This window comes from Miscanthus floridulus, chromosome 1, assembly GCF_019320115.1.
Source record: "Miscanthus floridulus cultivar M001 chromosome 1, ASM1932011v1, whole genome shotgun sequence".
Lineage (NCBI taxonomy): Eukaryota > Viridiplantae > Streptophyta > Magnoliopsida > Poales > Poaceae > Miscanthus > Miscanthus floridulus.
Window position 1 is genome coordinate 44407548 of NC_089580.1, and position 57147 is coordinate 44464694.

The window sequence follows — 57147 nt, forward strand, 5'->3', positions numbered from 1 at the left end:
ACATGCCAGAAGAAGTGGGAACTGAAGAGGTGCACTGCAAAGTGGCTTGCTAACAAGTACTTGGATAGGTTTAGGGCTGATGAGAAGATGAGCCTGACCAATTTTGGGAAGACTGTTCAGCTAGAGCTAAACCTGACCATTTCTAGGATGAAGCTGTGTAGGGCAAGAAGGAAGGCATGGGAGATCATTTATGGGGATGAAGTGAAGCAATTCAATGAGCTGAGGAATTATGGGCATGAACTTAGGAGGACAAATCCTAGCAGTACCTTCTTTCTAACATGCCTTGATGGTTTCTTCAGTACACTTTACATGTCTATGGATGCATGCAAAAGAGGTTTCCTCACTGGTTGCAGGCCTGCTATCTGTCTAGATGGCTGCCACATCAAGACAAAGTTTGGAGGGCAGCTGCTAACTGCAATAGGTATAGACCCAAATGATTGCATTTTTCCTTTAGCCATAGCAGTGGTGGAGGTTGAGTGCCTAGCATCATGGAAGTGGTTCTTAGAGACACTGAAAGAGGACCTTGGCATAGAAAACACAACTCCTTGGACCATCATGACAGATAAACAAAAAGGTCTTATCCCTGCTGTTCAGCAAGTGTTTCCTGAGTTAGAACACAGGTTCTGTGTTAGACATCTGTACCATAACTTCTCAGGCCAATTCAGAGGAGAGAACTTCAAGAATCAGCTTTGGAGGTGTGCAAGAGCTAGTACAGTGGTGAGGTGGAACCAGGAGATGGACAAAATGAGAGTTCTCAGCAAGGATGCCCATGCATGGTGTTGATGCAAAAGTGGATCTGCAAACACAAAGGGCTAATACCCGAATCGATATCCAAAGCGTGCCAGTCGATTTGACCTGTTAATCGACAAGGATGAAGATACGAGCACTTTGGTCCTGACAACAGCGATACGCCCGGAAGTCACGGCCAAGAGGTACTCACACGGAACTCAAGAATCGCCGAAGGTCGCACTGAAGCGATGCAACTCGCCGAATCAATGAGAACTCGTAAAAAGAAAAAAAATATGCAAATTGATGAAGTCGCCGAAAAGTAAGTAGATGCAAATAGGAGTAAAAATTGGTTTTGATATTGATTGATATATCCATTACATTGCCCCTCAATCTATATTTATACCCTGATCTAAAGAGACATAACCAAAATACAACTAGGACACCAAATCCATATCTAAGGAAACACGTGACTCTTTACATGAATCATACTCTAACAAATATAGAAAAGGAAATCAACTCCTATCTATTTCCCTGTCCGCTCCAATTACGATGGAAATCTCACCAACCTCCTTTCCATCGGCATACTTCCTGTTTCATCGGCAGTAGTCTTCAAGCCTCCCTTCATCGGCATCGACAATAACATCTCCAACCTTATCGGCAACGCCCGAGTAAATCAACTTTTCCATCGATCACCACCATTCATCGGCAACCATCTTTACAAGCTGATTTTCATCGGCTGTCAACATATACAGTAACTTTCCACCTGCCGATTAGCCCACTCTGATCATTTTGACACGTGCAAAAAACGGTGTCAACACATGCCCCCCAATTTCGGAGTATAAAACCATTAATGCTCCGAAATTTACTCCAGATAACGTTTGCCTTCGCCCAATTACCGTAACTCATCCTCCAAGCCAAAACTTGATCTGTTATCAAATCTAATCAAATCTAGTCCTGATTCACGCACCTCAGTAAATATCGCACAATTTCCAACCACTCTTGCCCTGATTATGGTTAAGATACCAAAACAATAATCCATCGGCAAGATCCTAACATAATAATGCCGCCATTTTCAGAATTAAAATATCCTATACCGAGATCTCTTCCAAATCATGATTACTTGTCATCAAATCATCTATACAATTCCTTGATTATCGTGTGAACAGTTACCATATCCATCTGAACCATCTCGACCAACATGCGCGCGGCATAGAGATAAGTCCAAAATACCCCTACTCCAAGCGGCTTATAAATAGATTTCTCCGGAACCCTCGTTTTCCACCCTCAGACTCCAATCTTTGGCATTCTCTCTTTCCGGCGGCGACTCCGACGAACAACTGCGCGACCTCAACCAACAAGAACTTTTCTCCAGCGTCAACCTCGAGTCTCCAGCTCGTGCCCCCATCTACTTCAAGATAATGGCAATTAACTTCGACGTCCCTGCGGTTCGTTCCACTTCCGTTACTTTTTACCTTGATTGCGAGTTCATACAGTTGGTAATTTTTTTCTCTTTTTCTTTGTTCTTCGGATCTTCTAAACTTAGGAACTTCGTAATAAATTAGTTATTCCAACCGATCAGCCGCATTTCCAATGCCTAGGACCAATGGGCAACCCAGATCCAACTGATCTGATTAATGCAGAGGTTAACAGAATCCCTTTTAGAGCCCAAAATTTCTCTCTGAATCTATGGAAAGATACATTCCAATCTTGGCCCAAACCCACCAAAGGGTGGAAAGATTGGTACTTGAGGGTCAACAGGTCGATGCAAGTACACTGGGCAGAACAGAAGCTAGACCAATGCATCAGGCTATCCATTGCCGATATGCAAAAGAACGAGTCAATGATGATTGCAGCTGCTTACTTCTAGTCAGACACAACAAACACTTTTATGTTTAGACATGGCCCAGCTACTCCCACACTTGCCGATGTCTACATGCTCACTGGCTTGGACATTTCAACTACCGATGAAGGCTCCATCTATGGTAGAAAATCTGAACATAGGGTGAATACCCGCAACATCGGTGGTTGGACAGGATATATTCAAGAATGCCAGAGGACCGGGATAGTTAACCAAAGGGAACATGCCACATTCTTGAATATGTGGTTAGAAAAATTTATCTTCTGTGGTCAATCAGTAGGACCAACCAACGCCTTCCTCCCCGCGGCTGAACTCTTGGCCAATGGTGTAAGGTTCCCTCTTGGCCGATACCTTCTGAGCTCCACTTATCATCTTCTTCATCAAGTGTCTCAGAAACTTTTGCTTGGCGAACCCATCGGCAACTTAGGAGGCCCGTGGTGGTTTATCAACATGTGGCTGAATGCCCATATGCACAAACATTTGCAATGGGACTTCTTTGCCCAACAATTCCCATGAGAAATTACTGAAGACCACGTGCTTGGGGATGAGGAATCGGCAACACGCTTACCCCTCAATTTTGGTGAAGCCATAATTATCCTCCCTGGGACAGAGGCCAATGAAGACCAGATCGGCAGATTCTTCCAAAGCTTCTACAATGATCTTTCTCGTGATCATAGGGCCTGGGTACCTTATATCGACGAAGAAAACAGATTCCCCCTTCTTTTCAACTTTGCCGATGACACTCTGAATCAAGATAATGAACTCATGATGGCCATCATTACTCCCAGGGCAATCCCAGTAAACACATTCGGTAGCGGGAAAAACACCAATATCACGTATGAATTCTACAATCCATCGGCAGTATCCCGTCAATTGGCTTTTGGGCAACTGCCAATCAAACTTTGTTTTGCCGATGTGATCAAACCCAGAAAAACAATCACCTGCGGAACAGATTGGAGCAAGGTAGTGCAACTCTCCCCCGATGCCGATACTACAGATGTCGATATATCCATCTGGACGCCAGCATCTTTCATCACCGAATCATATAAGCAATGGTGGCGAGAGTGGAGGGAACAACTGTTTGCAACATCTACTCACACATATCGGCACATGATCGACCCTGAATACGCCATTCTCGATGACGCAGTAAGTTTCTTTTAACTCCCTTCTGCTTTTTCCTTTCATATATCGGTAACTAACTTTCTCGTGACAGGTTAACAACCCAGCACCATCTATGAGCAAAAGTAGGAAACCCTTCGATCTTCGGCCTGTTTCCCCGATATCACCGATCGGCTACAATGCCCCCACCTTAGCTGCTTTGGCTCACTAGAAGACCCGTGCCAAAACCATCACCTCCGAGGGCTCAGGGCTAGTCTATGTCTCGCCCGACGGCCAGGAACGAGCCTCGCCCTGCTCGATATCTAAAGACAGGTTTCATCTTACCTGACAACTTCTCCCTGTTCCCTCATGATGATATGAACAGGGCAAGACAAGACATTCGGGTCAACCATGGCTCCAAAGACCATACCCTACGCCCTGGCAGGAAAAGTACTGCCAGGGAACGACGGGACAGGTGCTTTAGACCCTTCCGGGCGCCGTAGAGCCCGAAAGGTATTACAGGTGCGTGCTCCTTGTCCTGTAGAGTTGTAGGCGTCGCCTTCAGCTCTGGGACACGGAACCCAATGAAGATATACGACAAACGCTACGCTCCAGAAAAGGATTTGCTATCTCCACGAACGACGGATATTCCGTCACCACGCTGTAGACCCAAGGGAGCGGCGCTCGCTTCCCGATCCCTCAGGTCCACCAAGTTAGAAGACCTTGGCCACGGTGCTACTCCGGACCTCGACCCCGCGTCCCTCCGACGAAGACTTGGGAGAACCAGAAGGCGTGCGGTGCAAGGCTGAAAATTGTGAATTTCATAACTAATTTTAGAAGTGTGATAAAATCATGAAACTTTTTGTGTAGCCTCTTCATGATGTGCTCTATGTAGGAAAAATATGAAACCATGAAAACTAATAGTTTTTAGATGTTAGCTCTTTTAATTAATAAATGCTTGTTCCATGATTTTTGTAGGCTAAAATTAATATCCTTTAGTTGTGAAACTTTTTGTGTAACTGTTTTATGATAAGATCAACCTATACAAAAAGTTTGGGATTCATTTGATGATGTTTAATTATATCCTTAATTATATGCTTAGTTAATTAGTTAATAAATATTAAAATGATTAGCATAAATCATGAAATGATTTGGGTGAATTTTTGGAGTTGATTGTGGACCTTGGAACACTAACCCCTTTGATGTTCCTTGGCAACTTAATCACTTTCTTATTATGATCATAATCAACTTAGTGATAATGATAATAATAACTAAAACTGCTTTGTGTTAATCAACTTGAATAGTGTCATGAAGAAAAGTTGTATTCAAGTTAATTAAGCTTGTTATGCTATCACCAATGCATTGTCATGCATCATCTCAAGCACTTCTTTTATGTTGAGCATGCATCATTATCTACGTGTAGTGACCGAAGGAGAGGAGGTTGCCTTTGATCAAATCCCAGCAAAAGAACAACCATCGGTGGAAATTGGGTTCGACATTTGTGGTTCATCAGAAGAACCTAACACCTCTACTAACCAAGGCAAGCTCTGAAGCATAAACCCTCTCTTAGTTTTATAAATCTTTATTACACTTTAAGTCTTGTGTGATGTGCATTAAGTAATTAGGAGTTGATCAGATACCGTTGCTACATGATTACCTTGATTTTCAAGTATCCGTAGTTCTACCCTGTTAGTATGAATAAGTTGATATATCTGATACTTAGTAATGCTTAGACTTCGATAGAAGTCGAATGATGGTTTCATCGTTCAAGAGAAACATGTTTACCTTGCTCTTCTCAGCTCTGCTATTGGGTCGTGGTAATACCATGGTAAGGTTAATGTTAAATTGAGACCGGACGAGACACGGGTTATGTCTCTGGTGGTTAAGCCAACAGGGTTGCCTGGTCGAGCTTGCCCCGTCTGTATCGATTAAAGACTATCCATTGTAGACCTGTCGTGTTTGAGACTATAGGGGACCTAATACCGAGGTACCCCAGATGGTGGAATCAATAACCACCGAACGTTAAAAACTTCTAGACGGATAAGGGCGCCGTAGCGTCTCTTGCTCGAATGATAGGAGTTCGGTTCTGCCTCGCCCGACGCCTTTGAGGTAGCTCTGCCTCACCCAAGGGCTCAGGGCTAGTCTCCATCTCGTCCGACGCCTATGGGGTGGGCTCGGTCTCGCCCAAGGGCTGAGGGATAGACTCCACCTCACCCGATGCCTTTCAGATAGCTCTGCCTTGCCCGAGGGCTCAGGGCTAGTCTCCGTCTCACCCGACACCTTTGGGGCAGGCACGGTCTCGCCCGAGGGCTTAGGGCTAGTCTCCGTCTCGTCCGACGGCCAGGAACGAGCCTCGCCCTGCTCGATATCTAAAGACAGGTTTCATCTTACCTGACAACTTCTCCCCGTTCCCTCATGATGATATGAACAGGGCAAGACAAGACGTTCGGGTCAACCATGGCTCCAAGGACCATACCCTGCGCCCTGGCAGGAAAAGTACTGCCAGGGAACGATTGGACAGGTGCTTTAGACCCTTCCGGGCGCCGCAGAGCCTGAAAGGTATTACAGGTGCGTGCTCCTCATCCTGTAGAGTTGTAGGCACCACCTTCAGCTCTGGGATACGGAACCCGATGAAGATATACGACAACCGCTACGCTCCAGAAAAGGATTTGCTATCTCCATGAACGACGGATATTCCATCACCACGCTGTGGACCCAAGGGAGCGGTGCTCGCTTCCTGACCCCTCAGGTCCACCAAGTTAGAAGACCTTGGCCACGGTGCTACTCTGGACCCCGACCCCGCTTCCCTCCGATGAAGACTCAGGAGAACCAGAAGGCATGCGGAGCAAGGCTAGGGGAGGCTCATAAGTCAAAACCACTGTACTGTAGCCCATACCCTACGCAGGGCAGCATTCTGTAACCAACCTGACATTCTACAGAGACATCGACAGTATTGTAGGCGCTTATCTTCCTACGCACTCATTAGAATGAAGAACCAGGACGGGTAGACGTGAGCCACAAGACTAAGTAGAGTACGCATCCTAAAGCCCTCACCCTTGTAAAGCCAGCCCCTTCATCTATAAAAGGGGAGGCGCTTCCTCCATCGAGAGGGGGACTTTGGATAGAACAAGACAAGACACACACACACACAGTCAAGCTACTACCGAGCTCTTGACCTCCTTCCAACCCTTCCATCAGAGACTTGGGACCAGTCCCTCTCTCGATCGTTTGTACCCCCTACTACGAACCGTTCACGGTGCTAATAACACGAGCAGCAACAAACTGGACATAGGGACATTCAGCCCGAACCAGTATAAATCTTGTGTCCTTTAGCGCACCATCCGAGCCTAACGCGCATTACTATAAATTTACTTGCCAGTGCTTATTCAAAACACCGACAGAGACCTTGCAGTACTAGCCACATACTTCGATAAGCCTAAGATCTGGGCTATTCCATTATTGGAAAGGACAACCGTGCACTGGGAGTGGAGAGATGGCGAGAGTACCATGCACCCAGCCTACTGGAATAGGGTAGGGCAGTGGAGTACTGTGCTCTCGGGTGGCGTGAACCCATTCAGGTTTTGGAGGATCCGAGTGAAGGTTGATATATGTGGGTCTAGGACCTGCATATGTCGTGTGGTAAGAAAACCCCAGCTGGGCCTAATTGATTCGAATTGTCGTGCTCCTCGGTTATGGAGACTCGACCCCCCCGATCTACATCGTAGTTAAACAATGGAACATGGTTACTTATAGATAAGAGATGAATATGAGATGAGATGGTGAATGAAGTGATTGATTCAGACTAGGTGCAAATCGGATACTAATAATGACTCAATACACAACTAAAATATTGAAAGTAAGGATCCACTCATAGTAAGTTTTTCTGCAAAAGTTATTCTTGCTTCTACCTTACCTTTAAGCCTGTATGCCCTTGGAGTCTTTTCTTTTAGTCGGGTAAGCCTTGTTGAGTACCATAGTGTACTCAGGGTTTGTTAACCCTGTTGCATGTTTTGAATTATGCTGCTAATCAAGGTCATGTTAGTGGGCTCGACATGATCTGGATGTCTCCTCTACCTTAGGTGTTTCTCCTAATTTGCTTCCACAATCCTATTCACCATTTGGATCTAAAGTTAAGTTTTACTTTAACATGTTTTGTAACCTAATATTGTAAATCTTCCGCAACTCCGATGTAAGTTATTTTTGTACCAAATGTTGTAATGTTGTGGTAACTCTATTGTTGATCCTGTATGAGTTGTAAAATGTGGATGATTTGGAGTTCCCCAAGGACACTCGACAGACTACCGGATTATGTGGCTTTCGTGTACAGCAGTCAAATGTCTTTAGGACAATGACAGGTACATGTGGGCCAGCATAATTTGGGTGGTTCTACCACACAGACTCCTTATGAGGCCCGCCTCCGTTAATATTCCCGAGGCCTAGCAAAAAGCCTAGGTCCAACTTCTACCGGGCTTATATAAATAGGATGACTTAGGTCACAGCCCTCACTCTCTCGCAGCTCTCTCCCCCGTGCCCCTGTCTCTCCCCTGAGCCCCTCCCTCCCAAGCGACGGCGCACACCGCACGCGCCCCTATCTCCCCTGAGCCCCACCCTCCTCCTAGTGACGGCGCTAGGACCGCACCCCTCTCCGTCCCCCACACCCCTCTCTCCCTCCCACCCACTTGACCATGCCCCTCCCTATCCACCACACGGCGACGTAGTGGCCTCCCTGTTCCCCATGCGATGGCACATGGCGAAACTGAAAGGTCCTAATGGCTAGAGGGGGGGTGAATAGCCTAATAATATTTCTACAACAACACTTAACAAAATGGTTAGACAATTATGAGGCGAAGCAAGTGTTGCACTAGCCTACTTAAAATGTAAGCCACCTACCACAATTCTAGTTTAGATTGTATATATATATCCACACAATAGCTATATCACAAAGCTAACTTAGTGTGCTCTCAAATGCTAACTAAAGAGCCACACTAATCAAATCAACAAGCTCTCACAACTAACTACACTAAAGAGCTTGACAACTACTTTGCGGTAATGTAAAGAGTAAGAGCGAGATGGTTATACTGCCGTGTCATGGAATGAGCCAATCAATCACAATGATGAATATCAATGGAGACCAATCACCTCGGAATCAAAATGATGAGCACAATGATTTTTACCGAGGTTCACTTGCTTGTCGGCAAGCTAGTCCTTATTGTGGCGATTCACTCACTTGGAGGTTCACGCGCTAATTGGCTTCACACGCCAAACCCTCAATAGGGTGCCGCACAACCAGCACAAGATGAGGATCACACAAGCCACGAGCAATTTACTAGAGTACCTTTTAACGCTCGCTGGGAAAAGGTCAAGAACCCCTTACAATCACCACGATCGGAGGCGGAGACAATTACCACCCTCCGCTCAATGATCCTCGTTGCTCTAAGCCGTCTAGGTGGCGGCAACCACCAAGAGTAACAAGCGAAATCCACAGCGAAACACAATCACCAAGTGCCTCTAGATGCAATCACTCAAGCAATGCACTTGGATCACTCCTAATCTCACAAAGATGTTTAATCTATGATGGAAATGAGTGGGAGGGCTTTGGCTAAGCTCACAAGGTTGCTATGTCAATGAAAATGGCCAAGAGAGTGAGCTTGAACTAACCATGGGGCTTAAATAGAAGCCTCCACGAAATAGAGCCATTGTACCCCTTCACTGGGCACTGATCGGGGTGACCGGATGCTCCGGTCTAACTGACCGAACGCTGCTCCTCAGCGTCCGGTTGCCCGATGGCGGCCACGTGTCTCCTGCGTTCAATGGTGAATGTTTGATCTCAACGGTCAAAATGTTGACCGGACGCTTCGACAGAGCTGACCGGACGCTGGACCCTCAGCGTCCGGTCGTTTACAATAAGGGTCCAAAACCTATTTTTGCCGACCAGACGCGTCCGATCATGCTTGACCGGACATAGCCCAGCATCCGGTGCTTAACCCTAATCACTGTGTCGTTCGACAACTCAACTAGACGCAGCCCTTCAGCGTCCGGTCACTGAGCGACCCAACGTCCGGTCAGTAGATCGACGCTAGCGTCATCGCGACCAACTCCATTTCACCTCTAACTTCTTCACCCTTGTTCAAATGTGCCAACCACCAAGTGTATCACCTTGTGCACATGTGTTAGCATATTTTCACAAACATTTTCAAGGGTGTTAGCACTCCACTAGATCCTAAATGCATATGCAATGAGTTAGAGCATCTAGTGGCACTTTGACAACCGTATTTCGATACGAATTTCACCCCTCTTCATAGTACGGCTATCAATCCTAAATGTGATCACACTCTCTAAGTGTCTTGATCACCAAAACAAAATAGCTCCTATAAATATACCTTTGCCTTGAGCTTTTTGTTTTTTTTTCTCTTTCTTCTTTCCAAGTCGAAGCACTTGATCATCACCTTGGCATTACCACCATCATGATGTGATCTTCATTTGCTCCACTACTTCAAGTGTGCTACCTATCTCATGACCACTTGATAAACTAGGTTAGCACTTAGGGTTTCATCAATTCACCAAAACCAAACTACAGCTTTCAGAAACCCAGTTCCTTGTAACACCCTCGGTGTTACACTATAAGTTTTCTACTAATAACACTTCACGAGCATCATGATTATGTGTTAGTGCATGTGAGAATGAGCAAAGATAAATTTCTTGGCATGAAAAATGATTAACACAACTGATACATAAAGAGAATTCAATAGTCATGTTATATCACTTAAGGTTGGAAACCAATTTTTATTAAGCAAAAGTGCTATAAAACATATATGTGACACCTTAATAAAGTTTGAAGTACACATTTTGTAGAAGCTAGTGTAACTTTTGTTTTCACAAGATAGTAACGCTAGATAACATTTCTAATAGCTTGGAAATCGAATTTGAAGCAAATCCAACTCAAGACTTAGTCAATTTCTTAAGTCTGAAAACAGATTGACAAAGCTATGTTTGCTAATTTTTGTAGAGAAATTGGGTTAAGGAGTGGTGTTGTATTATGGCTTGTTTTAGTAGCTGAATATACTCTCTAAGGTATAGCAAAGGTGGTTTGGGAATTGGATCAATGGTTTAAGTTTCTTGAGCACTTTAAAATCCGTGCTTGGCGTGTTCTCGGGCTATTTTCCCGGTTGAGCGTGATCACTAGCACCGGGGGCACGCCGCCGCCGCGTCGGGCGTTCTACGCGCGTGCGCGTTGGCGTGCTCGGCTATCCACCGCAGACTGGTCGGCTTGGCTGTGCAGTGCTGCTGCCATGAGGGCCCGATGTCTAGACCGCCGTTGTCACCCTACCGCGTGGATGTCCCATCCCACTATCGCGCTGCTGCACTGGCCGCATCACTGGTCGCCTCGGGCTGCCGCCGCACGGAGCCATGGCTGCCTGACTCGTCCCGTCGCGCTGACCCACCGCCTGCTGCCGTTGCCGAGCGTTGCTGCTGCTCGCACAACCGAGCGTCGCGGCCACCTACCCCACACACTGCTCCCATCGCACGTTGCGACGCTGCCGCTGTCGTCGCATCACCGTCTCGCTCTCGCCTATCGCTGCACCGCGCTGCGCCACTGGTCCGCCTAGGCATTATGCGTGCGAGGTCAGACCGCCATCGCCATGCCATTTGTGGCACTACGGTGCGCGGGCCACATCGACCATGAGCGCATGCCATCGGCTAGCGCCGACCATGGGCCGTACTGGTTGCGCCAGCGACATCACGCTAAGGTGCACTCGCCAGCTACCATCCGCGTCCTCACCGCCTCCCATCCTCTCGCTTCTCCCCTGCCCACCCCTGTGCGTTCGACCGCCTCTGTTTTCGCTGTCATGCCGCGGCCATGGTGAGCTAGGGCGCATGCACTTGCATTCAATTTCACGTGCCCATGTTTGCGCCTTGACGTCCGCATGCCAACCGTCCCCACCCCACCTTGAATCGAGCCACGATGAACTCCAATTTGGAAGTTCCCCCTCCGTCGTGCAATTAAGGCCGTGACCAGCTGTGGCCGAGGGCAGCCACCCACCGCTCCACCCCCCGTCTATCCATCTACATCAAGAACTCCGCCTCCACCTCCACTTCACCCTGCGTACCTCACTTGCACCTCTACCACCTCGCTTTAGCCACTAATGTGGCCGCGCCATCTCAGAGCGTCGCCACATCCCATCACTCGCACATGGCTAGCCCTATTCGGGGAACCTCCAACCAAACCATCACCGTAGCCGCAACCAGGGTACGATAGTGATGCTATATCGCTAGCTAGTTCACCCCGTGGTGGCTTAGGGTGGCTGGCATGGTCGCACACTGTCGCGCATGCCCCCGCGTCGTGGTCACCATTCTACGAGCTTCGTCGCTCCTGTAACCTAGGCTAGTGTAGGCGCTAGGGTTGTAGACGGGGGTCGGCCCGTTAGTGGAGCCAGCGCGGGTCCCAGCTGGCCGACATGGCCGTCCAATGCCATCGCCGCCGCGCTGGCACACGCGCGGGTGGTTGAGGACCATGTCATTGTAAAGGAGGAAGTTTCCGAGGGTTTCGTTACATAGTTGCTCTCTCTAGGAATAGTGACATGACTGCAGGTTAGTTTGCCTAGAGTTTAGGGGCATTTTTGCATATGTGTCCCGTGCGGGCCTCCTCGTTGTGGGCCGCCTCACGTTGGGCCACGTCCGCATGGGCACGTGGTGGTGGGCCACAGGTGGAATTCGTTTTTCCTTTTTCTTAAGGAATTAGAAATAGTTTTATATTTAATTTCTGAGCTAAACTTTGAAAATTAATATCAATTCGCATATGTGTCCAAAAATCATGTGCTCTATCTGTTGGTGTATTTATTTCATACATATCTCTGCTGATGCTAAGGTCTATTAAATCATTTAAGAAGTGCTTAATATTACTAGGTTAATTATTGTAGGAATTTTTGTGGTAAAATGGTAATAGCTTTAGCTTTAAAATTTTTATAGTAGCTTTATTGTATTATTATGTGCTCACTGTAATTTTTGTAGCCTTAGAATATGTTGAGAAATATGGTAGCTAAGTACTCCTTGTTTTAGTATATATGAAATCGCAAATAAAGTAAGAAATGCATTTTGTTGCTAAGATAATACTTGAATGTTTCATACCTGTTTAGTGGAAAGGATAGGTAGCTTAGCACCTTAGTCATTAGAGTTAGCTTAGTAGCTTAGTGGATGTATTCTTATTTTAAGAATCGCTGTTGCGTATTACTAAGTGTTGCATCATCATTTTATGCATGTAGATAACGGGTTGGTAGAGTTCGTGACCGCTGGAGAGCAGGAATACAAGGAGGTAATTGAGGAGTACGAGGAGGAGATCTTCGTACAGGAGGAAGCCTCGGAGCCACCGACGACTGACATAGCTGACCACCCGCCTGCCCAAGGCAAGCCTCGGTGCATAACCCTTATTTTGAATAATCACTGTATATATATATATATATATATATATATATATATATATATATATATATATATATATATATATATGTGTGTGTGTGTGTGTGTGTGTGTGTGTGTGTGATGTGCATTTACGTTACAGGCTTATTGTTGAAAACTACATGCATAGATATATCTACCTATGAGTCCTACTAGCATAGGTCGCGTAGCTGCTATGCTTAAGTTTTCGGTAGCGTGAGTAACCTGCTGTTACTCATAGTAGGTGATTATTATTACTGCTCTCATAATAAAATGGTGAAAGGGAAATGGAGACCGGGCAGAGATATGGTACGGGTATTGGTGGGTGTAATAGGTTGTGTCCCGCGGCCAACGGAGCATAGCTTGATTACACTGTTTTTTCTGTTCGTGTCGGTTAAGGATCGTTCGTTGCTGTGGATGGTAGTCATGTCATAGACTTATTATCCTGAGCACATACTTGCTTATCGGAGCGGGAAGATTTATCACATTCTTGTCACGGGTTCCGACTCTTTTCGGACCGACTAATTGGAGGCGGGAATGGTGGAGGTCTAAGCATCGCACTAAGTCCAGAACTCAGGAGTGGGGGCTTGGAGTCCAAGTTTGGATGGGGACCTAGACCTCGTGATAGGAGAGTGGTAGGTTGGTCTTGCTTGTGCCTGGGGTACAAGCGAGGCATGTGTTTCGGGGTACCCAGCTAGGATACATTGGTTTACGAATCGCCACGCGATGTGGTATGACATGGCTATGATCTGGCATCGTAGTAAGAACTGGAAGATAAAATGCCAAGAATGGCTCTGATTGCTCAACTCATGCTTGAAAGTAGAACATGTGCTTATCTAGAAGGGTTAGTTAATGTACTAATCTAGACTGCTAATAAGATGAACACATAAGGATTCACGATTAGTAATGCTTTCCGCTAAAAGAAAACCAGCAAGCCATAAAGCCTATCATACCCTTTGGAGTCGGGAAACTATTCCCACTAGTCGGATATGTCTTGCGAGTACATTGTGTACTCAGGGTTTATTTACCTATGTTGCAGGGACAGCTTAAGGATGTCTTTTGTGTGGAGGATTCTTCTGGTGGGCACAGATGGATCCTTGTATCTTATCGTTAGTTGCTTAATTCAATTTTGCTATTTAAATTCCGCACTCTGAACTTGGTATTGTAATAATTTATTTCTAAGAACTCCTGTTGTATGAAATGGATTAAGTATTGTAAGCTTGTTCTCATTATTGGATCCTAGATAAAAAAATATGGATTATTCGGGTTCTCCCTTGGGTGTGCTCGACGAAATTGTTTGATGTAGCTCACTTTCGGGGTGCTTAGTGTCTAATGGAAGACGAGCGCCTCCGTAAGTGTGCTCTTTCGGGCGGTTCTGCCACATTCCTCCTCCAATGGCAGCACTGTGCGAGGCTCGGCTCCTCCAACGGCGATGGCGCGTGGAGAGGCCAGATCCGGCGACGACGAGGCCTTATCCGGCTCAGCTCCCTCTTCTCCTTCCTTGATAGGTGCGAATCCAGCTATGGCGGCGCATGGGGAGGTTGGATCTGGCGAGGGCGAGGTCAGATCTAGCTCAGCTGCCTCTTCTCCCTCCCCGAGCGGCGCAGATCCGGCGGTGGTGGTCGTGGGGAGGCTAGATCCAGCGGTGGCGGCGCGTGGGGAGGCCAGATCTGGCGGCGACTCCCTCTTCTTCCTCCCAAACGCCGCGGATCATGCTAGCGCTCGACGGTGGAGGACGCGCCCTAGCAGCGGGTCTAGCAAGCGGCGGCGGCGGCGCGTGTATGGGCTCGCTGGGCTTGTCCATGGGTTTCTCCTTTTTGTTTTTTATTTGATTTACCGAGACAGGCATCTGAACTGCATCGGGAAAGATTTGATTTACCGTGACCTTTGATTGGAGGCGGTTCTGATGCCCGCCTCCATTAATCCAATTTGCCCGCCTCCAAAAAAAGTTTCTGTAGTAGTGTATGATGTCGGCCATGAGTCCTTGTTCCTTGCGCCCACTTGCGTCACCTCCATTTTGGATCCACCTAGGTTCTCAAATATGGGATGATAAGTAGGCTACCCCTTGTCCCTTGTATAAATGCTGTGGCGACGAGGTCATTAAGCTCACATGCGGTACGTAGTTCCTCTCAAGTTCGAGGACATATTTTCTTCAAGTGTGGCCTCGATGAGAGAAATGTAAGTCTTCTTCAATTAATGTCACATTTTTTTTGCAGAGTATGCGTGCCGCACACAGATGAACCATAGCAACTTGGGCCGGCTGGTCTTTGCTAGCATTAAAAAATGATTAATTTCAATGATTACTTCATTTTAGGTGGCACGAACTTGCCCTTTCTGACAAGTATCAAAAGTGGCTACTGCAAAGTGGGTACATTGGATATTTAGTTAGAAGGATGGACCTTGCTGTTTCTGAGATTCCAGCTCGATGAATCGACCAACAAATCAGCCAAGGAGGCTCATTGCTGCTTCACGTTGGCCGCCGCCTCCTTTATCGCGCATCCAACAACCGATGATCACCGCTAACGATCTCTGTGCCCGTCGACCCCTCCTCTTTCCCACGGGCAACACACTCAAAGGGGATACGGGAATGGTTGTGTGAGGGGAGGGTACAAGGACCTTTCTGCAATTTGTATGTTTCCCAAATACACCTGCCCCTAATAAGGCGGCATCCTTCCACGGTGGCAGCTCCCTGTATGGATGGCAGCTATGGCACCGGTATATATAGATCCTCGATCAGATGTTGCAAAAAAAAAAGTTGATGGACCAAAGTGAGAATATGAAAAAGGTTTAAGAATGCACACCACAATTTACTCAAAAATAAATTTGCCGGAGTGTGTATCAGATGGCTTCAACAAAACTTGCATGCATTGTACCCCTGGTACTGATGAATAGGTAGGTATCTGGTAGTAGCAGGTACAGTGCGAATTAGTTTTTTTTTAGGGGATACAGTGCGAATTAGGAAGTTGCGACAAGTGTTCCAGTAAAATGTTGTGCTGCTTATATTATTAATTATTGCGGCCTTGCGGGGTAGAAAATTAAGATGTGCACGTAGTATAATATGCCTGTGAACGAAGAGAGAGACAATAACATCACATGCACTGCACACATGTGATGTGTTGCTTAAATCAAATGATCGATATGTTGGCCGGGCCCTACATGCATGCTATGTGAACGACGTGGACGCGCAGAAGGGCGACCTTGACCCGGCCCGACCACTAGCTTGCGCGCGCGCGCGACAGGTAAGATATATGTAATGTAACGTAACGTAAAGACAGCAACAAATAACAAGAAGCACAGTCAGTGGGTCCATATATAAAAACCCAACTTGCATGCAACACGCATTATTGATGAACATAACATACATACGGAGAGGAGTAATTATCAGTGTGCTCAACGACCGCGGAAACGTTCTTTATTTGAGCTTTTTTATTCCGTTGCAGCCCACACGTTATTTTTGCTAGTTATTATATATAGGAAATAAATATATGAATATACATGACGAGAGGTAGCACAAAGGTCGTCGTCGACCATCGGCCTGTTCGACAGGTCATAAACGATCGTGTATTATTTACTGCTAGTTAATTTAGTGTGAGAGAAAAATATTATTCTAGTTTATAAATCACGATCGCAAGCGGACAAGCTACATGTCTGCCCCCGTCTATAAAAGTCACCAGCCATATGATTCTTTGCCAGTACTGCAGCACCGGCGGGGAAGCAAATAAGGCAAGGCTAGGTACGACGACGACCTTTAGATATATATATATAGCTACCTCGCCGGCCGGCCTCGATCGTCCATCCTAAACCGACGGGCGGCGCTATATATCCACACCACACGGTGATCTCTATCGATCGATCGATCGATCAAAGAGACGGTCGATGGGCAGCGTGGGCGTGGCGGCGGATGACATGAGCAGCGTCGTCGTCAAGGAGTTCCTGCAGCGGTGCGAGCCCTCCGGCGACGCCGCCTACGGCGAGCTCAGGGCGCTGCTGGCGCGCCTCCACGACCCCGCCACCAGGCGCGACGCCCGCGTCTTCCTTGCCGCGCTCCGCCGGCAGCAGCAGCAGAGCTCGTCGGCCGGCGGCGGCGGCGACCGAACACATGAGAACTTCTTCCGGCGCTTCGGCTTCCGCATCCAGGAGCTGCTCCTCCAGGATCCCACCACCACCGACATCACCGCCTCCACCTTCCTCTCCACCAACGCCGCAGGTATATATATATAGAAACGTATATTATAGTATAAATAAACTCGCTCTTGTTTCCTTTTCTTGTTTTGGAAATTGGAAATATATATAGATATACTATATAATAAGAGGACACAAACTAATTAAGGAAGCCGTCAATATAATGCTGCTAATAAGTAGTAGGAACTAAATAATTAATCATCGTCGTCGTGCAATGTCCGTAGTAGCCGACACCGACACATTATTATCATCATATATCAGTTGCTTTCATTCACTAACAAAAACATAAACTTAATTACTACCACCACTACTAACACACACAACAATGAGAGATTTGGATAAGTATGCACAGTTTCCACATAGGATATATTATATGATAATGCATCACACACTGCACTGTATTGCAATTGCAACACACACACAATAATGCAAGTACATACATACAGTGGTTGAGAGAGATGGTGACAACCCACGATCCATCATATCGTTAAATAATACAGTTTCCAGTGTAGCACCGCCATACAAAATTCAAGTGTCTCTGCACTTGGCACATCACGCACATTCTCACTCCGTACTCTTCTTGTTTGATTATTGCATGTGGGGGCGGTGCTTTGCTTGCTTGTACCAACCTGCAGATTTTTCTGTACATAACTATGAGCTAGTAAAACCACCACGTACTATCGGCTTTGCCTCCTTCCCGCTCTATATATACCGAGGACATAAAAGGTCGTTTGGACGGAGTCATGCCGAGCAAAGCTTATATATACATAGCTGCAAATTAAAAGCCCTTGCATGAAACACCCTATATATTGAAAGAGAAAGTTATAGCTAATTAAGTGGGATCCGATCCAATAATCCAAGGTTGCTTGTCTCTTCAATTCGATCTGGTCATTATCCATGCATGCATTACCACTTGCATTGGTCCTTCCCGCTCCACCCGTCAACGTCGTCGATCACCGTCACTGTCACAAAGAAAAGAAACACAGAAGCAGGCATATGACCATCAACGTATACCGTCACCGTCACCGCCACAAAGAAAAGAAACACAGAAAGTTAAACATATATATTTGACAAGGCTGAATGAAGCATGATAGTCGATCCACACTTGAATAGTAAGATAGTTCCATTAAGATCAAGACTTCCAAATAAAGCTACAGATTGTTGAATGGACACCGCACCATCACCGTACCATTTATACCTCACAAGTCACGACCCCTTCCATGGTGATGGAGCGAGATGGAACATTTCCGGGCGATAAATTAAAGAAAAAACAAGTCCAAATTAAAGCCATTATTCGAATATATCCTACTGATCTGATCCCTCGGTCTTCGAATGGCAAGGGCGAAAAGGACACATGTGTCCCTACTCTTTTTTATTCTTCACGTGTATTGATCGGACTTGGACAAAAGCAAACGATTCGCATCGAACATCTATATATAATAACATATATACTTTTTTAAGATACTACACCTATTCATAATTAAGCTAGAGTTGTATTTTTGAGACAACATATGGGTGCTGCAGTGCTAGAATTACAATCTTCTCCGGAAGGAGTATAATCATTTTACCAAAACCTACCTAATAGGGAAAAAGAAACATGCATGCTGCCCCTAATAAACTGACAAAGGTAATAATAAGATTTAGCACACGCTAGCGAAAAGTAAGAGTGCATTTCTATTGATGGCCGGCCGGATTGTCTTTTTTTTTTCTTTCGGTTTTGCATCGATTGGCCTTGTGATCCACGAGAACTAAAAAAGAGGAAGAATATTATTTATTTCAATTCAACAACGACAGAAAGGTAGATCCGTATCGGACCTGGATCCGTGAAAAGGATCGGAAAGCTGCCTTGCCTAGTTGCCTTCCCTACTCACCTAACGCACGCCACGTACGTATGCCAATGAGACGAGCCTGCCTCTCCTTTTCTTTCGAAAAAAAATTGTGGACCACAGGATTTTTAATTTTTTAGGCAACGAGAAGTAGAGAGGAGTATTTTTTAGAATATAAAAAGTATAAATTTACAGGCAATTATTAGAAGTTTTTTTTATAAAAAATACCACGTCTCTTATTTTTTTAATTATATTCAAGTTTTTTTTCTAAAATAAAAGGCACCTCAATTCCATAGCATTTCTTTCGCAGGGTACAACACGACGCACACACTTCATACTCACACCACACACACGCGCATAAGTCCATACACATGCAAAGTGACTTGGAGGTTCTAGCCCCCGTGGGTGGGAAACACACAAGCGTGCGTATACCCTACCTTTCTTTGGGAAAAAAAATAGAAAACACTTTGCTACATCAGGTTCAAATACTAGTGGGTAGCGCTTCTCAGTGGACAGTCCTTCCAGCCGACCAAAGGACCTTTTACCAATTCTATAGCATTAGATGTACTTTGTGGGACTTGTTTCTTGTGTTCAAAGGCGATAGGAAGGGAGATGCAACCAAATTTATGATTTACTCCACTCGTCCCGTAATATAGTTCATTTTAAAAATTTTAAGACAACTTAAGGAAACACTCAAATGACGTATGTACCCATGAATTATACCCTATTAAAGAATTTCTCCACAAATTATGGTTTTCTTTTTTAAAAAAAATTACCAAATCTAGGCATAGTCATCACATAGAATGCACTATATTTTAGTATAAATTTTAGAAGTTACAATGCACTATATTTCAGGACGGAGGGAGTATGGCTTAAATTATATTCAACCTAGTGTTAACAAAAAATATATATACTAGGATGCTATCTGATTGTCTTCGAGCCCCCCAACGTTCGTTCTTAATTAATGAAAATATCCTTGATAAATTCTTTCACAGTTGTTTGTCTTTCATAAACCTAAGAATTTCACCCCTGACTATGAAATACGAATGCCCCCCTGGCTATCCCTATCAATCATTACTCCAACGATTCGGAGGCTGACATAATAGGAACAGAATCCTACAAATGTTATCCCATGCTAATGTATCCAAAGGGGTGCCTTGCTTTGAGCACTCTAATTTCTTGAAAGTAACAGCGTCGGAGGCACAACCCAGACAATTAAGGCCAAGAGCGCATTGCCGACAGAAGGGTTGAGTAAGTCGGTTCTCGCCGTGAGGCGGACCACCCGACATGACCCAATGTCCAATTACGAGCTTTTTAATTGCAACAACTTAAATATATGCTATTGGGGATGGAATTAACATGGCTACCGGCACCAGAGACTTGCCCTCCAGTGGATCCTTGTTAAGGGATTAGATTGTACCCATTCCAATTACCCGACACTAACACCCCCTGATATTATTATTTATTATCACTACCTCCTCATGTCATGATAGGGTAATTTGCGCTCATGTTGCATTCTTTGGATGTGATAGTCGTTTCTCAGGCTCCCTCTCTGGAATCGAACCTTAATTCTCGGTCACCTGTCACCACCGTGGTAGGCACCTATCCTACCATCGAAGTTGCTAGGGTAGAAATTAGAATGATGCGCCGCCGGCACGAGTATCGTGCGACCCGCCAAGTTATCATGAATCGTCGGATCAACGAGTAAAGCCCATGTAAGCCTTTTATCTAAAAATGTGTCCTCCCGGAAGTCAGGGTTTTTTATTGCACGGCTCTAGAATTACTATGGTTATCCGAGTAATATGTACCATCAAACAAATTATAACTGATTTAATGAGTCATTCACAGTTTCGCAGTTTGAATTAGTTTATACTTGCATATGTATGGCTTAACCTTTAAGGCAAGCATAGCTCTAACACTCATTCTATAATATATATATGCCTACACATTATTTGTAGCTATAAAGTACTTATAATTTTCAATAAAAACTAGTTATAACTATGTGGTATAAAAAATTACGTGGCGAGGGACTATTGTTTATTACCGTCACAAAGTAAGCACAAAACTCAAGACAAATACTTCATCTATCCTAAATTATAAGTTATCCAAACTTTCTTGAAAAATCAAAGCATCTCAAATTTGACCAAATTCATATAATAAAATGATAACATTTATAATACCAAATAAATATTATTCGATTCTTTATTAATTATATTTTTTATAGTATGCTTATTTGAAATTTGGTCAAATTTCAGATGCTTTGACTCTAAAAAAAAATTAAAATGACTTATAATTTAGAACTGAGGGGTATTAGACATAAAAAATAAATTCAAAATCCGGTTAACCTGCGGTAAGGTAAAAACAGATAAAATCATTTTACTTGTTTACCCCTGTGTCCCTATTGTCCTCCCACCGACCCCCGTGCCCTCGTCGTCGACGGCGGCGTCGCCTCGTCGGCCCGGCCCACCACCGCCGATAAAGGCCCCTTCCCCGCCATTTTCTTTCCACCTCACGCTCCGTCTCCTTCCTCCCACCTCGCACTCTCCTCGAACCATCCAACCATCTCCCCCACCCGCGGTCTCCAGACCAATCCGATGGCGGCCCCGGCGGGCGAGGACAAGGACGTCGACGCCTTCCTCGCGGACTGCACGCCCTCTGGCGACGCCGCGTACGGCGCCGCCAAGGCCGTGCTCGAGCGCCTCCACGCCCCCGCCACCCGCCCCGCCGCGCGCCGCCTCCTGGGCGCCGTCTGCCGACGCTTCGCCGCCTCCCGCGCCGCGGGGGAGGAGTGCTTCCGCACCTTCCACTTCCGCATCCACGACGTCGTCCTCGACCCACACGTACAAGGTCCTGCTGCCTCTACTACATCCACTGCTTCTACATCTCTCATCCGCCACGCCATGCCACGCCACAGCCACAGATTTGTTGTCGTTTTCGTCAGTTTTGGTTGTATTTGGACTGCACTCCGCGATCTGCTTTTCATCAAATCAAATCTTGCGCCCACGTGATTTTCCATGCACATTTTTTACGGCCTGTCACCAGTAATCCGTGGTAAAATCTGCCCATAATTTTCATTTTCATTGTAAAAAAAGAAGAATCTTGTGATACCTCCACTACCCGCTACTTTTGTTGTAACTAGTTTCAGTACCGGACCCATGGTTTTTCATCGAAAACAATTATCTTTATATACGAAAAAGAGCGGAATTATGCCTACAGTACAGTACCCATAGGATCTTCCGGAACCATGTGGCCGTCGCATAATAATAATGCTATCGGACCATGTGGCCGATGCATAATGCTATCGTTTGCTACAGGGATTTATGTGTACACTTCTGTAAAGCTCTGGTTTCCATGCTCGTTATCCAGGGAACAATTTGCTTTGGTTGTTGAATAATTTAGATTATCTGTTTGTCTACTGCACATAAAAGGCAACTCTTTCCTTCATCTGTCTTCTACAGCCTCGTATACGATCGTGAATTATAAGTTGGAGCAGTATTTTTCTCTCACACCGAACCAGCCAGCAGTAAATAATCCACGATCGTTTACGCCGAAACGAACAGGCTGCTAGTCTTTTTTTTTTGTGTGGGGGGGGGGGGGGGGGGGGGTAAATTATTTACTTTATTAAATGGCATCAGCCTTGTCTTCAGAATTTTCCATTATATAAATATGTGTCCCTCGTGCAAGGCATGTTGTCAGGATGATTCACTCTGACTACATTGTGAATTAGAAATGTCAGTTGAGTATCTCTTGGATTCCCACTGGACAAGCTTGCATTTTAACGGCAGCATATCTTTTACTTGTTTTTTTTATGTTGCATTGAGAAGGGAGTTGTTGCATTGGAATGATTATAATTTATTAGATTGTAACACTATCTATAGTCCATTACCTGATAGGAGGTATATTGTTGTCATTTGGGTGTATAAACTGTTGTCTCTTGTTGGCTTTGGCCCAGTGACAAAAGCTTCCAGTATATCAGCACACAAATTCTACCAAGGATCTAGCACACCTGGTTTTATTATAACAAATTTATAAACTGCTTCTAGGTTTCCAACAAAGGAAGAAGCTGACAATGATGGAGATACCAAGCATCTTCATTCCTGAAGATTGGTCCTTCACTTTCTACGAGGGCCTCAACCGTCATCCAGACTCCATTTTCAGGGACAAGACAGTAGCAGAGCTGGGATGTGGCAACGGTTGGATATCCATTGCTCTTGCAGAAAAGTGGTGCCCTTCAAAGGTTGACCTTTCTTTTCCTGTGCACATTTTTTTGTACCCTTAATTCCCCATTGGTAGCATAAGCTGATCTGGGAGCACTTTTACACTTGGGCATTTGTTCATGTTACAAGATGGGTTATGAGCTTTTGACTTGCCTAGTGCACCTGAGGAAACAACATCCAGTTTTATTTGCATTCAGCTTGACATGAGCCTCTCATTTTAATCATTTGTCTGGGCAAATTTTTTTTTTGTTGGAATCCAAACTAACTATTTTTTTAACAAAAAATCTTTGAAGGTCTATGGTCTGGATATAAACCCAAGAGCTGTGAAGATTGCAGGGATAAACCTGTACTTGAACGCATTAGATGACGATGGTCTCCCAATATATGATGGGGAGGGGAAAACATTGCTCGATAGAGTTGAATTCTATGAATCAGATCTCCTTTCTTACTGTAGAGACAACCAAAGATAGAGCTTGATCGCATTGTTGGATGCATACCACAGGTACAATTCAAGAGTCAATTGTTCCCCATGCTTTGGTGAGATGAAAATGAAAGAAGAAAAATATTTACTTCCACTATATCTTTATTTCAGATTCTCAACCCAAATCCAGAGGCGATGTCAAAGATTGTAACAGAGAATTCAAGTGAGGAGTTCTTGTACTCCTTGAGTAACTACTGTGCTCTTCAGGTTAGTTGGAGGATGTCTTTCATATATTCGTCTCTCGATCAAAACAAATGCAGTCAGATGCATGAAACCTAAGCCATGCTATTTAATTATAGTGATTTCTCTTCAAGTTCTATGTTGATCTGGAGTTTTGGATCAGAGTAAATATTTTTGATGCACTATTTACTTGTAGCTACATTTTTGGCTATGTGCATTTAAACAATAGACGTCTAAACACCATGTTAAGTGTATGGCATGTTGTTTCTCGAAATGGTGTATGTGAAATTTATTGATAATAGTAGTAGCAACTTCAGCAATGCTATTTATTTGTGTTGTGGTTCTAAGATCCATGCAAGTTGAATATCTTGTAACAATTTTGGATGTATTGAATCCTCTATCAGAGTTGAAGTTAATAGTTGTTTCTAAAAATGTTAGGACAAATGCTGCACGTAGGTTTCCTCAAGTCAATATTTACTATTATTCTAATTTCCTTGTTTGCTGACATTGATATCTTTTCTGCATCCAGGGTTTCGTCGAGGACCAATTTGGCCTTGGGTTGATTGCACGGGCAGTGGAAGAAGGGATATCTGTCATAAGCCTTCAGGTATTATGGTATTCAACATGGGAGGTCGACCAGGACAGGGTTGTCTGTGAACGTCTATTTCGACGGCGTGGATTTCGCATCACTAAGCTCTGGCAAACCAAAATTATGCAAGGTAGTAAGGCTGTGGCACACTAGAATATTTTCCGTGTCTGTAGTATGTTCTGGCTATTTCTTGATGCTTTATTTTGTTTAGCATCGTTACTAATTAATTGGTTTGCTTGCAGGCTGCTGACACAGATATATCAGCTTTGGTTGAAATTGAGAAAAATAGCAGACATCGCTTTGAGTTCTTCATGGATCTTGTTGGGGATCAGCCTATCTGTGCTCGCACAGCCTGGGCATACTTGAAATCTGGTGGCCGCATTTCACATGCTTTGTCTGTGTATAGCTGTCAACTTCGCCAACCCAACCAGGTTACTTTGTGTTCCCTAATGATTTCTAAGAGTAATAATGTGGCAGTTGGAATAGTACTCTGATTATTGAACTTTCAGGTGAAGAAAATATTTGAGTTTCTTAAAGATGGATTCCATGAAGTCAGCAGTTCCCTTGATTTATCCTTTGACGACGATTCTGTAGCTGACGAAAAAATTCCCTTCCTAGCATACCTTGCTAGTTTTCTGAAAGAGAATAAGTCAAATCCCTGTGAGCCACCAGCTGGATGTCTAAACTTTCGGAAACTTGTCGCTGGATTTATGAAGAGCTACCATCACATTCCTCTAACTCCTGATGTAAGATTTGTCTAAATTTGTCTTATAATCTACCAGTTCTATGTTTCTTGCCTATGATTCACATGATACTCATTTTTCTCCTGTCACTAGAATGTCGTTGTGTTCCCTTCTCGCGCTGTGGCAATAGAGAATGCTCTTCAATTGTTCTCACCGGCGCTTGCAATTGTTGATGAACATTTGACCAGACACTTGCCCAAGCAATGGTTAACATCCTTAGCAATTGAGGTACCTTGCTTACTCTGTTATACCGTGTGAATGGTCATGGGTCTGGATGTTCCGCAATACACACAATTTTTTATGAAATTTCAGGGAAGAGCAGATTGTAATCACGCCGACGGTACAGTCACTGTAATTGAGGCACCACGCCAATCAGATTTACTGATTGAGTTGATCAGGAAGCTGAAGCCTCAGGTGGTTGTTACTGGCATGGCTCAATTTGAGGCTATCACCAGTGCTGCTTTGAGAACTTACTAAACGTAACAAAAGATGTTGGCTCCCGGTTGTTCCTGGATATTTCTGAGCATTTGGAGTTGTCTAGTCTGCCAAGCTCTAATGGCGTATTGAAATATCTTGCTGGAAAGACATTACCATCACATGCAGCTATACTGTGTGGTTTAGTAAAGAATCAGGTGCCTACAACTTTAGCACATCAATTGATTTCCATTGGTGCACTGGACTGGCATGCTGTTATCTTTTCCATTTGTAATCACTTTATCTGATTTTGTGGATTAAACTTGTAGGTGTATTCTGATCTGGAAGTTGCTTTTGCCATTTCTGAAGATGCAGCTGTATATAAAGCGTTATCACAAACTATTGAGCTATTGGAAGGCCACACTTCTCTGATCAGCCAGCACTATTACGGCTGCCTTTTCCATGAGCTTCTGGCATTTCAAATTGCTGACCGGCATCCACAGCAAGAGGTAAAGGGTTTACCTCATCCATAAACCATGCTTACCATTAACTTTCATGCTCAACAGTTTCCCTTTGTAACGATTAATGAACCTTCCCCTTAGCATAAGTCAGGTAGTCCTTATCTTCACCTAGTTGGATAGTAGCTACTCCCTCCGTTCCAAATTATAAGTCGCTTTGACTTTTTTGGTTCATCCATTTTGCTATGTATTTGGACATATTATTATATCTAGATGCATAGCAAAATGAATGTACCAAAAAAGTCAAAGCGACTTATAATTTGGAACGGAGGGAGTACTCAAAATGAACAGCTAAATGTGTAGTAGGATGGCTTATTTTGTTTTCCAGACCTTAATAGTGGTATCCTTTTATTGTTGCATTATTTATCCTTGCTCTTTTTCAGAGACAACCTGCAGAAGGAATACCTCAGCAGATGATAGGATTTTCTGATCCAGCTATGTCTACCCTAAAGGCTGCTGAATTTTTCGTTCCTGATTCAGCTGAATCCAGCATTATTCATATGGATTTAGATCGCAGCTTTCTGCCAGTACCTTCTGCAGTGAATGCCTCTGTTTTTGAAAGTTTTGTCAGGCAGAACATCACTGATTCTGAAACTGATGTCCATTCCAGCATCCAACAGCTGGTGAAAGATAGCTATGGTTTATCCGCAGATGGTTGTTCAGAAATTATCTATGGCAACACCTCCATAGCACTCTTCAACAAGCTTGTTCTTTGTTGCATGCAAGAACAGGGCACCTTGCTTTTCCCTTTGGGCACCAATGGCCATTACGTCTCTGCAGCAAAGTTTGTGAACGCAAACACCTTGACTATACCAACAAATTTTGATACAGGATTCAGGATTGAACCAAAGGTTCTAGCTGACACTCTTAAGAATGTATCTCGGCCATGGGTGTATATTTCTGGCCCCACGATCAACCCTACTGGTTTTCTGTACAGTGACAATGATATTCAAGAACTGCTCTCTGTATGCGCTGAATATGGAGCTAGGGTAGTGATAGATACCTCCTTCTCTGGCCTGGAGTACCAAACTGATGGCCGGAGTCAGTGGAATCTGGAAGGATGCCTTTCCTCTTTGAAACGTTCAAAGCCATCATTCTCTGTGGTCCTGCTTGGAGAGCTGTCCTTTGAGTTGACTGCAGCAGGGCATGACTTTGGGTTTGTGATATTGAGCGACTCATCATTGGCTGAGACGTTTCATAGTTTCCCCAGCTTGAGTCGGCCGCACATCACATTGAAGTACACTTTCAAAAAGCTACTGGGCCTTAAGAACCAGAAGGATCAGCATTTCTCCAATCTAATGGTGGAGCAGAAGGAGGAACTGAAGAATCGTGCCAACCACTTGATAAAGGTTAGCCCATCATACACTCTGAAACTCTTGTCTGATTCCATCTATGATCTATCCTTTTTCACACTTGTGCCCCGTTGAAGTAAGACCAACTGAACGTAGCTGATTATACCCATTTCATTTCACTACATTTAAATATCTGGCTGCGACTTGATAAACACATCTGGCTATGAACTGAATGTTATATTGGTCAGTCATCCTCATTTTGTCATTGTACAATGAACAGACACTGGAGAGCTGTGGCTGGGATGTTGCCATTGGTTGCGGTGGCATCTCAATGCTGGCGAAGCCCACTGCCTACATCGGGAAGCCCTTCAAAGCCGATGGTTTTGAGGGCAAGCTGGATGCGAGCAACATCAGGGAAGCCATCCTCAGGACCACTGGGCTCTGCATAAACAGCAGCTCCTGGACGGGGATCCCTGAGTACTGCCGGTTCAGCTTTGCTCTGGAGAGCGGCGAATTCGAGCGTGCAATGGGATGCATAACTCGGTTCAAGGAGTTGGTTCTGGGAGGCAGTGGCCAGGCTCAGATGAATGGTGTCTGATGGTACGCTTTTGGGAGGCAATCCATCTTTGTTTGGAAACCTTATACGCACCTTAGCGCTTTGTACTAGTGGTAATATTGTTCCGGGTGATGGAGATATCAAACATGTGAATTGAATGTGCACGGAGAATAATGAAGCAAAGGAGAATGCCGCGCCCATTCTGTCTTCGAATTGCTGTGTTGTGCACGGGGAATAAACATATAAGGCCCTGTTCGCTTCTCTTATAATCCTTACTTTTTAGCTTGTTTTTCAGTCGGAACAGTGTTTTCCTCTCACAGCAAATTAGCTGGAACAGTGTTTCATCTAGTTTTGGTCTCTGGTGCTCAACTGGAGTTGAATAACCTATGGAGGTCACGGAGCTTTTACTGTTTCCATTTCTAGTTTTTCTACTAACACATATACCACCACCCCATATCTCTTCCACTTGTCCCAAGCACCAATAATAAACAAACACTGGAAAGTTATTTCAGGCCTTTGATCAATTTTTTTCATTAAAATACACGAAATTTGTAGTGTAAACTGATGCCATTAGATTGTCCTGAGACAAGTAGTTATGACTATGATATTGTACCATGTAAATGACCCAGAAATACAAAATAGAGTATAGGCCAAAATATATTGTACAACTACACATTAATTTCAAACGGAGGGAGAAGAAGCTGGTGAGAATTGGTTTCCAATCATCTATAGTATATTATTAATTATTTTTTGAAAGCTATTAATCAATTATTTTTTTACAAAACCTCCTAGGCATCTTGTACCTGAATTATATTAAAGACAACAATAACATGTAAAGGAGAGATCACACGGGAAAAATATAATGAAATTTGATGAAGTCTTTACCTCACCATATCCATAGCAACCATGGCAACATTATATTGTCTCACATGGCAAATGAAAGACAAACAGCTAGCTGAGTGCCCGATGGTTTTTCAAGACCACAACAATAGTCTGTCTGAAGAGTTAATTTGTAGAACTACTAAGGATCTGTTTGGAAAGACGAAAAAATTTCTTGCATTCCAAGCAAGTCCTAAAGAAGATTGGCGAGACATTGTCCTGAGCCCAAAGTCAGATCTACTTATAGCCACAACCTATCAATGCAACCAACAAACCTCACAAAACCTGTGTCAGTAGTGAGGTGGAGAGAGAGATGTAGAAGACCATTATTCCAAAGAACATCATCATATCTACTTATATGCCACCACCTGTCAATACAACCAACAAACCTCACACAACCTGTGTCACTAGTGAGGTGGAGAGAGAGGTGCATAAGACCATTATTCCAAAGAACATCGTCAGAGCATCTCCAATAGTCCAAAAAAAAGAATGATAAATCAATAAGTATTCCAAGCGGCTAAAAAAAGTTTAAAGCATATGTATTGGGTCCTTTCAACAGTTTTTAAAATCTCACTCCTAAAATATAAAATACAATTTTGCATCAAGAACCCTAGACTATATTCAAAATCACCGTAATCACTTCTATACTTTCTTTATCTCTTATACATTTGCAGTGGGTTTCTACTCCTTATTCTTCCTCACGTCCTTCTACCTCCAGATTGGCCGATTGATATGCGCGCCTATATTCCCGCGCAATTGGGTCGATTTTCCCAAGTACAAAAAGATTAAGAGTTGAGATAGGGAGTTGTTGGAGAAAAAATATTTTTAATATTGCCAAAAATTAAAGATTGTGAGAGTTTTTTTGAAACTCTCGGAGATGCTCTCACATCTATTTATTGCAAGTAACCCACACTAATAAATAAGTCGCTAATTAAAAGGAATGCATGGAGATGCAGTTTGCCATCTCAAGCTAATATGATTCCAAACTAGGGTCAAAGAGCTAAAACATCATGTTTTTTTTGTTAAATGTTGGATCATAAAAATGGTTTTCTAGAGGGAGAATTGATTAAGCAAGCAAAGAGAAAATAGCAAAAAGAAACAAAAAAAACATCTTTTTTTTTAGGGGAACAAAAAAAAAACATCTACTACATCAAAGAAAACAGGTGTGCCTAAAGTAGCAGGCAGCAGCCCACAGCCCAGTAAAGAAGGCATCTCCCATCCTTTCCTTGCGCAACCCCGCCCCGCCTCCGTCGCCGCCGACCTGCGCGGGTGCGCCACCGCCCACCGCAACCGCCGCTCCGGTGCCCGCAGCCCGCTTGCTTCGCACTTCGTCTCAGGCCGTTAACTCGTACTCCGCATCTCAGGCCGTGCTGTGCAGCATCCAGCAGGGTATTTGTGCTTTATTTCGTATTGTGGATCTTTAGTTCTTCATTCATCCCTGTTTCATGTATTGTTAACGCCCAGTACCAATGCTCAAGAATTCTAGGTCAGCCATTGCTTGCTGGTACGCCCCAGCCCCACCTCATCTTGTCCTCCTGTGATTCCATGGTGATTTGGAGTTGCTCTTCTTGTCTCCGTGGATTCATTCCCAGAGCGGCATGGAGGAGGCACTACCCACTCTTGTCTCCCAGGCCTACTGCATCGCCGCCTATCCACCACTTCTTCTCCTCCTCCGCTCGACGGTCCACCAAGAAATCTGCCGCAAAGGCGCCAATAAACTCTTCCATTCTTGCCGCGAAGGCGCCAATGGAGAAATCTGCCGCAAAGGCGCCAATGGACTCTTCCAGAGAGCCCTTCTATGTCATCCGCAAAGGGGATGTCATTGGCATCTACAAGACCCTCAGTGATTGTCAAGCCTAAGTCAGCAATTCGGTGAGGACGATAGACTGACACATCATGACTTTACCTTCTCTTACCACGCGCGAGGATTGCTATTGCTTGATTTCTTGCTTATGATATGAAATATATCCTGCTCCGACCTAGGTATGCGACCCTCCAGTCACGGTCTACAAAGGCTATTCTCTGCGTAAAGAAACTGAGGAATATCTTGCTGCACGTGGGTTAAGAAACGCTGTCTATTCCATTGATGCAGCAGATGCAAGGGACGAATTGTTTGGCGATTTGGTTCCCTGCCCTTTTCAGGTAAACAATGCAGTGCTCTATGTCTCCATCACTGGCCAGTGTTTTACACTACAGATTAATCCGATTTCTAGACATGGTATCCATTCATATAGTAATATATAAAGCCACACATTATTATCACGAAAATAGTTTTGTGTCTATACATTATACAGTAGTATCTATATCAACGTCGCTTGGCAACTGCCCCTGATTCTCAGGGCCTTACTTTGTTTCACACAACTTGAGTGTTAAGCGAATCTTTTAAAAGTCATTTCTTCAGGTGGTTGTGTTGCTACATGATTTTGTATTTTTTTTCCATGACATTTATTTTACAGTACTGATTTATGCAAGTTTCATTTCAGCAACCTTATGAAACCAAACAATCTACTTTGAAAATGTCACAGGAGATGGTAAGATATTTTTTTCTTCATGATAAGTGTGAATGTATGGTCTCTTCAAAAGTGCTCCCTACAATACTTATGAATTTGTTATTGTCTTGTTTACTCACACTGACTATCATTTTCTGAAGGAAACCAGACCGTCAGAGCATCCCAAAGCTGCTGATCTGGAAACATTACCTGATAGTGAAGTGAGTATATGAATGAAATATGCTTACTTCTGGCTTCTTGCCTGATTTGTTCTGTACTTATGTAGTTATGGGTTGATGTCTGCATGTATATTTGTGATGTACCTTCACTGTTTTGGGAATGTTGAGCTCTTCCCACCAGTGCACTCTATCTTTTACAGCTCTCTTGTATTCTTGAATTTGACGATGCTTGTAAAGGAAATCCTGGGAAATCAGGTGCTGGAGTCATAATTTGGCGGTTAGATGGATCTGTGGTATGTACACCAGTCTTAGCTAAGCTGTTTTTTCTTTTCTTCAATTATGATGCCTAGCTATTTATTGTGTTACCCCCTTCTACTGAAGATTGCTCTACTACGTGAGGGTTTGGGTATTATGACTAACAACGCTGCTGAGTATCATGCATTGATCATGGGGCTAAGTTATGCTTCCAAGAAGGGATTCAAGTATATTCGTTGTCAAGGTGATTCTAAGCTTGTCTGTAACCAGGTGAGTTGCTATTTCTCGGCTTTTGTAACGAGTGCTGCAGTTCATTCTAAGTCTTCAAATTCCACTAAAACACTAAGTGTGTGGAGGGCTGGCAATTTTAAATGTTTTTTCCTCATGGACTTTGATCTGAAAGTCATATTCTGCAGTTTTTCTTCACCAAAGGAATCTTTTTATTCCAATCACTTATAATACATGGCCCAAAGTACATGTCACAATGATAGAATCAGGTCTCATTTGTATTAACGGGCCTTCATTTCTACAGCATATGAAGTCTGGTGAGCCTAGATGCTAGAGCACTTGGAATAGCTTGTCTAGCTGCGAGCAGCTCTAGCAACATTCAACTATTTGCAAGCTGCTCTAGCAACATTCAACTATTTCATAACAAGAGTAACAGTTGTGATTTCTGGAGCAGGTTCGAGGTGACTGGCGTGCTAGGAGTGATAATATGGCTGTCTTGTGCGATATAGCCAAGGAACTAAAGGAAACATTTCTTACATTTCAAATCAACCATGTTTTGAGGGTAGGTCTCACATTTCCATTGTCATTTGGCCTTGTTCACATTTACTTCTAGATTCGTGGTACAACACGTGTTAGCTAGACATTAGCATAGCATTAGTTCAGAATGGATGGAGTGGCAAATGATGTTCAAGGCTGTTGCTTCCAGTTATCCCAATGTCAGGTGCTAGTTAACATATTTATTCCAGAATTTCATCAATCTTTATGACCTGAAAACATCTAGGTTGACAGCTCTATAGATTTGAAAGAGTTTCCTAGTTTGATTTAGCAGTCAAGACAAGGTGGTGATTTTCAGCAGCCCTCTGAATACCTCTCGAGTAGGAACACTAAATTTGATCTGATAGCATGGCAGGCACATATATAAACTCTACTAGATTTCAATCGCACTTGGAGTTTTCTCCATGGCAACTAATCCTTGAAAACATTGTTACTAAAATTTGTTTGTTACACAGGAATTCAACTCGGATGCTGACGTTCAAGCTAACTTTGGAGCCCAACTTGCTGGTATGAGGCTGCTGTGATTACCTGACCTTTGAATTGCTAGCTACAAAACAGATACCTGATTTGATCTCTTCCTTTGTACAGTTGATGAAGTTCAAGAGCTGTCCGTTTGTTGAGTTGCCATTGGCAGAGAAAACAAGACTTGGGACTTGAGAGCATAGACTATTAATACTAATTGACCCAGGGGATTACATCACAGGGTGCAGTTGACATTAGATATTCACATCTGTGTAGTGACACGTTCGGCAGAACATCTGTGTAGTGCCAATCCACTGTATTTTGGAAGTCAAGGCAGAAGTTAAAGTGTTTCTGGGGAAATTTTCTTCTCTTGTGCCCTGCCCTGCCTTGCCCTCCGTTTTTTTACATGGTGTATTAGGTTTGACCTAAGTCAAAGATTTGTAACTTTAGCCACCGTTTTAAAAAAATCCATGTAGTTTCACAACATATGAACTATATATTATGAAAATATTTATTGTAATGAATCTAAAAACATAATATTTTGTTTTTAACCTATACAGTTTTTTTTAACAAAAAATATGGTCAAAGATAAAAATATTTGACTTATGACAAAACTAATCTATAAATATATAAACGGAGAGAGGGTATACGTATGACCATTGTTGTAGCAAACTGAGCATTATGGTAGCCGACGTGGATGTCAACTGCCACATTTTTGCCACAAGCAGATATGGCCAAGTACCATACCTACAGGTTTGAATGTCTGATCACGTTTGGCGTACATTGGTTTTGTGCTGTCATGAGGACCCTGATTCTTTGTTTATGGAACTAGCAAAATATGCTCGTGCGTTGCTACGGGTGAATACCAAATTATACGATTCGATATGTATATTTTATCACTTTTTTTCAATTAAAGGTGTAAAAAGATTCGATACGTATATTTATGCCACTTTTTTTTTTCAATTGTGCGTTGCTAGGTTGTTTTGGATGAACAATATCGTGCTATGACGATCACATCATATATTAGTACAATTCATATATGTATCTTAACTACTACTATCGGCTAAGTGAACTTAATTTAAACTTGTCTCCTATCAGCTATTAATTTAAACTAACTATAGTTTTTGAAGCCACTTTTTATTGTAAAGATCAGTTTTTGTATGTGTGAGATCACTTCATCAAAAAAAGCACCAGATGCATAAAACTCACCGCACAGAGTCTTCCATCCACTTTCATGGTGACTCTTATCCACACGCGACACACCTCCAGGCTCGAGCTGTCCAGCCTCACGCGTCCGTATAGGGGCATGTTCAACCCACAGACAGTGAGTTGTCTATAAGTTATTGGAATACGAACACAGACAGTAAAACACATAGCTCGTATAATGGATTGTCTACTTAGCTGTCTCCAAGTTACTTAATGCATACACACGACTACGATCAGGGATGAAGATCTTTGTACATTATTTTGTCGCTTCTTGATTCTTGATACAAAAGAGATCACATATAAATAAGATGAAAATAATTACAATATTTCTTAAGAGTCATGAATATAATAAAATACATTAATATATATATATATATATATATATATATATATATATATATATATATATATATATATATATATATATATATATATATATATATATATCCTAGCTGCATAGATATATTATAATTTAATAACTCACAAAAATATAGACCGCCATAAAATTTGCAAGGCCTCTACTCTCTCCAAAGTACAGGTTCTATCACTAAAGAAATGTTAAAAATAGTGGGGAGATACAAGTAGATGAATAAACCAGATACCCCGCAAAAAAATCGTTCCTTATCTCTTCTGGTCATGTGGAAAGACGCCAACGATCATAGTTCCTGTCAGACACGACAAGATGGGCGAGGGTTCTTGCTATTCTGAGGCGGCAGATTTTGACGCAGATTAATCATGCGATAGGGGACGATTTGACAGTGATTAAAAGGTGGAGCGGCGGATGGCGTTTGAATCCCCTCGTCATGGCATCTTGGTCCGCTCAGTTTTAGATTGAAATTGGCTGGAATTTGATTTCAGCATTGATATCCATATCCATTCTATGCATGATTCTCTGATAGCCGGACACGTATTACTCCAATTATTTCCTCTGGACTCTGGTCATCACGCTGTGTGCACGTCTCTTCTTTTCCTTTAATCTTTAGCTTTTCTTGCTTCTTTCCTATTTACGCGTTGCACACCTGGGCTTTATGTGGTTCCTAGTAGCCAAATAATAAATAATATCTCCTAATCGGCAACGGAGACCGATTTTCTCCTAATCAGCAATGGAGACCGATTTGGCTTAGCTCGTGTACCAGTTGGACTCAACAATCCTTTTCCTGTTTGCTTGAGCACCTGCCTAAAATACTACGCATGGATCCTTAATAGTTTAGAAAAAAATACCACGCAAGTATGCGAAAACAATCCTGCACGGTACATCCGAGTGGACATGCATAGGGAGAGAAATTTTATATATGTATATTCTTTTTTATGTGGAATAGGATTAGGAATAGGATTCTTATTTAGTTTACTTAGAGGAGGAGAGATCTATTCGGACTAGGATTCCTAACTATTCACTTATTCCTATTTAGTTTATTCAGACTCAGAGAGATCTATTTGTTCTAACTATCTATAGGGTCATATAAGTCCAGATAGAAGAAACTCTCAACTATCAGTAGTGTCGGTGCAGAAAGTGACCAACACGTAAATATTTATAGTTTTATCGTACGTTGTGATCGGAGATGACCTAGCACTCAATGACACAGGGTTTATACTGGTTCAGGCAACGTGCCCTACGTCCAGTTTGAGTCGGTCGGTGACTTTATTCCTGAGCCCAGGTGCTCGAAGTCTGCAGTGGGGTTACAAACGAGAAGGAGAAAGATGGGGTGTACAAGAGGTCCGATCGGCTCCGGTTGGAAAGGCCGAGAGCGACAGGAGCTCCGCTATGGGCTATCTGTTCAAGCGTGTGCTTGAGGTCCGAACCTGGCGGTTCTGTGGTTGTTAGCTAGTGAACTTGATCGATCTAATGAATATAAAGGGACTGAGCTTGAATCAACTCTGGTCTATTGGGAGAGAGTACATCCCTTTTTATAGATGAAGAGGATGGTCTTACAAGTGAGAGGGAGAGAGTAAGAATGCTTCTAAGCCTTGTTGCCCACGTCGATGGGTACAGGATGATGGTAGACGCCCACAACACTGTTGGATGTCAGATGCACATGGAAGGTTCCGTCGTTCTTGTTTGGGTATGGCAGATGTCAGTACCTGCATATACTGTTGATGCCCAGAGGCATATGAGGAGTTTCACCATGTGCACTCGGTACGGTAAATTCCAGCGCCCATAATACTGTTGATACCCACAGGCATGTGGGGGAGCCTTACCATATGTGAGTTTAATGGCGCTCGTAATACTATAGGGGAAATATAGGCGCCTACAACACTGTTTATGTCAAAGCGGTTGCAGAGTACTGTTCCTGCATGTGTACAGGGTATGGTCCCTGGTATCGTGGTTTGACTTGTGCACCTTGCCCTGCTTTCTCCGCACGTCTCCTGGTCCCTACCGAGCGGGCGTCTCCGGTCGGTTGATCCTAGTCGGCTCTGATCGTGCCAGTCGGAGAAGAGCGGAAAGCAGGGGCTGCGCGTATCACCGGTCGGAGAGTGCGGGGTCAGAGTCAAAAGCAGTGCTTTTGGCCAGGCCTTTCGGTCGAAGAGGTCGTCCAGAGGCGGGCTGGTGACCAAAGCGAACGCTCTGGTTGGAGAGGTGGGCCAGAGTCGAAAAAATGGGCACTGTTCCTCCTCGGCCTGACCTTCCGGTCGAAGATTGGATCACTCCCCCAGAACGCGATGTCCTAAGTGAGAGAGATGGTAAGCGAGGGGGAGGACTTATAGATCCTTTCGTGAATCCAGAGCGCGATGTCGAGCTGGAGGCTGCCCGGGGCGGTGCTGGCCGTCTTTGCCTGAGAAGGGGCAGCTTCCACAGAAGGGGGTGGCATGCTGGATTCGTCTGCAAGGCCCTCTTCGGGATGGAGCTGTATGCGGAGGGGAAGTTGCCTAGGATCATGCTGGTGGAGGGTTCCACGCCTGCAGCTGCTCAGGTTGGCCAGTTCATAAAGTTATGAGATCTCTTCCAGCCATGGTGGCCATACTTGGGTGGCGGCGTCCCTGCCCAGGAGCTGCCTCAACTGCATGAGAAGGTTCAGAGCCCCATGCTCTTCTGCTGAGCATATATGGGTGTGACGCCTTTGAGGTACCCATTGCGCTCGCTGAAGTCGAGGGAATGGAACTAGACGGGTCCCTTGAGGTACCCGTTGCGCTCGCTGAAGTCGTGAGCGGAACCGGGCAGGGGCCCCTGTAATGGTGGTTATGTCCGATGGCGAGTGTTGTTTTCCTTCGGCGTCATGCGATGTCGTCGAGTGGTCGTAGTAGTATTTGGAATGGAAGTAGTTTTTAGCAAAAAATGTAATAGTTGAGTTCGTGGGTGAGCCCCTATGTGAACAGTTTTTGTATCAATGAATACATCTGTCCTGTTCTTTGTGATAGAATCACTATATGTTCCTTATTTTTATCCTGGCATAGCTATTGTTTTTGTCCTTTCTTTTTCGCACCTGCCCATTAGTTCAGTAGGCTGCAGCTTTTTTAAGAACCTGGGCATGGCCCGTGGGGCTCGGCTATTCGTAACCATAGGTCGTGGCGGGTTGCGTTCAGTTAGGAGCAAGAATAAAGTTACGTAGGACAGTCAAAGGAAAAGGAATGCGCTTCCATTTGGGGACAAAGTTGTTTACCACGTGACAATAAAAAAGAGAGGTAATATTCGGTATTATACCCTCATGTAGCCCCCGAGCGACCTAGGCTAAAATTGTTCGGGTCGGGGTGCTTTACAGGAGCAAGTGTTGACTAAAAAAGCGGTAAGACCAAATTTTAGGGGAAAAACGACGTAGTTGTTCAATGTTCCAAGTGTTGGTGAGAACATTGCCATTGTCGTCCTCCAGTCGGTAGGTGCCCAGTTAGATTACTTCGGTCACCGTATAGGGTCCTTCCCATGGTGGAGAGAGTTTGTGTTTTTCCTTTGTCGATTGGGTCCTCCGGAGTACGAGATCGCCAACTTTGAGGATTCTCCCCCTCATCTTTCTTTCGTGGTACCTGAGGAGAGTTTGCTGATAGCGAGCGGAGCAGATGACGGTCGTCTTGTGGGCTTCCTCGAGCAGGTTGACTGTGTCTTGCTAAGCCTCCATGGCTCAGTCACAGTCGAAAGCCTTCACTCTTGGGGCACCGTGGTCGAGGTCGAAGGGCAGCACTGCCTCAGCTCTGTAAGCTAGGAAGAAGAGTGTGAACCATGTGGATTGGTTCGGGGTCATTCTTAGGCTCTAGAGGATTGCTGGGACCTCTGCCACCCATCGTTCAACGTATTTGTTGAGTCGGTTGAAGATGCGTGACTTGAGTCCTTGGAGGACCATGCCATTGGCATGCTCAACCTGACCATTGGTTTGTAGATGTTCGACGGAGGCCCAGTTGATCATGATGCCATATCCATCACTGAAGTCTAGGAACTTCTTTCCGATGAAGTTAGTTCTGTGGTCAGTGATGATACAGTTAGGAACGCTGAACCGGTAGATAATATCGAGGAAGAATTTGACTGCATCTTTCGAGCGGATGTTGGTGATGGGCTTGGCCTCTATCCACTTGGTGAACTTGTTGACTGCTACGAGTAGGTGAGTGAAACCGCCTGGGCCCTTTTTGAGGGTTCCCACCATGTCGAGGCCCTAGACCGCGAATAGCCAGGTGATGGGGATGGTTTGGAGCTTCTGTGTCACCAAATGTGTTTGCCGAGCGTAGAACTGGCATCCTTCACATCTGCGGACAACCTCCTCTGCATCTCGTAGCACGGTGGGCCAGTAAAAACCTTGGCGAAAGGCTTTTTTGACCAGCGTCCTTGGAGCCACATGATGTCCACAAATCCCAGCATGGACCTCGAGGAGGAGCTGCTTCCCCTGGTTGGTGGGGATGCACTTCATGAGCACTCCTGATGGACTCCATTTGTAGAGTACGTCACCAAGCACGATGAAGGTTTTGGCGCATCAAGCGATCCATCGAGCTTTAGTCCTTTTAGGTGGGAGGACCTCCTCGAGGAGGTAGGCGAGTAGCGACGCTCACCCGTCAGTTTGATCGAGTGCCAATACAGCAATGTTGGAGGGTGACGCCGTCATGGAGGTACTGGGATCTGAGTCCCCGAGCGCTGGCTTGGCGCCGAGGTCGGAGCCCCCGGGCACTGGCTTGGCGTCGGGGTGTGTCTGGGTCAGACCTTCCAGGACGTGGACGAATGGCTCATGGAGGTCGTTGATGAAGATCCCTCTTGGGGATGGGTCTCTCCTGGTGGCCAATTTTGCGAGAAAATCAGCGGCATCGTTGTCCTTTCGGGGGGCATGGTGCAGTTCGATCCCCTGGAATTTGTCCTCGAGCTTACGTACCTCCTGGCAGTACGCTGCCATGAGGGGGCTTTTGTAGGAGGATTCCTTCATGACTTGATCAACGACCAACTCTGAATCACCACGAACGTAGAGTCACGTAGCACCAAGCTCGATGGCGATGCGTAGTCCGTTGATGAGGGCCTTGTATTCTGCGGCATTGTTTGAGGCCAAAAAATAGAGGCAGATGACGTAGCAGAGTCTACTCTCATTTAGGGAGATTAGAACCACTCCAACCCCCGAGCTGGACGCCATTACGGACCCGTCGAAATACATTGTCCAGTACTCGTGGGTGACGTCCGGGGTCGGTAGCTGGACCTCCGTCCATTCAGCAACAAAATCTATGAGAGCCTAAGACTTAATAGCAGTACGAGTGGTATACCTGATGTCATGGCCCATGAGTTCGAGTGCCCACTTGGAGATCCGCCCCACGGCGTCGTGGTTGCGGATGATGTCTCTAAGTGGGTATGAAGTGACGACCAAAACTTCATGGTTAGTGAAGTAGTACAGGAGCTTCCTGGTCACCATTAGCACGGCGTATAGGAGTTTTTGTACCTAGGGGTATCGGACCTTGGGGTCGATAAGTACCTCCTCGACGAAGTATACGGGTCATTGTACCTTGAGCTGGTGTCCCGGCTCCTCCCTTTCGATGACCAGGGCGGCACTCCCCACATGGTTGCTTGCCACAACGTAAAGGAGGAGGGGTGCTCCCTGTTTGAGAGCGACAAGGATTGGGGCTGACGTTAGGGACGCTTTGAGGCTTTCTAGAGCCTGCTGGGCTTCCTTCGTCCAAACGAAGGCATCTGTCTTTTTGAGGAGCTTGTAGAGTGGCATCCCCCATTCACCGAGCCGGGAGATGAAGCGGCTCAGGGCAGCCAGACAGCCGGTGAGCCTTTGTACACCCTTGACATTGCGTATGGGGCCCATGTTGGAGATGGTCATGATCTTTTTGGGGTTGGCCTCGATGCCGTGTTTGGACACGATGTATCCAAGCAGCTTCCCCTTCGGAACCCCGAAAACACATTTTTTGGGATTCAGCTTGATGTTGAACCTTTGGAGGTTCACGAATGCCACGGCCAAGTTTGCGATCAGGTCGCAAGCTTGAGCTATTTTGACCACTATGTCATCAACATAGATGGCGATTGTTGGTTTCGATCGCTTGGCTTGATCAGGCTGATCGAGTGGGTCAATTTGGTTGGTGAAGCATTGCTGCATGCACCTTTGGTAGGTGGCGCCAACATTCTTTAGTCCAAAAGGCATGGTCACGTAGCAGTACGAATCATACGGGGTAATGAACGAGTTGCGAGCTGATCGGATTCTTTCATCACGATCTGGTGATAGCCTGAGTAGGCATCTAGAAAGGAGAGGATCTCACAACCCGAGGTGGAGTCGACTATCTGGTCTATGCGCGGCAAAGAAAAGTGATACTTTGGATATGCTTTATTGAGGCCAGTATAATCAATGCATATTCTCCACTTCCCGGTCTTCTTTTTAACAAGAACGGGATTAGCAAGCTAGTCAGAGTGGAATACCTCTCTGATGAATCCAGTTGCCAGGAGTTTGGTGATCTCTTCGCCTATTGCCCTACGTCTCTCATCGTCAAAGCGACACAAGCGCTGCTTGGCGGGCTTCGAGCCTAGGATGAGACGCAGTGCATGCTCGATAACCTCCCACGGTATGCCCGGCATGTCAGAAGGCTGGCATGCGAAGACATCACGATTGGCCCGTAGGAAGTTGACGAGCTCGCATTCCTATTTGGTTGGGAGCTGGGTCCAGATCCGTACTGTCTTGGTTGGGTCGGTGGGGTCAACACCCACCGCCTTGGTTTCCTCAAGTGGGCAAAAGGACGTCGAGGAGGTCGGTTTGTTGCAGTCTGGAACTGCTGGGGTTGACAACTCTCTGAGCCATGGGAGCTCAGACGAGTTGACGACCGTGGTGGCGAGCTTGAAATGCTCGCGGTCGCACGCGAAGGCATGTGAGAAGGCACTATCTACAGTGATGACACCATTTGGTTCCAACATCTTTAGCTTGAGGTAGGTGTAGTTGGGGATCACCATGAATTTGGCGTAGCAAGGATGCCCTAAGATAGCATGGTAGGACCCTAGAAAGTCCACCACTTTAAAGGTGAGGACCTCCGAGCGGAAGTTGGCTCGTTTGCCAAACGTGACGGGTAGATCGATCTGCCCGAGCGGCTATGCCTATGCTCCCAGAATCACTCTGTGGAAGGGAGAACCCGCTAGGGAGAGTTCCGACCAGGGAATGCACATGGCATCAAGGGTGTCAACATAGAGAATGTTGAGGCCACTGCCTCTATCCATCAGCACCTTGGTGAGGTGCTTCTTGCGGATGATAGGGTCAACGACGAGCGGGTAGCATCCTAGTCTTATGACATGGGAGGGATGGTCCCTCTGATCGAAGGTGATCGGAGATTCCGACCAGCTAAGGAAGGAGGGGATGGCCGTCTCGACGGCGCATGCCTCCCTATAGCGCACCTTGTGCTGGCGTTTCGTCCAGATGGCATCGGACCCGTCGAAGATCATGATGCACTCCTCAGGTTCGGGGAAGCCGTCTCTATCCTTGCCTATCGTGCCTCCTTTCTTGGCTATCGCCTCTTTGCCATCTCCCTCCTTTGGCCCATCAGCCTATCAGAGGAAACGTTTGAGGAGCTCATAGTCCTTGTAGAGGTGTTTGATGGGGTAGGCGTGGTTAGTGCATGGACTGTCCATGAGTTTGTTGAAGTGGTCAGGCAGCCCTTGTTGGGGCTGCTTGCCCGTGCGATCAACCGTGACGACCATCGTGGTGTTGTTCGATTGGCACCGATCCTTTTTGTTCTTCTTTCCCTTCTGTGTGGAGGGGCCCTTGTCTTGGTCCATGCGCTTGGCCTTGCCTTTGTCCTGGCCTCCGCTGAAGACCACTCCAACTGCCTCCTCACTAGAGGCGTGGTTAGTGGCGACGTCGAGCAGGTCACGGGTGGTATAGGGTTTCAGGCAGCCAAGCTTATAGATTAGGGACTTGTAGTTTGTCCCGGAGAGGAATGCGCTGATGACGTCTACATCGACGACATCAGGGAGGGAGTTGCATCGTTGAGAGAACCTGCAGATGTAATCCTGTAAGGACTCGCTGGGCTCATGCTGGCAGCTCTTGAGGTCCCAAGAGTTTCTAGGGCAGACATATATGTCCCCTAGAAATTTCCGACAAAGACCCTCTTGAGGTCCGCCCAGTCGTGGATGCTGTTGTGCGGGAGGAATTCAAGCAATGCCCAAACATGTTCCCCCATGCAAATGGGAAGATACTGAATGATGAAATAGTCATCATCCACTCCTCCGGCCCAGCAGGCGAGCCGAAAGTCTTCGAGCCAAATGCCTGGGTTTGTCTCTCCGGTGTATTTGGCGATGTTGATGGGTGGTCGAAAATGCTGTGGAAACGGTGCTCTCCGGATACGCCGGCTGAAGGCCCGTGGTCCTAGGCCCTTAGGGCTGGGACTTCGGTCGTCTGGCCGGTGACCGCGCCTAGGGCGTGTTTCACCGCTCCCCTCGATGGTTCGGTTGGGATCCGTGTCGCCTGCTCTTGCCGCCGCATGGTGGACATCATCATCATGTCGGGTCCGATGTCAGTTGCTGATGCTACAAGGGTCCTAGTGCGGGTAGGGCCACTCTTGTACCGACGGTCGGTATGGAGCAGGCGCCAGGTCAGACCGTGGCATGGCTGCTGCCCCCAAGCCACACCTGGTGGCTGTAGCGGTGAGCGGATGGAGCGATCCGTTTGGCGCGTCCCTGTTCCCCCGGTGGGGAGAGAGGGTGCGTGTCGGAGTCACGATGCGGAGCTTTCTGCCTATTGAACGGCGGTGGCTTCTACTAGAACCTGGAGGTTCCGGTAGACTGCCCGCTCCTAGGGGTTGACGGGTTCGGGAACGCCGCGTAGAAGCATTGCCGCATCAGTAATGTTCTGGCTAGCCTGAGCGAACTGTGGGAGATCGTTCCCCTCGTTCATGATGTCGTGTTGGACTTGATAGGCATGACCCCAGGCGCCACCTGTTGGGCCATGTGCATGGGGCGCAATGGGCTGCACCAAATGCACCGACACAGGCGGTGGCTGGTTCTGCCGCCATTGCCGTAATTCCTTGGCGTGCGCTTGCGCAGACGTGAGGGCCCCCCCACATGGGTTCGGAGGATGTGTGAGTTTGCGCAGATTCCACAACCACTGATGACTATCCTAGAGCGTCCACCATAGCGCACTCCCAGGACGGACGGTGGCGAGGTGCCAGGTTGCCGATGCTAGAGCCGTCGCTCTCACCCTCATCATCCGGGAGTTCGTGGAGAGTGGTGGGAGCGTAGCTCGCCATTCCCATGAATTCAGATGTGAGGGGGATGGTGCTAGCATCCTTTGGAGCCCCAGAGCGTACGTATTTGTGGGGGATGCGAGGCCATAGGGGAACCGATCATACGATGTTCGTTGCGCGGGCAATACGGTCCCTCCAAATGATTGGCGAGAGATAGTAGATAAAGAGTAAATAACAGTACACATATTACTTACAGCGGGGTTTAACCAGAGAGTTTGCTCGGAATAAAGCATAGATGTCGTGTTGTTGAAGTCGTGCGTCCCGGAGTCGATGGAGGGCACCCCTCCGACGGGTGCCGGAACGAGTGCCTCCTCGCGGAGGTGTAGTACGCCGAGCCGGTCGTCGACAAAGTCCAGGCTTCCGAAGAGGAAGGCCTGAGATGGCTCAAAGACGGATGGAACCCACCTCCCAACAGGTGAGAGTGCGGGAAATGTAACACCTCGGTGTTAAGCATGCATTAACATTTTGCAAATCATGAGCATAATCATTATTATGCATTCATAAGTATGACATGAAATGTAGAATTGAAACATACTAATGAAACATATGTGTTGCATAATTTTATTTTGATAGATTGGATGCTATATTCTTTTGCCATGTGTGTACCTTGGTTGATCACTTAGATCACTTAGAAGTAATTAGGATGCAATTTGGAGCAAGGTGTATATTCAAAGTTTTCTCAAATTTTGCTTTAAAAAAATATTCTTCTAAAATTAGGGTTTTTGATTTAAATTAACTTTAAATCTATAGTTCAAAATCTAACTAGATTTTGGCCTTACTCCTTTTGACAAAGTTGTAGAGTTTAAATTTCTAAACAACTTTTATTTTGGGTCCAACTTTTGAAATTACTTTGAAAAGGTTTAAAAATTCATTTGAATGAATTTGGGAGAGAAAAGAAATTGAAAAAAAATCGGTTTTACCTTAATGGGCCGCCGCCTCCCTTTTGGCCCAGCAGCACAGGCCGGTCCGGCTTGCCTCCACGCTGGCTCGCTCGGCCGCCCGTGCGCGGGCCGCGCTCGACCGGCGTCAGGCCACGGCCGCCGCATGGCCGCCGAACGCCGGCGATGGCGTACGGGTGGCACCACGGCGGGCCCCACCACTCCACGCGCTCGCCTTCACCTGCCCAACCGCGCCACGCTCCCCACTCGCCTCTCCACTTCGCCAGCCACAGCATAGCAGCAGAGCACGCGTGCGCTCGCCTCCACCACTGCCCGCACCGGTGCCTCGCCGGAGTTGGCTCGCCCGGCCACCACAGCTCGTCGTCGACCGCTCCATCTCGCTAGCAGCTCTGCCTCCACCTTGCGCACCCCGTGCTTGCCTCGGTAAGCCATGGGAAGCTTCCCTTCCTCGGGAATCACTCGCCGGAGCTGGGTCGAGTTCATCGGAGATGCGTCGCTCCGTGGACCTCGCCCCTCCGTCCTCCTTCTCGCCTCCTTTTCACGCGCACGAGCACCGCCTGAGCGCGGTATAGCTCCCAAGCCACTCCCCACGCCACCTCTTGGCCGGAGCTGGCCGGCCGATGTTGAGCCGCGCCACCGTGCCACCATGGGCGACGACGAGCTCGATTTCGAGCTTCTCTGGCCCCGCCGCTTGCACTGCCGCGTCCGCCTTGGCACGGTGGTCACGATGGTGGTGACCTCATCGCCGGCAACCTCGCCGACAGCGAGATCTCGCCGGTCAACCGCGAGCCCTGCTCGGGTTTGACTGACCGGTGGGGTCAATTGACCCTCTGGGTCCCGCCTGTCTATCTCTCTGTAGCGGTTTTGGGTGTAGATCCGGGTGCTTCTAGCAAACAGGGTCGGCTGGATTTTCGTTTTAAAAGAAAAAGATTTCTGGAAAATGCTTTTAAAGGATTCTAAAATATATAGTTGTTGCTGTGATGCCCTAATTTTGGTGAAACAAATTTCTATATGTTTCTTATTCTTAGATCTACAGTAGAAAAATATTGTATGTCAAATTTGTGATACTTTTCTGTGTAGCTTTATTTAAATTGAATAAATGCTGATTTCTTAGAAAATGTCTAATAAATAGAATATACATCAGAAAAATATGGTTCCAGTTTTGTTAATCTCCTTTAGTGATGTACTTTGTAGGAAAAATATGTTAATCTCCTTTAGTGATGTACTTTGTAGGAAAAATATATGTCATACAGGTTCTGTAGAGAAATATTGATGTGTAGTTCAAGTGCCTTTAATTGATGATTTCTGTTATTTTGATAGAGAGCAAAAATAGTATAAAGCATGTGTATGATAATTTTTGTCTAGTGATTGTTTACTGTGTAGAACATAGGAAAAATACCAAATCTATTGTTTGACACATTTCATACTACAAAGTATTTTAATGCTCATATTTATGCCATAGCTTGTCATTTTTGTGTAGGCTATTTTACTTATCCAAATGCCACATAAATTTTATGGTAGTCTACTTAGAGTAGTACTATGCTACTATAATTTTCTTAGATTTGTATGAGCAACAGAAATATATGTTGCTGTTGTAGCCCTAGTTTAAAATGAAATAAAATAATCTTCTTTAATGCATGTTTAGTTAATAATGTTTGCTTTGGTGTATCTTTGAAGCATCTTAGCTTGCTGTGGTGACTTGGCATGTTAGTACAGTGGTTGTAGTAGTAGTATAGTAGTACATGTTCTTGAATGATGTTGGCTACCTTGTAGAAGAGCTTTACTTCTACTATGTCCAATAAAGTTAAACATGTTCATCTACATTCCATGCATCATGATCATTACATGTCATCTCTTCGATGCACCTATGCATGAGCACTTATACATCTGCATCATACAGGATCACAGAAGGAGTTGCTAGTAGCAGTTTAGGAAGAGCAGACCGGGACAGTTCCACCAGAAATCCAGGCACAGGAGGTGCCAGAGGAAGAGGAGTAAGGAGAGGACTTGCCCGAGTGTGTGGATCATCAACCTAGTTCGTTCGAACGAGGCAAGCCCCGGAGCATTCTAAGTCTCCTACTTTATAAAAGCAATTCTTTCTATATATAAGTTATATATTGTTGCATTAAGTTATAGGAGTTGATTGAAACCGTTGATGCATTTATTACTATCCTTGCCTACCTTATTACCTTTTTACCTTGTTAGGTCGGGATCGAATAACTGCTTAGCCTTGCTTAGACCGGTAGCGATCGGTGATTTCCAATCACCTACATTTATAGGGGGTTACTGGAAGAATTTAGCTATGAAAAGAATGATATCCTGGAATTAACCATGTGTGATGGATAATTGGAGACCGGACGGAAAAAAGTTGGAGGCAACCAGATAGGGTTTTGGGGTGCTGTTAGTTTTCCGTCTATGTCGATTAAGGACCGATCGTTGCTCGTCCCTCTTGTCATGTTGAACGCATGCCTCACATTTAGCTGGTCGAATAAAGTATCTTTCGGCCGTGAAGCTAGTGACACTATTCGAGCCGGGATAAACTCGGATTGACAGACTGGTGCTGAAGGGGGTATGACGGGGACGCGAAGAGTGAGCCCAAGGTGCGTCCTAGCTGTCGGGCGGTCCCTGGGTAGTGCGGTCCATGACTGTTATCCCGCGGCTACTTAGAAAGTGTCATTAGTGATCTGTAGCTCGCTTGATCGGTGAGTGTGGTTTGTGTGAGGAATAAATCACTAGCTGGTTAGGAATTGATTCGAATCGCCATCGCTTCTGGATAGTGAGCACTTGACTCGAGCTACAGCATCGTAGTAATTATGATGAAACACTAATGGTTATCTGGATGATATGGGATATGCTAAATCTAAGTTGGTAATGGGATGTTATTGGTTAATCAAGTGATTGCTATAGTATAGGTGATTACATAGATGGATAGGTCATAATAAAGATGATGCAAAGTACTTAAAATGGTTTCTTCAGAATAGGTTATGCTTTTCGCAAACGAGTCAGCTAGCCCACTAAAGAAAGTCGTGCATAATCCTTGGTGTCGCTTATTTTTGGTTTAAGACAGGTAAGTCTAGCTGAGTACCTTCTCGTACACAGGGCGTTGTTCCCATTGTTGTTGCAGATGGTCAAATTTACTACGGTTATTGCATTAACTGCCTATACCCGGCGATGGGTGACAACTAGGACCAAGGGCAATGGTCACTCCGTATCTCTCATTTGATGTTTTTGTTGGAGATGACTGCCTGCTGGCACTGTATCTGAACCAAAAGTGTGTGTGTGGCTTTAAAACTATTTGCTTCCACTATTTCAGTTTGAACTTGGGTTGTAATAACTTTATGTTCTAAACTCTGATGTATCCAACTGTTATTGCGAACTTTATGTAACATATGACGGTAATTGCTAAACTTGTACGATCTTGATTTGTATGTCGATTGGTTTGAAATCCTTCGTGGTTTCACGGACTACCGGGTTATACGGGCTTAAGTTTACGAAATTATTTGCTTCGGTGGAAGATTTTCTTACTTAATCTCGTATAATTGGTCGGTTCTGTTACAACTGGTATAGAGCAAGGTTTAGCAGGTTACTGTTCATGCATGTATTTAAAACAAAAGAGTTGTGTTACAAAACTAATTACGAACTTATAGTATATAGGTGTTTCAACCTCTAATTTAAAACTTAAGAGTGTGTCAGTGGTCATATCCTGTATGCCCAGTTAAGGACTCTAGGTGGCTTATTTAAGTACTGACTTGTAACACCCCGGTGTTACGATCTTATTTAGCGCCACGATTTAGGCCTAAGTAAAAATTTTCGAAACAAGTTTATCAAATTTTTGATTTAAAAACATACTTGAGGCAATAAGCGAATCCTGTGTGACTTAGTTTCGTGGACTCAAATCAACGCTCTAGTTAAATTACTCAGTGCGTAAAGATATTTAGGGATGTCGAACGATGATTCTAGCGAACGGTTTGTTATATTAGATTAAGCAAGAAAAGCAACTTTTATAAATAAAATAAAATCCATTAATAAATAGAATGATATATATTTTGATAAGCACGACCAGTTGAAAAGCTTTGGTCTAGTGACATGTTTATGTTTACGTATAGACTCGTTTCAGTCTCTAGATAAATTGGTAACGTACCCGCGACAGCTGCCGTCCTGACCGCTTAAATCCTTCGAATTATTAACGTCGCGCCGCGTTGGTGGACCACGCCGCCGTGTACGCGTGCTCGCTAGATATCGCTGATAGAGCGGTACCGCAGTCTGCTTCCGTTGTCTCGTCGCGTTATTGTCTTTATCGCAGCGCCGTTGTCTGCCTTTCGCGTCCTACCAAGTTGAGTCGTCTCGGTCTGCGCTGTGTTTCTACTGTCTCTCCCTCTCCAGCTTCGTTCGTTGATCTAGCTACCTCTGCTTAGCTCCGAACGTACGTGCATGCATGCTTAGCTCTCTAATCGATCGTCTCATGTTTGCTTGCACTTGATCAGTTCATTTGTTTGTTCATGTGTGTGTGTGTGTATATATATATATATATATATATATATATATATATATATATATATATATATATATATATATATATATATATATATATATATATATATATATATGCCAAAAAACATATTGATATAGCACGTGCTGCAAAAATAGTCAAAAACGTTTACGTGTATGGTTCAATATATTCAACAGCACCCATTCAAGGATAGCTTATCTATCCATCACTAAGATATTTAATGTTGTCAGGTCCTTTTCCTTCGCCAAGCAAGATTAGTAATAACTGAACACGCATGCATGGTATTATTCTTAATTCGTAGACCTAGGCCGATCAGGTCACAGATCGATGCTAGATCTCGATATTTATAGAGAGAGAGTGTGAGCTCCGCAACATGTGTTCCGAAAGATTCTCGCTACAAATCCACGATGAATCTGCCTAAATTATTGCTCCCGGCTGAGTCATCAAGGGCACAGCATCTGTTGGCAGCGCACATGCACCGCAGATGTGCCTAGGTGTGGCCACTGTGTACGCGTGCAAGTGCACTGCACCACGGCACCAGTCACTATTTCTCTACAGTGACCCGCTGACATGCTTGACGAGAGCTGCGTCCTTGTCCTTCGCCCTGTAGCTTGATTAGTCCACTGCCTGCCTCCGACAGGTGCCTGTCTCGGCTTTGGCCTCGTCCTTTCTTGTCTCCGTCCGTCCTCGAGCGTGCGTAGGACGTTTCCTCCTCCCTTTTCTTCTCTGCTACCGAAGGGAGGTGTCCCAGGTTTTGCTCGCTTGCTCTCTCACAGCGGCACCTCGACCGCATGCGCCAGCGCCCATCACCTTGCAAAGCCGAAGTCTAGTAATCCGCAACGCCCGAACCTCCATTCTCCGGTCTTGTTTTCTCTCTCCGCACTCGGCTCCACCGCTCCCTTGCTTTCCCGTCCGTGCGCCCGCGCCACCATCGCCCTATCTCCCCATGGCGCGCCTGGCTCGGGCTACCGTGTGTCGTGCCGCCTCGCCTCGTTGCTACTCGCATCGGCGCTGCCATCCCATGCGCCGGCGCTCATAGCCTGCCGAGCCGCAGCGCCCCTGCCGTCCTTCGTGAGCACCCCGCGCGTCCCGCGCCGGTGCCCTTCCCGCAGCACTCCTCTCGCTGCTGCTTACCGCGTGCCTGCGCCCTCCCTGCGAGCGAGTCCCCGACCCACGCACAGCTTCGCCACTCTCCTTCCCCTTCGCAGTCAACGCCATGGCCGCGCACAGCTCCGCCCTCCTTTCCACCGTCCGTCCCGTCGATGCCGTTGCTGCCTCGTGCTCCCGCCACCGGAGCCGTGGAGCCCTCCTGCCAGCGAGCGGCTCTGCCTCGCTTCATCTTCCTCCCCGCGCTGCGCACCCGCCCGGCCAACGCTGTTGCCGCGTCTCCCGCGGCCATGCCAGTGCTCTGCCCCGGTGTCCGCGCCTCTCGTGCGGCCATGCCGTGGCCCGCTGCTCCAAACATCCTTAAGCCAGACCGCAGTAGTTGTGCCGCCCATGCTGCGTGGGTCCCCATGCATCGTCGGTTGGTACGCCGCCGCCGTGCCTCTTTCTGGTCCCGTCACGACGTTCTAGCCGCCGGCCAGCGTTTCCCGTCGGTCCTCTGTTCTTGAGGATGAAGACAGGGGTAAGAGTCCAAGTAGATTTTTGTACGGGGGTTCTCAGTGCAAAATACTAGACTCACTTAAATAATACGCTAGTACCGCGATTTGATTTAGAGGAAGCTCAGGGGCCTATTTGCTTAAATGTAGCCGCTGCCTACCCGCCGGGCCGTCCTGTGCCGCGTTCGTCTGGGCCACGAGCGCCTGGTGGGCCACCGGCTCCACTGGTCTACCGGCTGGGCGCACCGCGCTGGGCCAGTTCGTTGCCGTCGCGCCAGGTTGGTTTGATTGGGCCACTGGCTGTTCGTTTCCGCGCTAGGTCGGCCTGCAGCGCGTGCCCGTGGGCCGCCCGCTGCTGTGCGCCTGGGCCGGCCTTAGTCCGCTTGCGGTTGGGCCAATTTTGGTTGCGCTGGCCTTTATCGATTTATGGAACAATTTCTAATTTAGTTTATAAAGTGAACTTGTACGATTAATATAAATTTGTAAAGTTGTCCTAAAATCGTGAAACCAGTTTTGTTAGTCTTCTAAAATCAGGATATACCTATTAGTGTAATTCGTTCACATAGTCTGATGATATTTTTAGGAGCTATATAATTAAATTGGGATACTTAATATTATAAAAATATAACTTATACGAATTGTTGGGATAAATTGGTAATATTATTGAATCTGAAATTTGTATAGTAGACTCCTAGCAGTAGTAGTTACTCATCGTAATTTTTGTAGCTCCGGAATAACTAGTTGCTAATTAGATAATGATGTCTTATTTCGAATAATGATTAAATCGGTAGGATAAAATAAAGAAACACCGTTGGTTTATATAACTAAACTAATTGTTGGGAAATAACGTCTTATCGGACAACGTGTATATATAGCCTAAGTATGGTCATCGTTAGAACTAGCCCGTTAGCTTGAGAGGCGTACATCGTATTTTACGAGTCACGATTGCAGTTGATTAATTACATCTTTGCGTTGCATCGCAAGCATATCATATAGGTACGATGATGGATCAACGGATCGATCGAAGGATGATTGGGAATCCAAAGATGATGCAAGGGGCCTTCTATCCAGTTGAGGGTGGATGATCTAAAGATGCAGATACTAACTTTTAATATATCTTACCCAGGCAAGCCCCGGTGCATAACCCTCTACTTTTCTGCAGTTTAAATTATATATGTGCATTAAGTTTTAAGGAGTTGAATGAAACCCACTTACATATATATCTTTATCCTATGAGTCTTACTAGTATGATAGGATCATGTATATTGCTATGCTACAGGACTCCGGTAGAAGTCGAGTGATTGCCTGTCACTCGCGAGAGATAGGAAATATATTATTGGATTACTATCACTTGAAAAATATAAAAATGGTGGAAAGGAAAATGGTGACCGGGCAGGGATATGGTTTGGGTATTGGTGAGTGTAAGGAGTTGTGTCACCGTGGACACGGGACATAGCTTGGTTACACTGTTTTTCCCTATCTGGTCGGTTAAGGATCGATTGTTGCATATGACTCTAGACAGGTCCCAGACTTATTATCCCGAGCACATACTTGTGTATGGGTGCTTGGAAGACTTGTTGCTCTCTTGTCGTGGATCTGGCTCTTTCCGTACCGACTGTTAGGGTTTGTTTTTGGTGGAGGAGGTCCTTGCACCGCACTGAGTCTGGGACTCAGGGGCGGGGGCTTGGAGTCCCAGTTTGGACGGGGACCTAGACACCCGGGACAGGAGAGTGATGGGTTGGTCCTACTCGTGCCTGGGGTACAAGCAGGGCGTGTGTTTTCGGGATACCCAACTGGGGGCATTGATTCGCGAATCGCTAGGCTATCCGGTACGGCTTGTCTACGGTTTAGCATCGTAGTAAGAACTGAAAGATGAAAGATGAAAGATGGACAAAGGAAATCTAATTGCTTACCACCTGCTTGAAAGTAGCACAGGTGCTTACATAGAATAGTTAGTAAATGAACCAATGTGTCTATTAATAAAAATCGAACATAAGGACGCACGCTTAGTAATGCTTCCTGCAAATACAATAAACCCACGAGCCAGATAGCCTTGCATATCCTTGGAGTCTTTTCTTTTCTCCTATCGGGTAAGTCTTGCTGAGTATAATTAAGTACTTAAGGTTTTATTCCCCCTGTTGTAGGTGATAGGTGGATGCTAGAGCTGACCTTTGTGTGTGGATTCCTCCTGGTGGACTCAGCGAGAATTTCCTTTACGCTGCGATCGTAGTTGTTATTTGTAACCCTCACCAAATGCTTTTATAAATGGAAGTTTAAGAATCTATTGTCGTAGTTTATATATCAATACTTCATCATGTCATTAATAGAGGTTTATTTCCGCTATAACTCTGATCACGTGTTTATATTCCGCTGTTCAAATAAATTGTTTACAACTCTGATAATATGATTTTATTCCGCTATTATGTTAATAATTATTATACTCTGATGTTGTATTAAAAGTGATGTAAGAAATGGTTCAGAATGATGTGAGCTTTATTCTCTCATTTGTGATCCGGATGGCAAAAATGTGGATTTTCGGGTTCTCCCCTGGGGTGTGCCTAACGGAACCGAGTAATTTAGTGTTCTCCCTCGAGTGCTTAGTGTCTAATGGAAGACAAGCACTCCTGTGAGGCATTAAATTAGGCGGTTCTACCACAGGTGGTATCAGAGCATAAATGAGGAAATAAAGCTTCGAAAACCTTTTCTAAACTAAAATTTGACAACCCATTGTTGCAAAAAGTTAGGACATTTATATGCGAAGTTATATAAGTAGCCCTATTACTATGGTTATGTATCCAGGATAGATGGCACTCAGCTGACTTAGATAGGGTTAATCAAGTTTCTGCAGGTACACTGACTCGAGCATAGTTCGATAGTATCGGCTAGTTACAGGGAGAGAACGCTGTGCCAAAAATCTGAGAACGGTTGCCCTATATGTTGGCGACAGTGGAAGGACATATAGGACGTGCATTCATGCATATCCCTTTTGTGCATTGTAGCGCTTGTATTGCTGGTAGATACGCCATCCATAAGTGTCACGCATGTCGTATGGTGCACGAATGACTCGTTCATGTTCTAGAGTTAGGTCCACACTATGACTTCGTGCTCCACGTTCGCCCGTGGTTCACGCCGGTCGTGACCCACGTCTCCCCATACCCCTTTCTGCTCTCTTGTCGGACCCTTGCCCTGCAGTCGTACTAGTCAGTAATGGCATCACACGTCGCTCGCCTCGAACGTGTAGGAATTGGTCGATTCATCGTAGTGACCCCGCGCGGGAACCCTGGTGAACCACGCCAGGACCACTGAACGCTCCGCCTTTATAAGTAGAGCCTGGCTTAGCCATTGGTACCACCACTCAGTGCACTTTAGTTCGCTTAGCTTTTCCTTTGAGCTAGCTTTTCGCTCAGCCTTCCTTGCAACCATCGCCAAAGATGGCAGGAGCCTAGGTTAGTACCTACTGCCTGAACGTTGAGGGTTTTCCTAGAATCCTGCATACCACCCTACAAAAGCTCAGAGTCAATGATCACCCTGAGTATGAGGGCCATGAGTATGAGGAGCATGGCACCGAGCGGTGTGAGGTTACCGTCTACATCGGGAAGAGTGAGGAGTTCCCCGACCTCACTGAAGCCTGGAGTGTGACCGCAACTGGGTTTTGCTTCATCGACACCTACCTGGTTGTGGCCCGTAAAGCCTTGCGGTACCTCTGCCAGATCTAGGAGGAGCCCATTGCCTGTACCCCCATGCGGTTCTTTCCTCCTTTGGACAAGAATCGGCGGGCATGGAGGGCCCGCATGGAGGCTTTGCAAGGACGAGATGTGCAAGAGGATAGTCCCATAGTGGTGCACTTGACCACGTACCTGCTCGCTCTGGATGAGCAGTACGACCGTCAAGCCTTGGAGCTGAGGGCGTGCCTTCAGTGCACTGAGGAAGCTGAGATCTTCAACCGGATGCTTTAGGTGTAGCTCGCGGAAGCGCATGCCAGTGCTACAGCTACTGAGAGCCGAGAGGCTACCATGGAGGAAGCCCTAAAGGAGGCCGAAGATCGGCATGTTCATCAGTTGCGGGTGGCCAATCTTGTCACCAGGGCCGAGCGGAGGACGCTGGCTACTGAAAGGTAGGATGCCCCGATCTTGGAAGGGATCCCTATCCACCCACCCGAGAGAAGAAGAACCGGTGTTGCAGCACCGCCAGCACCTCCACCCTTAGAAGTGTCAGAAGAAGAACCCTTGATTCCTCTTGCTCAGCCGTTGCACCGTGAAGATGTAGACTAGTTGCCTTGGTACGCTGTACCCGTAGTAGTAGTGTTTTTCGTTGCTGTCCCCCGGTATTGTACTCTTGCCATTGTTGTCGTCCGTAGTTGTTGAGATCGTCCGACTGTAGGTGAATGTTGTATCATGAAAGGGAGCCTGAGTGTCTGTATGTTGTACTCGTATAAGACCGTTGGAACATGCATTTTAATTATTTCGCTGTGCTTATTGCGTTCATTTACTTTAAAGTCTCGTTAGACGTGCTCCAAGCATCCAAGGGCGATGTTAAGTGGGTTACAAGAGAAGTTGCCATTTAGATGCCAAGCAAATCAGCCATGATTGGATGTTATTGGACATTGTATCGACTAACTATGGATGCCTCAGCAGAACACTTGAATTTCTTTAAAACAAATCTGTCATTGGATTTGAATTCCTTGTCCCTTGTTGTGAAGGGAACTTTTGTTGTTTAAATTTTCTCTTGCAATACTCCCCTTACTCTGTGGTCTATGACCCCACCGCCTTCATGGCGTGTAAGTTGGTGATAGTTGCCTGGTTAAAAGCTTATGGTGCCGCGATGAAACCGAGGGCTCCTAGTGGAATAGCTGCCACATGGTGACGCTGCTTAGCACGCGCTGGTATCGAGGTTTTTGACCAAGTACCTTTACCAAGTTACACCGCCGTACCGTTTTGTTTTAAAGTTTTCTCCTTGAAAATGTTCAGGTGTTCAAACGGGAATAATGAGTAGAAAGACTAAGACCTTGATGTAATGTTGGAAAACTTGGATGTGTTTGTGGCGATATCTGAACGTCAAAAGTCCAGTGTATGTATGCTGGCAATTTGGGTATAATGGACGCGATGTGTGCGCTTAAGTAATCTAATTAGTGATGCTGTGTTAATTGGAATGACTTATTGTGTCCCTATTTTATTGCATGAATTTATTCTCTCTAGTGAATTCAGTATGGCATAATTTTTCATTCACCTGCAATTTCTACAACATCGCCTAATAATTACTGTTGCTGAAATATGCAGATGCCGAACACTCGTCGTACCGTGTATGATGCTACTGAGGCAGGTGGCGGTGCCCCTGGGAATGAGAACCATGATCCACCACCACCACCGCCTCCTCCTCCACCGTACACCGTGGAATAGTTCTTCACACAGTTCCTTGGAAGTCAACGCAACATGGAGGGCATGCAGCAGAACATGGAAGCTGCATTGCGCCACATTGCTGACAACACCCGCTGTGGGTTAAACCCAAGTGGACATGAAGCGGATCAGTATACTAGTTTCAAGGACTTTATGGACACCAGACCACCAATTTTCAAAGAAGCGGCAGAGCCATTGGATGCAGAAGAGTGGATAAACACCATGGAAGATAAGTTTTGTGTTCTAAGGATGACTGAAGTGTTGAAGATTGAGTATGCAGCTCATCAGCTACAAGGCCCTATAGGAATGTGGTGAAAGCACCACCGCACCGCTTTTCCTCCCAATGCCCACATTACTTGAAGGGAATTCACTGAGGCTTTTCATGGAGTTTACATTCCACCTGGTTTGATAGAAATGAAGTTTGGATAATTTCTAGCACTGAATCAAGGCACCAAGACTATGACACAGTATCTACATGCATTCAACAATCTAAGTCGCTATGCCTCTGACATGGTGAATACTGATGCCAAAAAGATCGCTAGTTTCAAGAGAGGTCTGAATCCCAAGATGATGAAGCACGTGGGTACCAACACGAGAACTGGTTTCAATGACTTTGTTAGTGACTGCTTAAAGCAAGAAAAGAACAACAATGTATATGCTACATCCAAGACTCGCAAGAGGGCTTTTGAGTCAGGTCCATCCCAGCCAAGGGCCCCGATGGCAAATCGTTCTGTGTATCGTCCGCCTGCCCTTGGTGCAAG

General features: G+C 45.6%; 1 protein-coding gene and 2 pseudogenes across 1 annotated transcript; 2 read left to right on the forward strand and 1 right to left on the reverse strand.

Annotated features, from left to right (window-relative positions):
- The first annotated feature begins 16807 nt into the window (after positions 1–16807).
- LOC136507388 (methionine S-methyltransferase-like) lies at positions 16808–28376 on the forward strand (annotated as a pseudogene).
- Positions 28377–30169: 1793 nt separating this feature from the next.
- LOC136481945 (uncharacterized) lies at positions 30170–33660 on the forward strand (annotated as a pseudogene).
- A 7735-nt stretch (positions 33661–41395) lies between these two features.
- LOC136455939 (uncharacterized) lies at positions 41396–41701 on the reverse strand. Its single transcript, XM_066455668.1, has one exon. The coding sequence runs from the start codon at positions 41699–41701 to the stop codon at positions 41396–41398; it is 306 nt and encodes a 101-aa protein (XP_066311765.1).
- Positions 41702–57147: the final 15446 nt, after the last annotated feature.

Coding starts and splice junctions, on each gene's coding strand:
- LOC136455939 (XM_066455668.1), bottom strand. CDS start 41,701: ATGGTGATCCCCAACTACACCTACCTCAAGCTAAAGATGTTGGAACCA.